At 38.0% G+C, this 50,946-nt stretch overlaps 4 protein-coding genes across 7 annotated transcripts; 2 read left to right on the top strand and 2 right to left on the bottom strand.

Annotated features, from left to right (window-relative positions):
* The first annotated feature begins 3,725 nt into the window (after positions 1-3,725).
* Positions 3,726-5,558, top strand: LOC122401265 (pachytene checkpoint protein 2 homolog). The gene is made up of 6 exons (XM_043403294.1): positions 3,726-3,902; positions 4,070-4,223; positions 4,289-4,480; positions 4,551-4,775; positions 4,845-5,192; positions 5,257-5,558. Exons 1-6 carry the CDS (start codon positions 3,853-3,855, stop codon positions 5,524-5,526), a joined length of 1,239 nt encoding a protein of 412 aa, XP_043259229.1. The 5' UTR covers positions 3,726-3,852; the 3' UTR covers positions 5,527-5,558.
* Positions 5,559-5,854: 296 nt separating this feature from the next.
* On the top strand, positions 5,855-25,716 carry LOC122401264 (mitochondrial carrier protein Rim2). 3 transcript variants are annotated; one of them, XR_006259430.1, is made up of 7 exons: positions 5,855-6,126; positions 7,798-7,980; positions 9,855-10,123; positions 19,280-19,398; positions 22,160-22,379; positions 23,220-23,667; positions 23,745-25,716. XR_006259430.1 is itself a non-coding variant. In XM_043403293.1 (6 exons), exons 1-6 carry the CDS (start codon positions 6,086-6,088, stop codon positions 23,495-23,497), a joined length of 1,110 nt encoding a protein of 369 aa, XP_043259228.1. In that variant the 5' UTR covers positions 5,855-6,085; the 3' UTR covers positions 23,498-25,716. The 3 variants fall into 3 exon arrangements, 1 of the variants encoding a protein (XP_043259228.1); XR_006259431.1 differs by having other exon boundaries at positions 23,220-23,677; XM_043403293.1 differs by having other exon boundaries at positions 23,220-25,716.
* Positions 25,717-25,853: 137 nt separating this feature from the next.
* LOC122401261 (hemocytin) lies at positions 25,854-42,050 on the bottom strand. Of its 2 annotated transcripts, none has more exons than XM_043403290.1 (36): positions 41,480-42,050; positions 41,006-41,220; positions 40,813-40,944; positions 40,603-40,730; positions 40,367-40,526; positions 40,158-40,285; positions 40,002-40,097; positions 39,565-39,932; positions 38,915-39,494; positions 38,559-38,846; positions 38,056-38,486; positions 37,700-37,961; positions 37,395-37,625; positions 37,091-37,316; positions 36,812-37,017; positions 36,027-36,728; positions 35,615-35,953; positions 35,161-35,495; positions 34,871-35,101; positions 34,552-34,774; positions 34,166-34,486; positions 33,970-34,092; positions 33,397-33,901; positions 32,956-33,326; positions 32,363-32,803; positions 32,073-32,262; positions 31,663-32,006; positions 31,455-31,593; positions 31,019-31,371; positions 30,517-30,929; positions 30,129-30,427; positions 29,746-30,028; positions 29,570-29,674; positions 29,253-29,501; positions 26,882-29,168; positions 25,854-26,773 (listed from the first exon to the last, which is right to left on the bottom strand). In XM_043403290.1, the coding sequence occupies exons 2-36, from the start codon at positions 41,104-41,106 to the stop codon at positions 26,583-26,585; spliced, it is 11,781 nt and encodes a 3,926-aa protein (XP_043259225.1). In that variant the 5' UTR covers positions 41,107-41,220; positions 41,480-42,050; the 3' UTR covers positions 25,854-26,582. The 2 variants fall into 2 exon arrangements, with proteins under 2 accessions (XP_043259225.1, XP_043259226.1); XM_043403291.1 differs by having other exon boundaries at positions 40,813-40,902.
* A 10-nt stretch (positions 42,051-42,060) lies between these two features.
* LOC122401263 (glycoprotein-N-acetylgalactosamine 3-beta-galactosyltransferase 1-like) lies at positions 42,061-43,545 on the bottom strand. Its single transcript, XM_043403292.1, has 3 exons — positions 42,701-43,545; positions 42,322-42,623; positions 42,061-42,241 (listed from the first exon to the last, which is right to left on the bottom strand). Exons 1-3 carry the CDS (start codon positions 43,518-43,520, stop codon positions 42,113-42,115), a joined length of 1,251 nt encoding a protein of 416 aa, XP_043259227.1. The 5' UTR covers positions 43,521-43,545; the 3' UTR covers positions 42,061-42,112.
* Positions 43,546-50,946: the final 7,401 nt, after the last annotated feature.

Below are 50,946 nucleotides of genomic sequence, written 5' to 3'. Positions count from 1 at the left end.
ACTTACGAATAAAACTGTTATTAATTTTTCAAATACACTTCAATTTAAAAATGTAAACAGGAATTTAATAAGTATTCGCTGATTGTTTATATCACTGTATTTCTTACATGCTACTTAATACATAACTGAAATGTGTCGCGTGAACTAGCTTGACTGATACTGTTTTACGACTGACTAGCTGGCCGAACACGTGCCGATGCTGCCCTTTGTCTCCGCTGTGTGTGAGAGAGATAAGCGAGGCGAGTGACGTAGAATCGGGGCCTGTTCGGCATATGTTTCTCTGAACCTCGTCGATCGATGGCACAGTCAGCTGCTAGTATTGTTACATTCTTCGCCGTGAACGTAAATCGATGCGAAAATTTCATTTATCCTGCGATTCCTTTTTACATTTTTAAATTGAAGTGTATTTGAAAAATTAATAACAGTTTTATTCGTAAGTAACTCGGAAGAATCGTGATACACGTACACGTAGACATTCACGAATAACATAATCGCGGTACGTGTTTATTTAATTGCATAGTGGTTAGTGCCTGAAAGGATTATTTGTGGATACTTGTGGACACTGTGGACAATCGTGGGGCGTGTATAATCGCATGTGGGTGATTTTTGTTCACAACATTGTGTATTGGAACTGGCATTCACCCTTTCTCTGTGAAAATCTCGTCGGACGAGTTTTGATATGCCCTTCTGGATTTTCATAAGACAGGTTGAATCTTATTCAACGTAAGGTGTTCGCATTCCCATAAGTGGACAAAAATCTAAGGCTGTCGATAATGTCGGTAAGCAGAATTTTTCATGCTGCGTGAGAACCACTAGCACTCGCCTGCCGCAACCGTCCGCGCGAACCAGCTGTTTAGCGGATTGTCATTCTACAGGCGGAACTTTAAATGTTAATAACTTTGCAACGAAGCCTCCATCAACTAATTAGTATTCTTGATTTTCGTCTTATTTTGGCCTCTACTATCGCTCATTAAAATTTTTGCTAGAGGTGGCCGAACACCCTGTATAAACGACGCACATTTTTGGACTCAGGTCAGATCTCTGTAGTTTGTACTAACGTGCGGAACTTGCCGTAACGATCGAATAAAACCACCAGTCTCTCTAGTAAAGTGTTGTTCTTAATCCCGCAACCCGGGATCCAACAATAAACAAAACAGTAGAATTAATAATTGCAGAAATTAATTAATAATGATTTTCCTCGATTGTTTTGAAATAACCGTATCAATTGGTTATGACGAACTAAATAGAACTAACTAGAAACAACGGAAAAGTAATCCCGTTTGCCAGTTTAATACAAAGTATGGGTTGTATCTTAAATTTTAAAAGCACATAGTCGAATATTTTTAAAGGTACAAAACATAGCGTTTCATTGTAGAACAGTAACATAAGTTAGCAGGTAATGTCATAAAACTGTTTTTCCCAGCTATATCCCTTTTTACCTGAAGTATAAGGTAAAAAGTACGAGCTACAAGGTACGACTATCCGAAAATCGTTCACATTTTATCAATGTAAATGAAGCGGCCTTTCTATCAGAGTTAAGTACAAAATTTTGTTATTTCTGTGAAAACAGAACTTTCATTAGATGTAGGTGGTGCTTGAAATTGTTATGTTTTCACTGTTTTTACGAAAAGTACCATCCAGATTCATGTACTTCGTACATTGAAAATAACATATGTTAAATGTAATTGGTTAAATTCAACTTTAAAAAAAAAATATTCGAAGGTCAGACAAAAATATAATGTCACATTTAGTGTACGATTAAAATATGATTGAAAAAATAAAAAAAAAGGCTTTCTTTTGGCAGGGTTTGAACCTGCAGAGCAGAAGACGTTCGGAACTTGCAGGCAAAGACCTCATCACTCACGCCACACTGATTAGTGGTAAACACAGTTCTATTTCTGAAAATAAGTACCTGTAATAACTTTAATAATACTCAAAGTAAAACCTAACCCAAAACCTGGTACCATTCCAACTTTTCCTTGTTAGAAACGAGTTTTCAATTTGTCTTAGCGAAAGTCGCAATCACATTTTGCACATTATTCTAAAACATTTGTGATATTCGTTTTCAATGCGATTTAAGTAAGCATGTAATGTATAAGATTTCATTTAATGTTTTCTTTTCTAGAGAAGATAGAGAAAAAGTTTATATAATTTTTTTTATATAAAATTTAATTCGTCCTAAGATTTATATGAAACATTTAAAAGATTTTTTATACATTATGCCTATACATATATCGGAACAACTATGAAACAAGAGGTATAATCTGTAAGGAGTGAATGTGTGTGGCTAGGAGAACCGTTATCGTTTGCGTCGATAGGAGTGTTTAGTCTAAGCTAGAGTAGGTATCGAGTGAGGTGTTTAGGTTTAAGCTGAAATACGTTTTAGAGACTGCGTCTCGAACGTGCGTTTTGTTTAGATCATTATTATAAGATAGGAATAAGGAAGGGTCGACTTTGACTGCAGGAACGTCACTCTCTATCGAACGTTAGTCGAGAGCAATCACAGTTTTACGTTTATGATCTTTTACGTTTACGTTTTATGTCTTTCTTTTATGTTCTTTATGTTAAATAGTTAGTAAATATTAAATAATATAATTACATCGTTACGTTTAGTGTTTACGTATCTGAATCCGTCCACACGCCTTTGAAATGAGAACATAAAACTTAAATGTAAAGTTTCATTTAAATTCATTCAGCTATTTATATTCAATCGTATTAATAATATACATATGTGTGCTCATACATGGGAATAAAAAAAAATTTCTTTTTTTTTCAATAATTAAAATATGATCAGGAGGTCTTAAAACATGTATTTCCGTAAAATAAATTTTACAAAATTTTTTTTTCATTATGGGTACTTTGCTTATGTGCGCCTACATAGGTCGGAAAGTAAAAATGCCTGGGCAGTCGAGAATCTCGGCTCGAGAATCCAAATCGTATGCCGTTGACGGGAGGTCGGATTTCAGTTGTTTAGAGCGAGAAGGCAAATGTGAACCTTTTTCTCTCGACTCCCACGAGGCGATCCGAAATTACTTCGGGCAGCTTCGGAGAATCGAGAAAGAGGGCATGCGTCAGTTTGCCTTTGTCGACTTTCCGAAACTCCACGAGCTCACGTACGCGTATCTGGCATGTGTGCGTGTGCACCCGGCGGTGCTTTTCTGGCATCTCTGTCAGTATACCCCTGGTCCTGATCGTCTTTTGGTTTTCCTTCGCGCCGGGTGCAAAAGTTCTCAGCGCGTGCCGTGGAACACTCTCGGTCCTTCGAGGATCGAGAATATTCCGCGACACGTGCAGTCGATCGATATTGCACCCAGTCCGAATCAGTTGCACACGGCACCGTTTCTAGTGGGCCTCAACAGGGACGAACGCCTAGAACAATGAGAGGATTTTCGAAGAGAAGCAGAATGGTTTTCAATCTCGACCGAGTTTTATCTAAAAGTGGTACACTGAGTTAACTCCAACAAATAAATTTTGCAAAAGTATTCTTGAACGGATCGAGTAGTTTGATTTTGCGCGCCTCGCCTGCCGAGCGGTTCAGCGCTCCACGGGCACCAACCCACCTCCTTTTTTCCCTTAACCGCGAACTCAGGACGCAACAGTTGTGACTTATACTTAGTGATTTAAAGTTTTTAGTCTGTTTTATTCAACCAGTTATCCAGATATTCTGTTATGTATTGTGAATCACACATAAGTATTTCCACCAGTGTACCAGAGGGGAGGGGTAATTTCCGGTGGACGAGGGGACAAACAAATTGAATGTACAAAGTTTAACTCAGAAATTAATAGAAATTAGTTTTGCAACACTGGTCCAAAGATTTTATTGTTTTGAAACGTGTATAAAACAATAATAAGATGGAAGATTCCAAAGTATTGCACGTAGAAATATGTCAAAAAGCCACCAGGTATTATCGGTTCTTTGTTAACGAAAATTTGCATTTTTAGTTTTACAATGAATAATTTATCTTTACATCTTACTGAAAATATTTGTCAAATTCTTCTTATATAATTCTAAAAATCGTGTTAATCAACATGTTTTTTAAATATTGCTTACACAATGTTTTACTTTCAGTTTGTTGACTACTAGGCACATAGAGGAGATGGTACATGAAGAGATAAAAAAATTGGAGGATGTTCAATTAGAAACTATTATGTATGGATACAATTTCCCATATCCTGTAAAAGATCATGTTAATTCAATAGTATATTCTCCCAGACATTGGCCGGTAATATATTAAAAACAAATGAATTTTGATAGAATATTTTATTGGAATAAATTTTATTCTTAAAGGGAGGTTACATGAAAGTACAAGAAGCCAGTTTAAGATTTCATGTATATAAATTAACCAAAGAGGATGCAGCTACAGAAGTGATGGAAAATGATAGTGAAAATTTGCCAGTATCTTCTCATTGGATTTTGCCTTCAAGAGAATTTCATCTTCTGTGGGAAAATCTTTATTTTGATTCTAACATAAAAGAAGATGTTAGTTGAAACTGTTTTATCTATTTCAATTTATAATAATTTTTGTAATCTATACAAAAATTTTTTTCAGTTGTTATGCTACGTGACAACATCAGTGTTATTTTCACGGCGCAATGTTGATCCTAACATTATAAGCTGTAATAAAGTAGTGTTATTACACGGACCTCCAGGTACTGGTAAAACTAGCCTGTGCAAAGCTATTGCACAAAAAATAGCTATTCGTGGGATGGGATTTACTCACGTCGAATTTGTTGAAATAAACAGTCACAGTCTATTTTCAAAGTGGTTTTCAGAGGTGATTTACTACTTCTGTATCAAGTAAATTATTTTAACAAATCCGAGATTAAACTTTGACTATTTTCAGAGTGGAAAATTAGTCATGAAATTATTTTCCGAAATGAAGCGTCTTCTCGAAAATTCTGAAGTATTAGTTTGCATTCTGATCGATGAAATAGAATCGTTAGCACATGCTCGTAAGTCGTGTAGTAATGGAGTAGAACCCACTGACTCTATAAGAGTAGTGAATGCCTTACTAACACAACTGGATATAATAAAACGATACCCGAATGTTTTAATTCTGACTACTAGTAATTTATCAGAAGCCATTGATTTAGCGTTTGTCGATAGAGCAGACATAATACAGTATATTGGCCATCCCACTCATCAAGCTATATACAAAATTTATGCTTCTTGCATTAAAGAGTTGATGAGGGTAAATACATATATTTTCTTATGTGTGTTTTATTAATTGCATTACTTACACATTAATATTTCAGGTATCTCTGCTACAGTCCCAAGATATTTTTGATTTTTCTTACTTAGAAAAATTAGGCTTTGAAGAAAACACTCAAACAAAGGACAGCCTTCAATTAATGAAACTCAGTCAGAAAAGTTTCAGGCTTAGCGGACGAATTTTAAGGAAAATACCATTTTTAGCTTATGCAATGACTTTGCTCGCGAAATCGCATACATTGAGTCTACTTTTAGAATCCATGCATCTAGTTGTTGTAAAACAAGAAGAAAAGATGATGTCGCGCAAACATTGAGATATTTGTTATAAAAGTTAAATTCTGTTAATATGTACCATGTGTGTCTATAAAATATAAGTACATTAATTTTTTTTATGTCAAAATAAAATATCGTTAATAAAATATTGTAAATGAAAATAACTTATAGTCCGCATTAGGCTATTAAAATATTACGAATATTCAGTCTGCCCTGTATATTTCCATTCAAATGAAAAGATCATATATATTTGTAATCATTTTGAATTTCCCGCCGCTTGATTATTCGATATGTTCGTCTCTATGTTAACCGCTTATCTAGAATCGTGGTAGTTTATGGCACATGAACGTCGTCGTATGCTCGGTGTGGTCGATGCGATCAGTTGTTTTCGAGCTTAAGAGCGTGGAAGTGTTGTTCTTCTGTTTCTGTCGGTTGTTTTCATTCGATCGTATAGGCAAGAATCGAATAACATCGATAAATTACTGCGTGTAACGTAGTTTACGGCGTGATTCGTGCGTGTAAACGTTGAGTGTTTCTCGTTTCTTTCCCTGTCGCGAAGTATATGCTTCCGGAGTGACAGAATCCCGCAAAAATCGAAGAATGTTGGATCGCGATACTGCGATACACCTCATTGCCGGAGGGTGGGTTCCACTTTTTTTTCTTCCCTTCACGTTTAATCTTACTTTCTGAACAAAACTAATTTTAAGAAAAAAAAACACCGCCGTCCGTTCGAAAGAGTTCGTTGCAAAATATGCGTATTTTACGAAGCGAAACGCACATGTGAATTGGCGTATTAGCGCAGATGTATTTTATTTTGTTTAGACCAACTTTATTGATACTATTACTCCTTGCGTGGAACATGAGTAAATTATATAACTCGATTACATATTAAATTGAACGAAATTATTTACCAAAGATTATTAGTGTGTTTGATACTCTGTAGGGTTGCCACCTTTCTCCGATACTAAAACCGAAAACTGGGAACCTGGTAATAAAGAACTACTAAGTCGCTAAAATTCGTTGTAGAAAACACTTCATTCTGCAAAATGCGTGTGAATTCGTGAACAGCAGGTCAATAATGAGTGTGATTTAGAATATTTGATAATAAATATATGAAACTGTTAAGGGAAAATTCCATAGGAGCAAGTACTGCGACATTGTTTGCCGGCACGTTTTACGTCATCTTCGCCGGTCTTCTCTCATGCATGTAGACGAGTTACGAAAATACTTAGAACGTTCGAGGTGGAAAATTATAATGGATACGATATGTGAGCTACATCGGTTTTCGAAATATTGGTATATCAAGATAGCTGTTGAAATTGTATGGGAAAAATTTGAAGAAAATCTAACAATACCGTGAATACACTCGAACGATGAACTGTTATTGCATAATTGGGCCACCTTTAACGCTAATGAAATGTCTGAAGCAATGGTTCAATACATGTTCTAATCTTTCATAAGCTTTCTTGCAATCTTCGCAATTGTACGTGTCGCTGGAGCTACAACTTTGTCAATATGATTCTGACAGTTTATGATCAATCGTAATTATACCAATATTTGGAAGTTTTCAGTGTAATGTGCACGATGATCGTTCGATAAAATTTTTTATCATGAACGTTTAAGTACTTCCATGGCCTACGGTATATACCAACTATATGCGTAATTGATCGTCCCAATTTATAAACTCTTGTATTTTCGGGCGCCACGACATCGTTGGAAATTATTCACGGCGATTCGAAGATTTTTGTTCGAATCTCGAGTGCCAAGATTCGAATGGAATTACATAATATATTTACCAACATTCCTGTCGCCATACTGGTTATACTTTTCCCAAAAAATTTTTGAAAAGAATGATGGGAATCCAATGTACGATTCTTTTTCACAATGAAAATATATTTTTTTCGAATGCAAATGAACGAAGGTTTTGTCAAAACAATATTCGTCGATATATTTTACACCTTAGGGGCTCACCACGCTCTACCATTTCGTTAATGCTAAGTACGCTAATTATACGTTTGCATAAGTATTAACGCTTCACTGATAAGTATTATTGCGCGCAGTGCATTGCCGTGGATTCATTTTAGTGTTTATAAAAGGAATGTCTAAAATTGTTAAAAAACAAACATGTTATGTTTATTTTACATGTTATCGTCGACACGTTTACGTTTGGTAAATTTCATTTGCACACCACTGATAATAATTATCATTGTTTCGGAACTTTTTAGAAAATCTAAAATTTTTTACTTTTCTCAGGGAAAGGGGAAATGGAATTGCGATGCGGAGTTGCTGATTATATTTTTTGTGATTTTCAGAGTGGCCGGTACTGCAGGTGCAATAGTCACTTGTCCCCTGGAAGTAATCAAAACGCGATTGCAATCTTCTTCCGGTTTCTACCCACCGTCCGTCAACAAGGAGCTGACGTCCGCATCTGGTACTTGCAATAGTATACCAAAATCGGAACAGAGAAGGAGGTTGTTTACTGGAGGCTTCATTAGGTAATTTTGCTCGAGTGACCTAGAGGACTAACTTCGTGTACTGCTCGAAACAATTAGGACATCATATTTTTTAATATTCGAATAGTTTAAACCAAATTTCAACTAGTCTGTTGTTTGCATTGTGTGCACGAAATTCTGTGATTGTTTTAAACGGATTTTACGTACTTCCATGTACTCGTGACTTGAGACAAAATAACTATGTAACAATATTTCTTTCAGAAGAACTAGCCGACACGTTTTTAACAAGCTTAGATTTGCTCTACATAAATTCATAAAAAAATAGCAAGATAATTTCCCCACTCTTTTTAATGCTTGATATAGGGTGAAAAATATTTTCGTTCAAAATACAAAAGATATTGTTCATTCCTGATAAGTAAAAACTAACGAAACATCGATATTCTTTGTAAGCGGGATGATATATTTTCGATAATGCAATGATATAAAAAGAATTTTATAAACTTTTTGTGTTTCTGTACAAATGTGTAGTTTTATTTCAAAATATATTCGAAATGATCTCCATTAACTTCCGATTAATTTTCTTCTCTCATTTGATTAGTCATTGATTTTACAAGCTCGATTACGATCCCAGCACATTTGTAGACAAATTCCAGGAAGTAACAATCGATTGGAATTTTTTTTGCCATCCGATTGTTCTATATTGCGTCAACTTCTTGATGCAGATAATGACAATGTTATTTGGCGCCGTAAACAAAGTCTGCATGCGACTTTAAAATGCGTTCCAAGACAGTCTGATCAAAACTGTACATGTATGGATGTGTCTGAAATGTTTGGCTATTCGTGCCCGACTAATTTTCACATTCACAGAATTCTTTGGCTCGAAATAAACCTTCAGCGACGGTGTATGTTGCAGCAGATCGTCGATTCTAGAAACCTATCGCATAGACAATCGCGGAAGCTTTAACTGTTCATTAATGAGAATCCAGAAATCTCTGCTGATGAATTTTATAGCTATTAATTATTGTGCCTCACAGTGGTTTACCTGAAATTAAGCATAAAATTTTCCCCAGTTCTGTAAATGCGCTGCTGTTACAAGGCGGTGCAAATTATTAAGGGGTAAGACCACTGTAAAAACCTAAAATTAAGCGTTTTTTTTTTTGGATGGATGGAAAAGTAAGAGGATGATAATACTCAAGAATGTTATTAACCATGTCGTTAAGTGTTCAAAAAAAAATATTTATTCAAAAATAGTGCAAAATGACGACGCTGGAGCCATTCTCGCGAGGCATGTTTTGAATTTGAGGGGTTCTGGGGCGCGCAGTGTAACTGACGCAAATTTGTATCTGGGGAAAAAAACAACAAATTTTCTTTTAATCTACATGAGTGTAGCTAAAGAAATACGTAGGGGATTTTTAAAATATTAATTTTTGCGTGATTGGCGAGCATTTGAAGTAGAAAGTTCAATTTTGTACAAAAGATGGGGCAATCATTTGTCAATAAATAATGTTAAAATTTACTTATCGGAGATCCCCTACGTATTTTTTCAGAAAATTTTTTGTCTTTTTTCAAACATGTTAGTTACACTGCGTGCCGCAGAGCGCATCAAATTCAAAATACACCCCACGAGAATGGCTCCAGCGTCGTCATTTTGCATTATTTTTGAATAAATATTTTTTTTTTGTAACATTTAACGACATGGTTAATAACATTTTTAAATATTACTATTCTCTTACTTTTCTATCTATAAAAAAAAAACGCTTTATTTCAGGTTTTTACAGTGGTCTTACCCCTTAAAGCAAACAGTGACGTGATGGTTTAACCGCTGTGTCTCAATGAACTTTTTATGACAAAAGCTATGAATTCATAATCAGCGTTACTTCGTGGATCGACTAATCGATTCGATTTGTTTGTTGCAGATATAATCTAATCGCCATTTCGCACTTCAGTGTGCCTCCAGGCGGCACTCCACGCTCCCACGCGGCTCCTCGTATCTTGCAATACATAAGGTACATTATCGAGACCGAAGGGATTCGCGCCCTGTTCAAAGGGCTTGGACCGAATCTTGTAGGCGTCGCGCCATCAAGAGCAATTTACTTTTGCGCCTACTCGAAGAGCAAAGTTGCCTTTAACACAATCCTACCGCCGGACACGCCAATCGTTCACGTCTGCTCCGCATTTTGCGCAGGTAAGTCTGTACGTTGTTTCTTATTCTTCTGTCGGTATCGAATCGAAGATAGTTTGCAATCGAGTTATAGCCGAGTTAGCCCTTTAAAAGTACTCGTACGAGGTGCAGGTTTGCGTGTACGAAATAGTACATCATAACAACGAGTCATACTATCCTAATAGGTTCAGTACATAATCAGTTTGTCATACCCGACTAATAGTGTTAAGTTACAAAGTGTATTAAATCTAACTAGCATATGAATTTACTTGCAGGCGCTAACAATTACTCAAATTTACATTGTGATCAAACGTCGTAATTAGGCGGGACTAGAATTAACACTGCCACATTTTGCGACAGATTCTAGACCAACCATACACGATTTAAAATTATCGTTTGCATAGTCGAATGGAGAATAGTTGCACGTATCATTATAAAAATCATTGTGTCCGTGGCCCCTATATTAGATCGATACGGTGGCCAGAAGGTGGTCGAATCGTTCGACACAGAAATAGATCACGAGCTGATCGTATCTGTTCGAGCCATTGCCCGTTCACACAATGTGCTACAATCACCCCAACGTTATCGCGTTTTTCTTCGACGAGTAATCTCAAGCTTTAGATAGAAAGCTCAGTGGGGTCAAGTTGCGCGTCATTCGCCTTATCTGCTGAATGGATTCGTCGTCATTTAGCCGCAAATAACTGGTTCGCGATTGTGACGTATTTGCGTACGCGATAACACGATTCGTGTGCTTTCCAAATCCTCGTAAAGAAGAATGTGGTCAAGTTAGGATTTCAGAGGACTTCCGAAGGAACATCGGTTTTCTGCTGGGAATTCCAGAGCCCAATATTCTCGAGATATTTTGGTAAAAATTGAACTGTTGCATCGTGTATTACGGCATACTTCCAAAGCATTCCATGGTAAACAAACGTTCAAAACTTTATTTTGAGAAAACTGTAGAGTAGTCTTTATTTATTATGGTAGCGCATAATCATGAAAAATAAGTATAATTAGAATTTGAGAATAAAACTTACGAGTATCCGACTTCGGAATCACACTGGGTTAATAGAGGGTTAAATATACAAGCGGTGGAGGATCTGACCGATATCTCGGTTTACAAATTTAATTTTCAATAATTTTTATCGAATGTTTTTGCTGCGAAAGTAATGGTAAACGAGATATCGCACATTTTATCGTTGACGCCCCTCTTTGCCGCGACTTCCCTTTCCAACAAAAATTTGATATCTCGCAGCACAGATTTTAAGACAGGCTAGATTCATGTGTGCGTTCCAAGTTCCATCGCAACAACTCTAACCGTCTCTCCACAGTGCAGCAACAAAAAGACAAAATTTAATTCTCTATTTTTTTAAACGTAGATTACATAACGACAAAATGACCAAGAATGTTTTTATTTGTTTTGCACGGTTCGTGATTCGTCGTGTCTCTCTTAATGAGGGGATATCTTATCCAATGAAAGATGAACTTCAACCTCAGATCGCAACAAAGCTCCGCAGGGGTGCCACGATATTAGAATCACGTCATGCTTGAAAGAAATGCTGGAAACGGATTCGCGAGATACAATCGCGTTTTTGATACTATACCACTGCTTGGGCCGACATTTTTTTCAGAATCCCAAATCTTATCTTTTCTAAAGCAATTTAGATAAACACGGGTAATTCAAACATCTTTTTTTCTCTATTAACAAATTCTGGTCAAAATTAATATTGATTCTTCTACTCTTTTGTTTTTAGATAAAGTAAAATACATGCAGTAGGCGTTTAAGAATAGAAAGGTTATCTACAAGTGGTTGACAACCTTTGATGTATGAAAAGATGCCACGGGGTCTGGTTTTATTGACGTGACCAATTATTGGCCCCTTTTCCAGGTATTCGTTTGGAGGGTCGTCCCTTCCACCGTGTAGAAACGTGCACGTGGTCACGTAGCTACCTACCAGCTGATTTCTCGGTTACTGTCCCTCGCTGTCAGAGCAACGATACGATTTTAATATCACTATTTATACTCTCGAATTTCGACAAGTTGTTCAGATCAAATTGGGAAGACTCGATACTTACATTTAACATCTGAAATAGTAATCGTTCGTGCAGATGGGTTTATCAGAGACACTGGTAGTTTCATTGATTCTTATTCTCATTTACAATCTCGTTTCAATGAAAGTAAACGCGAAGAACTTTTCTTCGTATTGTTTTTCCTTTCTTTCGTTTTTTTTTTTTTTTTTTTTTTATTACGCTGTTATTCAATGGCACAACACACGCGACGTGTAACAGATGACCGGCTTATCGTTTTTATTTTTTGTTATCCGTTGGTATGCAATTGCATTCAATTGCTTGATGGCCTTGGAACGTGCTGGTCGAGGAGTTACGGCTCGTTTATTACTTGCGTTGCGAGCGCATCGAGCAAGAAACGCCTTCCCGATTCAGGAATCACGATCGCTCGCGACAAGTATCTTCCTGGACTCTTGTGTCAGGAAATTCGGGTCAGTCGACAAACACAGTGTCTCTCAGTGGGGATGACTCCAGAAACCCTTCTCGATTAGGGCGAAAGTACGGTTTTCAACCTTTGGCACAATTTAACAGTTCTCGTAAGATCGCATTCTGTAGATTAAGTTCTGAGGTTTAGCAGCATCTATATGTCACTCTTGAGAGATGAATATTTTCATATTTATTTCAGAATTCGTATCTGCTGCATCCGATAGCACTTGAAAGTTATTTATCGTGTTAGTATCGATGGGCGTCATTACTAAACCGTTTTTGGTTTTATTTTTAAGTAATGGTTTAAGGATGTAGATGAAAATAGAATTTTTACGCGTTCGAAGTATCTCTGAAATTCTGTTTACTCAAGAATAGAATGCACTTTTAGTTTTCACGGGTGGTGCAAGTGCAATGGAGCCGAACCGTCGAAAAGATTTGAGAAACACTGGCGACAAGCACGCTATGCGCTTCTATTTTTAACCTAACGACCGTGTAATTCAACGCCCCGTCTCATAGTTATTTACAATGTCGCTAGACGAACGAATAAACCATAGCTTTCGGTTTTTCTTAGTGGTAGACCGTTTACACGTTTTCCGGAGTGTGCAAGGTGTAGTGGATTCCGATATCAGAGAGCGCACTCGATCCTCGTATGTGTATAAACACGACGATATTCTCGTTGAATGCGTGCAGTTATGCAACATCATTGAGAGATAGACGTGCGAAGAGACAGACAACGCGACCTCGCTGATTTTTGTCAATCCCAGAACGAAAACAAATACAGAATATATATAGATTGCCAATGATTCATTATTCGGTGAGTAATGCACAATCAACATTACTCCCTGAGAAATAAAAAAACAAAGAAAGTAACGACCGCGGGACAGTGTTTTGCAAAGCAGGGACATTTCTATTTTAACAAGGGAACAATTTTCAACGGATGTGTTCTCCATCCGAATAAATTATTTGCTCTATACTATAATGTATACTACGATTTTCCTTTTGGGAATCTGTTGATCACCAGGGGCTCGGAGGCCACGTTTTAACTCTTTGCGGCAGAGGATTTCAGATAATAAAATAGACCCATGTTGCATAGAAATTTTATTGCGTTCTAAATTAAACAAAATTGGTATATTTTTATTAATAAAGGTATCACATAATGTAAAAACATAAAAGAAATAGTAATAGTTTAATTAAGTTTGTTTTTATAGGGTGAGACTGTATTGGCATGTTGAATGTTGCCAGTACAAGTGAATACATTTGTAACATTAACTGAAGATATTACCAACTGCTTTACGTAAATAAGATGAAATATAAACCTATGCGCATGCAGCTATTGCAATATTTCGAGATGGGACTAAAAATGTCCCGCTATGCATTACGGTGCATCAAAAAGGTGGGACACTTTTAATCCCAGCGTGCCCCAAAGAGTTAAGAAACATAGAATTAATGTATTCATGGAGGCACGTGTGTGCGTTTTTTCAATTTTTGAAAATAGAGCATATAGTTCTCAAGTATGTCGTTAAAATACATCATTCCAATGGCGCTTGAATTGCAAATCATACACTGTGCGACGCACTTGAATTGCAAATATAACATGACACGGATAATGTCCAACGAATAGCTGACAAACGTACTGCATGTAGGTTTTAAACTAATAATAATAATCGGTCGCCGGTGTTTGGTTACGAATACCTTTTAAATTTTAATCTCAGTGTAACAATATTGCGGTTTTATGATACTCAAAAGGGGTCAGTACCTTGAGATACAATTTAGATCTCAATATGCCATGATTATTCAGAATACATGTCTGTTTTTCAATATTTTAGCATCTTTAAACACCTTCATATATTTCGGAATTACCAATGATTCTAAAAACTGGTAGAAGCCGAAGCTTTTTCCAAATATTGTTCAAAATATTTTAGTTATATATCTTTGTCGTCATAGTAAAATTTATTATATAATTTTTTAGACTATGATAATTCCTTGGAATAATTTTTAACGCGCAGGAAATGAAATCTTTCATCGTTAATGGTAAATTAAAATTCATATTGGCTATCTTGAATATCTTAGTATACATATAGGGTGGTCCACGTAACTTGTGCAGCTCGATAACTTCCAAAATATGCGTTGCACGAAAAAATGTTGTATACAAAAGTTGCATGGTTTAAAGGGGTACATTATGTAGTGCATTTATTTTTTTTTTTTATGGGCGAGGCGTTTCGGAGATGTGAAGGTCAACTTTGTTTTTTTAAATAGAATACTAAAACTTTTGTATGAAAATATGGAAGAATATCGAATTCCGAGTAAAAAAGTATTAACCTTTATTAATCCAAAACCTAATAACTAACGAGTAATTTCACTTTATTTCTTGACAATTTTTTTCGCGTAATATCAAATTGGAGACTCAATCGTATCACAGATTTCTGTAGAATAGTGAAAATTATCGTGGAATAAAGTGAAATTACTCGTTAGCTATTAGGTTTAGGGCTAATAAAGGTCAATACTTTTTACTCAGAATTCGATATTCTTCCATATTTTCGTACAAAAAATAAATGCACTACATAATGTATCCCTTTAAACTATGCAACTTTTGTATACAACATTTTTTCGTGCAACGCATATATTTTGGAAGTTATCGAGCTGCACAAGTTACTTGGACCACCCTGTATGTTTACGCGGAAACGAATAGCACGATACCGAATAGATCGAAAGAAACTGCGCGCTAGCCGTAGTGTGTACATTGTACTACGTATGACGTTAATATCACGCCTGAAAGAAAAACAAAACGTAAACTTAGTGCGTTCAATTTCCTTTCTTTTCCTCGGTATCTGAAAATTTTTATCAGACCGATAAGATAAGTATTTGTTGTTCGCATTAATATAATATATAAGGTTCTTAAATTGATAAATAAAAATAATCGACCGACGTGCGAACGTGATTGACAGTAATAAATAATAGGTTCGATTGTTATATTCGTACAAAGTTCGATAGGGCTGAATTGCTAAATGTTTATATCGTAATGTGCGTTATCTTTTTGTTGCATAGCGTAGGAAGCGTGTATCGTGCTCCGCCAATGGGCGATCATTTTGATGTTACGTTGACAATTGGACCCTTCCCGTGGCGTCGTACGACAACGACGCGTTGCGCCGGTAGCGAGTGCAACGTGATTCCTCGTAAACACGCGTCCGTCTATTTTCGTAGTGGCGTTACGAATCAAAACACGAGATTACGAGACCATCGGAGTCCCGCATACGCGACAATATACGCTTCCGTAACTTATTATGAATTTATCTTATCGTGTCTCCGGCGGATTGCGTTCGATCTTCTCATTGCGCTTGAATTCTTCAAACGCAACAGAGAGAAATTAATAGCTGCGCAATACTTGCGTGTGCCCCAGGCGTCGTTACCTTTTCGATATCGCGTGTTTATCGTATCTAGATGTACGTTGTATCAGTAAATCTAACATTCAGTGGATTATTATTAAACAACGTGCACACCGTAAGCCCAAAAATTGTAATCAATCTGAAAAGAAAGGCTCCGAGTACGGAAATTAGCGTGTCTAAATGCGAAACAGTACGTCCGATAAAAATGGCGTTTCAGCTGTGTATTCCGAAATAAACTCTTTTTTGTTCTCGAGAGATAAACAAATGTAAGATATTTGCTTGTAAAATATTGTATCTTTAACGATTGATAACTGTTCGAGCAGTAACGAATAACAGAGATTCTCGAAGGTTATTCTGGAGAGTGTCCTTGACAACGCGTGTCAAGGTTTAGGTCACCGGACCAAAAGTATATTTGACTTGGTAAAAGTAACGAACTACGTAATCGACTTTAGCGTTAAGACAAAATTTGTAAGTCTTATTAACAATTATAATACAATCAGTATGGATTTTTAATTCGGTGGTTGTGAGCAGACACAGGGCAGCAAAGGCCTAGCTTTAGGCTTCGGTGCTTGAGTGCATTTGGTGGTCCAAGAATACTCTAAGCATGCCCGTGTTTACGATACGCCGGGGCCACGTTGTTTTCAGTTTTGGACGCGGTTCACGTTTCGACGAGCGAACTGAAAATTGTTGCGTAATCCGGATGCGTTGCAACGGTCTACAGCAGTAAACAGTGCGTTGGCCGCCGTAGTCTCCCACGAAGTGGGTCAATAGGACAGATTACCTGTTTGCAAAGCCCGAACGAATGGTAAACAATTGTCGATCTGACGATTTTATTATAATATTGTTAAACTTCCGCGTGAACTTACAAACAGGTAATTTAATTGCTAAGGTCAGGTCGATTTACATTCTGACATCACGCGACGAGCAATCATTTTGCAACAGTAAAACGTTTCAAAAGTTATTTTGCTTAGATACAACGTCAGTTATTATACAGTCACGCGTTGACCCAGCTAAAGCAATTATCAGCAATTTATACAGGGTGTTCGGCCACCTCTAGGAAAAATTTTAATGAAAGATTCTAGAGGCTAAAATAAGACGAAAATCAAGAATACCAATTTCTTGATGGAGGTTTCGTTAAGAAGTTATTAACGTTTAAAGTTTTGTCCGTACTGAATTTTTTTTCTCGAAAATGCGCAGGATTTCGGGGGTATGTCTATTCACCAAAAATGATTGTAATTGATCCCCGCAACCGAAAATAATTTTTCCAAAACGATTTGAAATTTTTTTTTCGCCGAAAAATTTGTCCACCTTCCTGAATTTTTTTCTCGAAAGTGCGTAGGATTTCGGGGGTATGTCTATTCACCAAAAATGATTGTAATTGATTTCCGCAACCAATAATAATTTTTTCAGAATGATTTGAAATTTTTTAATTTAATTTTTTGATAACTTTTTAACAAAGCCTTAATCAGCAAATTGGTATTCTTGATTTTCGTCTTCGTTTGGCCTCTAGAATCTCTCATTAAAATTTTTCCCAGGTGTTGCCGAACACCCTGTATAGATTTTTCTTTCCTATTGATTGCAATGTTGGGCAAATTTAATGTTTTCCATACTGACAGTTGAGAAACTTTAATTTTTTTTTTATTTTAACATTGAACCAAATGTTTTCTTTTGGGATATGAGTCAGGTACAGTAAGTCGGAATTCCTTTTGTTTGCAGACACGTAAGCTTTACATTAGGCGAGTCCACGAATAATTCCTTGACAACGCCGTTCACCGTTGCCATGGAATATCTTCGACTCCTTGTTCCTCCTAATTCTGGAATATCAATGTCCATTCCGATGGCCTTCGTGTACGATCCCGTCGGGTCCGCTAGCATTCTCACCTAAGTTTCAACATTCCCTTGAAAAGTTTAAACCGTACCGCGAAGCCGTAATCTTAAGGATTTTGTAAATGTCCACAGAGTGCGTGCTGTGCCAAGTTTCTTAAACTGCAACCTTTCTTTGTAATGTTAGAAAGGAACCAGTCTTCTCGCGACCGCTCAAAACGGAAAACCGCTTTTGCTGTATTTTCAGTACAAAAAAGATCGATAATATGCTTTCTATGCGAATCGTTCGATAAGCAAAGAGACAAACGTTAAAGAAATATCGATGATATTGAGGCCAATTTTTTCCATAGCATAATATTTACGGCTTCGAATCGAACAAGATTGATTCCGTGCATGTATTCCTATCGCCAAAGGTAAGCAGATTATTCGAAAGGCCTGTTTTAGGCACCATAATCTGCATACCAATTCACTTTCTGGTTTTCCAACACGGGCGTAGCACGCACTCTATCGATGTCGTCGCTCGGAAAACAAGAATTACTCTATACAGCTGAAATTGGACTTCGTCAAGGCGAAACTTAAGACTGTTACAGCGCCGTGGCCATTTTTACCTTGTCGTCCGCGCCTTTGGCGTTTCCCCAAGCGGACATAACGTACGGATCGTTCACAGCCACGCAAATTATTTCCTGAAAGCCTAGAAACTGCAGCTGGATCGACCTAGTCGGTTCAATAAAGCGATAGAAATGATAACAGAAACGTCCTGACGATTCTAATTGTACAAACTAGTCATACTTTTCTATAAATCCCCCTAAGTGGACCTTGGAGCATCCTGGTACGTAGGCTCCAGGTACCCCAAATATAATGGCTTTTTTGTCCGCTATCAATTCCAAGATATTTCGCCGATTCTCTGGTAGAGCTTCGTACAAGGTCATGCTAGGCACTCTGTCCCCTTTTCTGATTCGTGGCATCTTCGATAAGGCTTCGCAAACCTTGATCCTTTCCGTAAAGGTTAGAAGCCCACGAGTTCGTTTCTCTTCGTTTGTTTTTCGTGCGATCGATCGCGATGATTGAAAGTCGAAACGTCGACTTTTTCTCTATAACAAACAGGGTAAATTTAAATGTTAAATCTCTACCAAATGATTTATCTAACGGATCGAGTTCCTGGGACAGATACAACTAAATCGCAAAATAATTTAAGTGTATTACGGTATTTACCACATTGTAAAGTTACACGTTTTAGTTTTGTCCTGCTTTATAAACTTGCAAAGTTTTGTAAAGATCGAAAGAAAACTTATTTAATGTCACTTTTCGAGGGAAAAAAAATCAAGCTATCATAATAGATATTGGGAACGAGTCTCGTTCGAAAAACGCTTAAAGAAACCAATTTACCTTCGCCAGCGAAAAGGCTCGGGGGCAGGTGTTCGGATGCAACGCGTCCTCAAGCACACGCACCGAACGGATTAAAGACACGTGCATTCATTTTTCAGGTTTCGTGGCATGCACGTTGACAAATCCTATTTGGTTCGTGAAGACCAGGCTACAGCTGGACCACCGAACGAACAGAATCACGGCACTGGAATGCATGCACAGGATATATTTGCAATCGGTACGAAAATCGTCCATCAATACAATTAAGGAAAAGATCTGCACCAGGAAACTCCGTTGAAAGGGTCTTACACGTAGCCGAGATCCAGTGTTTTTTATTTTGTAATGCTTAGAGAGTCGCAAAAGCGTTCCAACGTTCACCGTGTCGCGAGTCCTCCTCACCCTCGATGCGATATAGACCCTATCGACGCGTTTCCCGTCTGGTGCACAGTCTGTGGTTGACCACGTTGCACCTTGATTCATCGACACGGATACCCTCAGTGAGCCACCGTTCATCGATCACGCGTTAGTTATCCTGTTAGGAGTAACATTTCATTCTTTCGGTGATCGATACGAGACGCGCCGGAATGCGGAGGACGTAATTATGTCACGGTTTCAGGTAACGTTAGGTAGGACTTGAATAGATGGTTGCAGAAAAAAAAACCAAGAGAATACCTTCGCTATAGCTTAGCCTCGAACTTTTCATCGGACGAAAGTCAACAGTTAAAGGTGTCGCAATGGACGCAAGTTCTGATCTCAGCCAAGGATATTTTTACAACCGTATATGCACAGAGACACAGTGCGGAAATGTTTAGACATATAGTGAACGAAATTTCTATAATAACGCTACTGTTTTGAACAGAAAAAGTCAAATGATTCGACGAACGAAATTAAACAAAGCTGTATACGCCTATGTTCAGTGTAGTAAAACTTTTGCGTATTAGTGTTTAACGCAACCCAAACCATCAAGGTTATGCTTTACAAGTACGTAAACCGCGCCAATAATATTTGTAACCATCGGAGTCGTCGAAGTAGAATTTTTTTTTTTTCGTATAAAAATTAACATTTTTGCTAAAGCTTTATGCCTTTGTCAATGATTCTTGAAATCGACTGTACGCTAACGATTCAGTTGAACGCGATTGTTTGAGCTCCGTAAGTATCCCCGCAATTTACTCCAATTGCGTCCTCGGGAAAACTCAGACGACGCATTTGCATCGTAATTGCAATCGTGCCAACTCTAAAAACGGCTACCTCGACCTACGAATAGTAAAACGGGACCGAAATATCGGGAGCAACAATAAGCGTGGCTTGCAAAAACAAAACGTCACTCTCTGTCGCAACGATTTGTACATTATCCTAGTTCGTTCTCGTTTAACTTCCGCCAGTGCCCGGCGTCTCGGGTCAGCTCCCAAACAGCATGATCGCTGTGTTGTCTACTTTTACACACGATATGTCCGCTTGCAAAAAGTTACGTAAAACAGATGCTGAATCGTTAGAAGAAAGAGGGGGTTCGCGAAGGTCGTGAAAAGGAAACATAAATTTTGACAAGCAAATGAATCGATCGGATATTAAGGTACGCGTAGGTTTGTTTATCTGGAAATTGAATTTCTCGGTACAACTGAGATGAAATTTATTTTTAAGATACTAGTCGTATTTATAACTATTGGCTCATCCTAAAAGTTCATACTGTTTTTTGTTAGATGTCAATATTTAATCCTTAGAAAACAGTGTGGGTGTTTGTCACGAATTCTTGTCTCATTATTTTAATGAATGGATACTTGACAATTTAATTAATCCTAAAAATTGTATGTAATCCTTTAGATATAAAACGTTGCTCTACCTACCTACTGCGTTCGCATAATATTTTGATAATGGAAGTTTTACCGTAACATTGCAAACAGCTTTTTGTATCATATGCAACATTTGCTTAATCAGTCACTAAGCAGCCCAGTATCATCGGTCAAGATTTCGCTATCATCGCATCGCGTGATCACGTGACACACACGTGTGTCACGTGCTATCTTCGAACGATTAACTATCAAAATTTTACCGATAACAGCACGTCTTTACAATTTTATGGTTCATGTCGGTACCAAACTCTTTGCAACAATTCACACCACAAACTTTCATACGGTACTATTTCTCTTTCTTCTGTCTTTGATCTTTGCGGCGTAATACATTATTATTATTTATTTCTAACAAGACTACTTTAACAAAGAAATTGGTAGTTTGGAAGCTAGTCGTTACCTAGAAATGATAAGCGAACAGTATTTTCACAGAGTGTTAGCGTTAGGAAGCAAATTATAGTTCCATGCAGTTTTAATTATGGAAGAATTCAGTAATAAATATTATCTCTCGGAATCTTTTGTTATCGCTGCAAGCATTCGCAAATCAGAAACGAGAAATAATGGGGCTTTCCCGATAAATGCTTCTGAAACGTATTTGTCTAATCAATCATCGACAAAGTATTATATCTGTTTTATCGCCACGGGGGTCTAGATATCACACTTTAGATCGAAAGATAATTTCTTTTGTTAGAGATAAATTGAATTGGTATTATAGTACTAGTACTCCAATAAATCAAAGGACCTTGTTTCTGGTCGTTGCCGCAGTATGAACCAAATATCAGCGATATAATAAATATTTCGTATTTTAATTACCTTTTATTAAAATAAAAAATGTTGAAAAGTTTTTTAAAAAAGATTATACATATATAGATATATACCACGTATCTCGTCTAATCCGGTATAACTCAAATTATTTTTGGCTCTGTAGAACAAATTCTACGATACGATATGAATAACACGGATATTGGGATATAAGTTAAAAGATAAATTTTAATACGCTCAACCTTCAAACTATATCTACCCTTAGATACAGTTTATAGATTATAGCTAATAGTTGTAAACAGATTATGAGTTTATTCTTTGTTTATTCCTGTAGAATCACAATTTACGCAAATTGATTAAAGAATTAAATCAAACATTTTATTGATGTTTTAGGGTATCCGGGGATTCTACAAAGGTATTGTGGCCTCCTATGTAGGAATAAGCGAGACTGTGATACATTTCGTGATCTACGAGGCTGCGAAGGCTTGGCTGGCCACGCACAGGTCCAGAGTGTCCAGGCAAGACGATCGAAAAACGTTGCGCGATTTTATAGAGTTCATGGGAGCTGGTTCATGCTCCAAAGCAATCGCATCCACCATCGCCTACCCCCATGGTAAGGTTGCTATGTTCGTTGGTTAAAAGATTACAATTATAAGCTCATCGTTTCATCGGTTGTAATAATATCCAATAGTGCATGTAACATATCAGGAGATAAGGGTAGAAAATTGTGAAATCCGAGGTCTTTTCTAATCTTCGCTCCTAACACATTGCTGGCAAATAAAAGGCCAAGAGGTTCCGCTGAAATTCTTGCAAACTTGTGTCGGTTGGTGTTTCCTATATCGGTTGCATATTCTATTTTCGTGACATTACTAATGACTCAAGAATTGGCTTTGATTCAAAGCACAAGACGTAGACGCGACTTTGTGCAAACTTTCTTGCAAACATTCCGTGCCGAATATTAATTTTCACATTGATGTTATCTCGAACCGTCGCAAAGAAATTTCGTGGATCGCAAGGAAGAAGAGAGAGTCGTGCGCTTCATTAGCTCAGGAATTACTCCAGTCGCTTTCGATGGGAATCGTTGTAGACGAACTAAGTAAAAGTCAATCGACATAGACACTACAAACATCTTCAAGATCTTAGAGTCTAAAGATAGCATGAGCTATATATCTCGCGTGCCAGCAAATCAAGATACAATTGCGTGATATGCTGGCTGCGGTACTTTGATCGATCAAACACTGGGTATGATTCCCCGTAGAACATGGAACATCCTACTTTCTCGAGCGACAGGATTGCAATTTAAATGTCTTAATGCAGGGGATGATACACGTTAATAGTACTTAAAGTAACGTGTCCCAAATTTGCCCGTGTCTGCCATTGTGTGTATTTACTACACGCGAAATAAGGATCTCTAGCGTAATGAAGTAACGCGCGTGTGTGTCTGCCGTTTCAGAGGTGGCAAGGACACGATTGAGAGAGGAAGGTACAAAGTATCATGGGTTCTGGCAAACTTTGAGGACTGTCCTCACTGAAGAGGGCACGAACGGTCTGTACCGGGGATTGTGCACCCATCTGATCAGGCAGATACCAAACACGGCTATTATAATGGCAACGTACGAAGCGGTGGTGTACATCCTTAGCAGGCACTTCCATCAGCATTCGCGTACCATCGTCAGCCCCAGCGGGTCACAGTTCTACGCGGAAGCGAAGGCGAAGAGAGAGCTTGCCTAGGATTTGCTCACGACCCATGAATAAAGGGTCGATATAGCTGGTAGCGAGTCCCAAAATCCTACGGTCTCGACGCGAACGCACTAACCCGGATGTCCAGTCACCTCGGGTGGAGACGCGAGTTTCCGTGCTCGCGGAGCGTCATCGGGTGGCCAGATTTGTTACAGTTGAAGGTAGCAAAAGGTATCACAGCGCGTTGAACGCTGTGTGCTCTGTAAGTGTAGCAAAAAGTAGTCCTTCCTCCTTTCAGGTAGCATACATTCACACACGGAACAGCCTGTTGTCTTGTTGTACCTCGCCGAGACACACGGAACACGAAGCAGAAGCCGAAGCTGGAAAAGTTGAGTCGGTTACTTCAGAATATGCGTGCGACGTGCTTCGCAGTGATCATAGAGAACAGTCTGTATTTCTATCGGTGGTGTGTGTTTACTGCTGGCAGTAATACAGACGACAAGAGCCGTTCTAATCTACCTCTTGTTGTTTTGGGAGTTTTCAAACTAGAATAAACGGGAATACACTAGTGGATAATGTTATAAGACACTACTTCTGAAAATGAAAAAGACCGTATACAATTAAACAAAATTATCACACTTTTTCGCGGTAACAATAAATCAACCCTCCTTTATTTTATACTACCTCCGATCATTCGATGAGACAAACTTTTGTACAATATTTGCATGAAACCTTGATCCAAGTCTATCCGTGCACGTTAAATCCCTTCTTTTAACTAATTAATATTATTGTATTGTTTGTTGCCTTCATATATATGTCAGTTTTTAAACCAAATTTTCTTTTACAATTCTGGCTACGTTATCACGTTGAAATATAAAATTTTTTCGAGCTGAATTTGTATTTTGAGTCGGATGTATCTTATAATTATGTCCACCAGTGTATGTTTTCGAATTCTGTAGTCATTTGGTTCAACTAAGCGCTAATTGACATATAACATCGCAATAGTTGAGTCTTGAAATACTGTGCACCCGTATAAAAGTGGTCATTAGATTGCTAAAAGTAGCCGATTAATGAAAAATTAATGAAGATTCCTGTAGTTTTTAAAGCACCCGAAAGAAATGTATCTATCGAATGCAGCACTGAGATCCTTTTGGATCGGTCTGGGTACAGGCTAAAAATTATTGAAAGACATACAAAGAAGCAAGGTACTCCCGAGAGGATCCAGTTTTTTCTGCTTGTCCATAAATTATCTTTCTACGATTAGTGACCAGTGACCATTCATAAGAACCACCAATGCATTGTGATCATTGTCTTTTATTATTCCTTGCAATGCTTTTGTGTGATTGATACAACGGGAAAAGCTATGAAATGTTTACGTATCGTTAAGATCAGTTGTAGCATCATAGTTCGTGTACTACGTTGTACATAAATCATGTTAGAATGATTGTTCCGTTTGCTTATATTCAGCGTTAGAATAGAGACGTATTATTATTATTACTATTACTGTTATTATTATATCTTGACCTAGATATGTTTCCTTTTTTTGTTTTGGAACCTTAAACGCTTATTAACGATGAAATAATTAGGGACTTCTGAGATGGTTGGTGCGCGTGGATCGTTGATTCAGAAAAAAAATCTTAAAAAAAAAATCTGTTATGGAGAGAAAGTAATAAAGTACACAGAAATGTAAATAATATGTATTGATTTTCAATTGCTTATATTTTGTAAATTCACAGAAATGTAAATAATATGTATTGATTTTCAATTGCTTATATTTTGTAAATTAACTCCTCAGGAGTCTGCTGTGAATTTGATTACGGTATCTAACGTGATCGAAGAAAAAATCTGATTGAAATGATTATATACTACGTAGCAATAGGTGCTGTGAACATAAAATAAATCGCGATATATATATACATATATCTGTAGATTTGCAGCCGTTTGTATTTTTTCGGGCGCATAAGATGCGCTTTATTACGTCACCAAATAAAATGAGAGAAAAAAATTTTGTATAAAAACGGGAGTATTAGTTGTCATCTCATTTTCTAAACTGTTCCAGCGTATACTTGGCGAGCATACATTGTTAAGTGATTCGTCGAAGCAGAGATAAATGTTAAAGATAAGTTACATGTAAGAAGGTTAATGATGTTTTGTTACCGAGATTTTATCGTTCGCGCGTAGTGTTTGTAAGTTTGATTATGTTATCCGTTGCAAGGCATCGGCTAATAAGAATTAACAGAGGATGTAACATAAAAAGTTTTTAATTTTTATACTTGTCTCGATGTTATTCGTGTACACGATTATATTTGTTTGCGTTTCTTGGCTTGCTGTTTGTAATAGATTCGACAACTCAGGTTTCTTGCTGACTAGTCTATGAAACGCTGGTCCACTGAAAGTCCTATTTTCGTATTCACGTCGAATCGTTAACACAACTCCTTGCACCGAGGAATTGGCAAACGATAAATTTAACTATATCATCAACGATCTATTTCGATTTCATTTATAACGATACACGAAATTTATCCGTGTAGGGGAAGAAACTGTGATTTTAATTTATCTTCTGTCGGCTACACCTGGCACATGGAAGAAGTTACTTTCTCGCTTCGTTGTTCAAGCTTATCGGTTTTTTTTGTTTTTGTTTTTTTTTTTTAATGCGTATTAGACGATTGTTTTCGATCTATGATCCAGGCAACTATTCGTTTTCGTGCTCCAAGATTTTTTGGTAATCTACAATTCTAAGAATAAAAGTTTCTGAATCTTGAAGTACAAAGCGACAAATTTGATAGTGTGTGCATATACGTATTTAAAGAAAAAATAAAGTCTTGTTAAGGATGACTGAATAATTTTTATTGTACTTAGTGTGCTTCGGAATTCAGAGTATAAACTCTAGTATACCTTTGGAGAAAGACGTTATATGAATTGTTAAAAAATGTATATATATATACATATGCATAGATGTGCGTGTATATGTATATGTATATGTATATGTATATATAATATGCATCATTCAATAAAATCAACGAATAATATTTTTGTATTTTGTTATCTACATCGAAGCTATAAAATACTTATTTTAATCAATTGCTTATATCTCTGCAACACGTTTACAGTAATTTCATTGTGCGCTTTTAGTTCTTCAACCTTTAATTCCTCCTTTGCTTTCTTTATAGCCGAAATTACTGGCGTCACATGACGAACACGAGCAAGAAACTGGCATGATCACTCTCTTTTTCAACATTTTGTAGTCTTCGCACATCAATTCCACGATGAGACCCCTATGATCCGTAGGTTGACAACATTGACAATTAGTTGTTTGACTCCAATTGTCTGCAAAGGTATGAATTATAAAAAACTGGTGTTATACTATGCTGTATTTAGTAATTGTGGTGTTGGGTATCATAGTAGACAAATTTTTACAAATTTCTATGTAATTACCTGTGTCAAAATATGTAGTAGATTCGCACTTTCCACGACATTCCGTAATGCCTTCGATAGGTACGATATTTTTGCAGTATCCGTGTACTCGATGTTTCACTCTAAACATACCGATGGTAGATTGCGGATCGAGTACGTCAGCGGCACACTGATCAACTTTCAAATTGTGCGACGTTAAATTGCACATTTTGCAACAGTTTTGAGTATAAATTGACGCTTCCGGACAGTTTGTTATGTCAGGACAAACCGTCGAACTACTGCTGACAGACAGTTGATCGCGTTGGTCCATACACATGTAAGAAGTACAATTATCAGCGGACGACCAAGTTGCGCCCGCTTCGTACAATATGTCTCCCGCCACACAGGAAGTTTGTCTACATTTTCCACAACATTCGCCCTCTTGTTCCTCGTACGTCCACCCAAGAGCGCAATTCTTCGAGCAAACTTCCACTTCTTTGTGTTTTGTTACATTCGAGTCTAGTACGCACAATTCCGTGACGCAATTATCCGACATAGACTTCCAACTCTCTCCGGGTTTGTACACTTTGTCATAGTATCGGCAACCAGTTTTAACGAACTGCGGACAACACTGGCCTGGAGTGTATTGTTTTTCAATTACAAATGCAGCCTCTTCCAAAGAATCTATCTCCGGACATTTTTCCACAACCGATTCGACGTGCACGGTTTCGTTGCTGGATATGCAAGAGTACTTGGTGCAGAAGTCCGCGGAGTGCCATTCTTCTCCTACGTTTCTCAGTTCGTTACCGACGACGCAAGCTGTTGGAACACATCGTCCACAACAATCAATCCTCTTGTTATCAGGAGGCTGATACTCGAATCCAAGATTACAGACAACGTTACATTCTTGAATCTTCGTTCGCTTCTCAACTCCGTTCTCTTCTTTGATGCACTCCATTAAAGTGCAGCTGTCTTCAGAATTCGGTTGCCAGATCTCGCTTACATTATATACTTTCTCCCCATCTTTACAAGCTGATCTTTCAAAGTGAGGACAACATTCAGTTGGCATTAGAACTTCTTCCAAAACAAAATCGAATACGTCTGGATGATCCTTGGCTTTTAAACACTCCATTGTGGAGCACTTTGGCCTCGGACCATCGTTATAGAGTTCACAAGTACAGGAAGTACACACGTCGTCCATCCACTGCTCTCCAATTTGAACTGCCACCGTCTGCTCCGGCGTTTCTATTTTGTTGTCTGCTCGAATGTTGTACAGACAACGATCTTTCGGCGAGACGCATTTATAATCGGCGCAGCAATCAGTCACATTGGTCTTTAATTCATAGTAGTCCGGACAAGTCGGCGCCGAAGGACAAGTTTGTGGATCGCAGATGGTCATCGACCTCGGACAGCATCCCGACGTATTCGTCACTCGTACAAAACCAGGTTCTAGCACCTCGACTTCAAAATCAATTTCGTTCAACGCCGGGCACTCGGACGGTAATAAGCACTCGCAGATAAACTTTTTGCATCCATCAACGCCGGTAGACACCGTCATAGTTTGCCCATAACCACACTCTGGCATTTGTACTTCTTCTGTGCAGAAGGGAGCTGCGGTCGTTACAGCGTTTGGCACGCAAATATACTTTGTACAGCAGTCTTCTTCCGTTCCGTTGACGACAATTGGCGTCATGTTTTCTTCGCAGACGGTGTTCACAGCCGGGCATTCGGTTTTCTGACAATTGATGATTTTGTTATCGCAAGTGCACTTAGTGCAAACGTCTGGGAACCACGTGTCACCTTCGACGTGGCCCTCCTTATCGCACATGAGACACTTTCCTCTCGGTATGCAAGAGTCATTGTGGAAAACAAAGTCGCGTGGACAGAAACAACCTTCTTCGAAGTTCCTCGAGCACTTGGCATTGTCGATTTCGTTAAGGGTGTCGCAAGTTTCCTTGCAAGCAGAACCGCATGGCTGGTATTCCATAAAAGGTGGACAAGTGTAAGGACACATTTCGCTGCTTCTCCAAATCAGACACACTCCCACCTGCTGACATTTTCTTACGTACGCTTCGAAGCTATCGCAGAAGCCACCTCCGGTGCACATACTGTCCTGGCAAGCAATCAAGTATGGCATTGGATCAACGAGACCGTGACATTGCCCAAAATCGATCGTATTCAATAGATTTCTGCATATGTCTTGATCGGCTGGTGGTAGGATGCATTTGCTTTGATTATTGGACGTACACGCGTCCGTGTTTAAGTTGGTACCCTGTGGCGATTCGGTGACTAACCAGCTTGTACCAAAGTCTTGCATGTCATTCGTAATCTGAATAACGACAAATTAATTTAGAGGCATTTATTTTGAAAATTGTACCAGTAGTATGCCCCTGTTCTTAATACAATACAGTACCTGCCCATCCTGTTTCTTCAAGTCATCCTCAGAATCTTCGTTACAATTGCCGCAAAGACCTTCCATTGTTCCTCCAAAGATATGCGAAGGGAGGGTGAGGGTAAATGCGAAGTTCGGTTGATAGCTGGTAATTTCCAATTGAATGGAAGGTATCAATAAACGTAGCTTTTCCACGTTTTGTTCGAGAACCAACCAGGTTGTATTGACAGGAAACTCTTCTACCATGAAACCATCCTTTATCACTTGGAACTAGCCGAAACAATATGTGTTAGAAACTTGAATCTTATGTATTCTCTGGATTCTAACATTGATTTTACCTCCTGAGTAGGCCCGTTTTTAATTTCAACGACGTGTCTTTTATAGAGCACTGTGACTGTTTCTACGCACAAATCCGTGTTACACATTCCGTTTGAGACCATCACCTGTTTTCAAAGTGCATAAGATAGAATATAATTTAGAAAGAAACATTTTACACAGTAATCGGTCCAAGTACCTGATACGTATGATCTTCAGGGCTGTTTGTGTTTCCAATAACGTCTTTCGATAGAACGTATGTGCAATTGCCGTCAAATTTAATATTTTTTCTATCAAAACTGATGACTTTTGAATTGCTCAACCATTCGCAAGTGCAATCTTTGCACTTCATCGGTGGTACGCACTCGTCGCCATTGCGTACTGTTCCTTCGGGACAGAAACAGCCAGAGAAACATACCCCTTGCATCACTGGACAGGGATCTATCTGTTGCAAGTTGTCGCAGCTAGTTTCGCATTTGTTTCTACGATTACAGAGATCAAAGAGTCACGATTATTACCAATATTACTATAGTTAATACTTCACCAATAACGTGTTGTTTCAAAATATTTTAAGGATCATACCTGAAGCAATCTTTGTGAACAAACGGTGGAGTACAAGTAACGGGACAATCGTGAATGCTCCTCCAAGTTGACAGATCTGTGGTCAAGTCACCAGCCTGACATTCCGTAACGAAGCTGGTTAACGAGCGACAACGACAATCATTGTAAGTGTGATTACTACGTAGACAATTGCATGTGCTCTCCATACAACCGGACACGAATCTATCCAAGTCCACGATATTGGAGCACATTGCCAATGATGAATCCTTCGCCATGTTACAAATCTTCCAGCTCTCCGTTTGTAGATCGTAGGGACAAGCCTAAAGAGTTATAAAATTATGATTGAAAGTTAAAGCAACGTTAAAACAGGAACTTATATCGGTATTAAGTTTCTGCGTTAAACTGTTACCTGTGAATCGCATTCCGGCACTCCCTCCATTGCCCAGCTGTTTCCAAATTCTACAGTGGTTCGTGCCTGATTTCCATCGGGCAACTGTCTGTCGTTCATCGAATATCCATCGAAATAGCCGCAAAGACCGTCTATTTGACGAGCCAATTTCGTGGAGACCCCCAACTTCACGTTGGAATTCAAGTCCCAAATCACCCAGAACCCATAGTCATACGATATCAAGTACGTTATATCGCCAATGGAGGATATCTTAAACGAAGGAAATTTGTTGCCGAGTCGAGCCACTTGATTTGGCGCATATCTGTAGTAATTCACTTCCACGTGCATGTCAGGGTACATGACGATCACATCGTCATCCAACATCACTGCCAGAACTTGAATGCACTGATTATGTGAGTCACACTGCTTCTCCACTATGAAAACAATGTTTCTGATCAAACATCTTAATATCCACCGATATAATGTATGTTCTAATGGAATACACTTATTGCAGAACACTCACGTGTAATGTACCACTTGTTGGTAAACATATCCCTGGCTAATATGTGGTTACAAATATCATACTTATACTCTAGCTTGTCAAACGTGTTAAATGTTCTTCCAGTTACGTTGCAAACAGCTTCTTCGGGTGGTGGGGGTTTGCAAGTATACTTTGGACACTTTTGAAGTTTATACATGCTCATTTTTTCGTAAACGACAGTGTAACCTAGGGGACAAGATGCTTCCGGGCAGGCTTGCAGTTTGCCTTTATCAATAATTGGCGGTGGTTTATTGGGTACGCAGGTGAACTGTTCACACTCTGTCTCATTTTGTGGCGATTGACTTTCAACAAGCTTCGAGTACTGCATGGATTTCCTGATTGAAAATATTCCTCATTAATAAGAGAGATTATTATCAGTGAAAATTTAGCAATTCTCCAATTTTGTGGACGAACGTACCTCAATCCTTTAGCTTTCCAGGAATGTCTGGACAAAGATTTCACTCCTGCCTTTGAATGAGATTTTTTATAATACCGTGATTTTGAACTTGTTCTATAGCCAGGTGGACAGATTGGTTCCTGACACACTTGTGGTGGAACTAGAAGAGTATGAAAATCTTACTTTCCACATTCTTACTTCCTTCGTTTCTAAGTAACTATTTTGGTACCTGTAGTTTGTATTTCGGTTACTTTGTCGTGCCGTTCAGTAGTGCTTAATTCCAAAGTGGGAGGTGTTGTTGCAATTACTTTAGAACAATCCTTTTCGTCGTCCGGACAGTCTTGGATGCCATTGCACCACAGATTCTCGTCGATACAAACGTTACTGGTTGGACACAGACGCATTGCAATAGGACAAGGCTTGCATACGCAGTTGCATAGTTCATTCACTACCGGTCGCATTTCTGGCTCCTGACAAGAATCACATTTCTTTGGCTGACAGAAAGATGTTCCACCCAAAGTACACATGCATTCCTGACAGTCTTCGCTCATGTATGTCGTGCCCACGTTGTACCTGTTAAATGTTATGAATGAAGGCATTCAAATACTTTCGTTTATGAGTGTAAATATGTTTACGTACAGAATATGCCCAACTACACAGGGACATTCTTGCTGAATAACGCAAGTATTCCCATTCCACCAATAAGGTTCATTACACTGGCAACTAATTTCATTTTCATTTGATACTCCGTCACAAACATTGCATTTATTGATAAACGGTTGCGTTGTTGTCGATGTAGTTTCTACTTTCACAATGGTTGTAATAGACGCTGTAAAAATAATTAACAATGAATCGTTAGAACAAAAATATGAAATATAAAAAATTGTCAAACCCGTGGAACAACATATACAAAAAGATACTAAACTTACGGTATGGCACGAAGCAACCGAGCACTTCTATTTTGAGACCTATATGTTCATGCCATTTCATTGGCTGTAACTTCAAATATCTTGCATGCAACGGCCTGTCGAAGTAGTTCCTTATTATAGTCTCAGAATCAAAATTAGCCAAGTACTCTTTTTCCACGCCATTATTATCGATCACCGGGTTCCAGTGACGATCGTCGTTACTGTAAAAGACTTTGTAAACAGTTGTCCAGGTACCTTCGCCGCCCTTTGTTGCAATTCCTGTTAAATTACGAGGTTCCAAGAAATCAATCTTAACAAATTGGTGTGGATTATCTAGCTTAGGATGCCAAGCGTATGGAGACGTTAGTTTGAGATTTGGCAACAAATCTGTGGAAGAGGACGACGTCGACAGCTGTTCGGCAAAGATTAGACCATTGTCCAGACCCATCGGTTCGTCGCATACTAAAAAGAACATAATTTTGTGCAGATTACACTGATCAACAGCAAGTACCTATCCTCCATCTAAGCAGACAATTCTACAGTTTTGGCTCTAGTTTTTCTAAAGCACAAACTAAAGGTGGATATTTTGTTGACCAGTATTATTCTCATTTTACCTGGATTTAGGACTTTCTCGGTTGACGCTGTTATTGTTGGAACACTCTGTGTTACCGGAATGCTAGGAACTGTAAATTCGTGGCAGCCAAGTAACTCTGCTTTTATCGCTATTCCGTTGTGCCAGGATAATGGGTTTATCCGGACAACCTTTGCTTCGATCGGCTCAAAGAACGTTTGCATCACAGGCTTTAAGTTATCTACGGGTCCTCTAAATACTTGTGGTTGCTTCTTATCATCCAATACGTAGGAGAAAGCATCGCCGTTCTCAGAAAACAGTACTCTATAGCTAGTTACAAACTTCTCTTCCAGGCCGCTACCTTGTAGAACGGTGCCATAAATTGGTTCAGGTCTTTGGAACTTTATATCGAGCCTGGAAACAATGTCACAAATGAGAGCATCTTGGAACGGATAGAGCATTTGTTTTCAAAAGCTTTGTTTACCATTGATCGACGTTACTGTACTCAGGTTCCCAGTATCCAACAGAGTTTTCAGGAATATTGGCATTTAAGACTGAATTTTCTGGTCGGTACATTGGACCTTTGATACTACTCGCATCAAAAGTGACTTGATCGTTTAGATATTGAATGAGAGGAATGAAATTACTACTAACACAATGAGCTGGCGGACTAATAGTGCTAGGTACGACGATTGTGTGTTCCTTCAGACTTGGTGTCGTTGAGGAAGTAGTTGTTTCAGTGGGCAAATATGTAGCTGACTTCTTAGTTGATGTCTGATTAATTTCACTGGTGCATGATGATCCATCGCAAGTGTAATAATTATTGATGCACTGACAGATCTCGCACTCTGATTCTTTCACAACTGCACTGGGAATAACGAGTTCCCCTTCGTAGGATTTACAAGAACAATCACTCTCGTCAACGCATGTCACAGCATCTCTCCAGAATTTGTGTGGTGGGCAATCTGATCTCTCCAGTGGAATGCAACCTGATTTTTAACAAGTATAAAAGCAAATATTCAGTAAATGTCTAGATACGCAGAAGACAATACTATACCTGGTACGCATGTAAATGCATTGTTGCAATATCCTTTCTTTGACAAGGTGTACCGATAGTAATCACAAACTCTGTTGCAATCAATGGCACAGTCACTCCATGTTTCACCCTCCTTGCAAGCTTCTAAAAGCAAAATAGTAATTGTAGTCGTGTGGTCTAAGAAATATTGTCAAAACAAGATTAAAAATGGCAGTACTTGTAGTTATGATATTTTTCTCTAAAATTGTTGATATCGTAGTGTTATGTTTTGTTTTATTATCAGTTGTCCATTCGGTCTTAGTCGGTGTTGTCTGCGTTTGCAAACATTCCGGTCTCAAGAACAAAACATTGGCTGGCCAGTCGCAAACTTGTGCCTGCGAGTTGTATAACAGAGTTTGTCCGCACGATTTTTCCACGAATTGATTTTCGTTAACCCCGGGTACGCATTGATAAAATAAGTGGCAGTCTGTAGGATGAGGTTTATTGGGTTGTTCCACGCTGCACTCTTCATACGTTGGTTTCACGGTACTCGGTGGTACTATTAGAAAAATTATTATCATCGATCCAGTAAATCGATATCCACAGACTATACGCAATACAAACCTGTGTTAATTTTTTCCGTGGTAGTTGCTGAACATTGACACAGAACACTGATTTCGAAATCAATGCAAGGAAGTTTAGGCTGAGACTGACAATAAAGACCACGCTCCAAACTACACTCCACATCCAAACCAGTTTCTTTTGGCGTTAAATGATGTTTCACGGATCTACATCTTATGTCAACCATGTGGCTTCTGTCGCACACTGCGGATCCTTGTATGTTTGCCTTTAATTTAAAGAATATAAGACAGGTTTCATCTCCAAATTAACCCTTTTGCAAACGGACGACTTTCATTTGCAAGACAATGAAGGGAGATATTACCAAATCTAAGTGGCTGGGTAGAGGTTCACGGTCTTTAATCTTCCTTCCCTTGATCGCTGGATCCTGGTTTAACCAGACAGACCAACCATCGACACACTTTTGCGGTTCTTCCAATGGAACAGTACTTAAAACAGTAGTACAAGGTTCTCCTTTGCATAATACTTTACCACGGCTACAGAAACACGCCTGACAATCGTCATTGCTAACACTGTCGCCTTCATAATAAGTTACCTAAAATAATAGCCGTCATAAGTATTTGTTGAAACATTTTTTATCATTTTTAAACTTACCCCATTGATTTCAATACAGGGTATCTTGCACACTTCTCTGGGAACGCATTCTGTATAGCTGTCATTACTGTAAACTTCTCCGTTGGAGCAGGTTTTAACGGAACACCCCTCGACGCAAGTGTCTTGAGAGCATAGGTGAGATTGGTCTTTCAAAATCATTAGATTATCGCAAGTTTCACGGGGACATGTTGAAACGCAAGGAGAATACGTGCTACATTTTTCGTTACACTGCATGGGACAAAGCTCCTGGGTTCGCCACGTTATGGGAACACCTTTTGCATTACACTCTTGTGCGTACGCTGCCAAAGCTGTGCAAAGACACTCACAATCGCCTCCTAAAAAGTGAAAAAAAAAACAAAAAATTTTATGCAAAATGTAAACTACATATTGCTCGTTTTCATATATTAAATATATTATTATGTTGATAACAATCAACTAAGGACTAATACGTTACCCGTGTCACAGCCGCAAGTGTCAAAAATGCAATTATATAAATAACTTTCAACTTCGACTTCAGAGTGGCATGGGTAGAAAACGGAGGATTTCAATATGCCACATTTCTGCACAGCCCACAATTTTCTTTCCGGGTGTTGCTCGCATGGATCCTTAACCGATTTAGGTTCGGGACAAAACTCGTTCTTTTTCCAAGAGTCTCCAAACAAGTTGGCAGACGCCTCCGATATCCCGCCAGAAGGTGTTTTAAAATCGTCCTCGCTATTGTCGTTATAGTCACCGCAAAGACCCTTTGTACGGCCCTTCCACCTAGGATCCAATCTTATGTAGACTCTGGTACCTACGTAAAGTACAAAAACCATGATACAGTTACGACTTTGAACAGTAAACATTTAACTTTTAATTAAAGTCACCTCTGTCCCATTGAACAGTCAGCCCCAGGTCTGGCACGTCAACAAATACAAACAATCCAGCTGTTCTCATTGCAATTCTCTTAAAGACTCCCGAAGGTAGCTCTTTTCCTCTCGTTAGAGCAACTGTTTCAGAATTATCATTGCCTCCAATTGTAACGGTAATTGATTTAGAGCAAGATACACCGGTTGTTCCACATGGTACATTCTGAATCGATACGTCGTAAGATTCTTCCTTTCCTAGTGAACCTTTAGCCAGAACGTAGTCGCACATTCCTTGAAAATCGTAGATCTTTCCGTCAAATGTCTTGTAATGCGAATCACCCCAAGCGGAACAAACTCCCGCGCATATTGTATCCGTACACTTCCATGTGCCGTTCGTGCATTCGCAAGTGTTACACTCGTTCTGTATGACAGAGCTTTCCTTGTAACTCTGACCTCCGTGATGACACGGGCAAGATTCCTCTTCGATACATTTACCACCCAGTTCATCCAAAACGTAGCCAGACCTGCAGACACAGCCAGATTTGCAAACGGATGGCTGTCGAACCGACTTGTGCATATTGTGGCAAGTTCGAGGCTCTGCTGGTGCGCAATCTGTCACCTCCAAATGTTGGCTGGCTATGCAGGATGTTAATAGATCCTTGGCTGCTGGATACTCTCGAATCTCGTCTGACGTTGCTTCCCGACAGTTCCAAACGCCACCTTATTCGAAACATAATTTACTTAACACATGCTAATCCATTTTACTTGAGCACAAGTCTTTTATATAATTTGAGAAACAAAACCTGCACAGGTACAAAGCTCAAGAGCTTTGTTTCCAGGCCTGACTTCCCGGTGCCCAGTCTGAAACTCCAGTCCTGCGTATGTACAAGGGCACTGCCCAATTAGAACACACTCCCCATGAACGTCCAACGTTTCACCCTCCGGGCAGTTGCATCCCTCTACGCATTCTTGTTTGCAGTCCTGGTAAGCGGATATATCACCACAGGATCTACAAATAATTAACAAAGAATTACCTATTGCGTATATTACAATCATCAATTAAATTTGCAATCATAAAATACCTTGTGCAACTATTTCCACAAATCTGATAGACTTGATTTTCAGGACAATGTATCTTACACTCGTTTACATCTTGTCGCCATAAGAGTTTTATTCCCGCAGCGGCGCAGTCCTTCGCATAAGCAGCCAATATAGGACAGAGACATAATCCAACATCAACCTTGCAGGAGCACATGTCGAACATGCAATCTTTATAAAACACATCTGGATCCACGTGCCAGTGGCAGCCTGAAAGGGAGGACTGCAAGTAGTTCGGACCCGACAAAAGTTGGATAAATTGAAATTTATTTGATATGTAGATAATACCGGAAAATAATTCGCTGAACAAATAGGAACAGTATTGTTTGGCAGTCGCTCGTTTCTGTGGATCCAAGTCGCAAGGATGATCCAATTCCTTTTCTGGAACGTTGGCACAGTGCTCGTCCGACTTCCACTTATTAGCAAAACAGACAGCCGTGTTTTCGATGTCACCTTCTGGCGTAATGAAATCGTCTTTCTGATTCTCTGAGAATGTACCGCACAGTCCTCTAGTGTGACCTGATAACGATACATAAAATGAAAAAGTGAAGATCGTTGCAGAAACGAGACTAAAAGATACAAGAAACATTAACCATGAAATTCGGGAGGAGCTGTGATGTAAACGCGAGAGATCCCATCCCACCATATTTCCAAACCGCTTGGCAAATGGACAGCCAAAAATATACTGCTGGCAATACGTATCCTGATATCATTGACCAATGAAGGGAACATTGTTAAATCGTTTCCGTCGATTAGCACCTGATGATTTTGCTTTAGTTTCACGGAAGTTCCCTTGTAATTGATGGTTATAGTTTTCGTACAAGATGGTGCATCGGCTGGAACAAGTCCCATGTTCTACAAGCAAAATGACGTTTTTGTTGTGTAAATCTCGGTTTTGGGCGTGTATAATTCATTTGTTACAAGTAAAATAGGGATCTCTGCTACAAACCTCTGATATCGCACCGGAACAAGGAACATTTTCACCCTCGATACTGTAATAGTCTCCCTTCATCAGATAGTATTTACATTTCCCCATGAAATCGTAACGTCTTCCATCGAAAGTGATGTAATGTGGGTCTCCAATGACGGCGCATCTAGCACTGCATTTAGCTTGCGTGCATATCCACTTCCCAGAAGAGCATGTGCAAGTGTTACAGTTTTTCTGCACACTTTTTCCAGGTTGAAACAGCTTTCCACGCAATCTACAAGGACACTCGTCGGGATATATGCATCTTCCTTCGTGAGCCACAGTTCCTGTTGGACAGAAACAACCCTCTTCGCAACGATCGGCGTTCAGTTTTCCTTCTATTCCTGTCCAACAGGATGGTTCTGCTTCTGGACCGCAAGGCATGTACACTCGTCCGTTGTTGCAAAGCATGGCTGTAATTCAATCCAAAGCTCGTACCATTACTTTCCTGATCAATTCGTCTACCTTAACTTATAAAGACTCACGGCAAGTATCGTTGTTTCTCCAGCCGGACAAGGACACGACTTTCTTATGAGCACATTGTCTAACGTAAACGTTCATCGTTTCGCAAGCACATTTCCTCTTGTCATCGTCCGTACAAGCACAATAATCCCACATACACGCGGTCTGCATTTCGGAGACGCTAATTGTATTGGCACAAGCCTGGAATCTATGATCGGAAAGCAGCCTGGTACAAAACTGGATGGCGTCTCCAGCAACGATTGGACTGGAGTCGCAAGAGTGCTGAACATTTGGATATCCGTCGCACATTTCTGAAAGAATAGAATAAAAGTGAATAATTATGAACATATTCTCAACATGTTTTCTACAACAGCAATACCTCCAATGTTTTCCGTCCGCCAGGAAGATGCAAAGGCCGCAATGTTTCTCGCACGATCCCCATTTTTACTCGTTTGATCGTCGCCCTTTTCGCCGTTCATATTACCACAGAGACCAGTTGTTTTGTTCCACATATTTTCAAGAGCTTCGATCTGCAGCATGAGGGCACCGTCCCACTTTAACTGGACGCCCAGAGAATCCAAAGTCACGATAATAAAATGTGCGGACATCTCCACCCTTAAACCCGGAAGTTGCGCCGGAATAGATAGCAATTTCTTCGAAGTTCGAAACTCTGGGACTCCGTATTCGTTCCTCGACAGAATGTACTCCTTCTCTTGGATAAAAATCTTTATGATTCTGAAACAATCTTGGGTCTTGCAAGTTGGGCTATTCTCCACTATTACGGTGAAGATTCTGTTCTGTGCTTCTTGAACCAGAATATAAGAACAGTCGCTATCGAAATTGAAGACATCGTCGTCGAAGGTCTTGTAATGTATACCGCCCCAAGTGAAGCAGGTTTTTGGGGTCGGGCGATTCTCCTCGACGAATATCACGTTGTCTTTCAAAGGATTGAATACTAACTGAAGGTAACAGGAAACATCGTTAAGCAGTGTAATAATGTACAACTTCAAGTCTTCACTGAATTATTACCGTGTTCGAAGTCATATTGTAATTGTTGTAAAGACCCATCATATCGTAACTGGTTTTATATAACGGAGATGGTTTCGTATTGGAGCTGAAGACGTCCTCGTACGTCCACGAATGGTTAGTTTCCCGAACGTAAGAGTTATACGTGGTACCTAGAGAAATCACATTCTTGTTTTTACTGTACTTGCACTGAGGTATTGGCTGTGGTTCGAAGACACCGGTTTCATAGAAACACGTGTATGCGGTCGCAGGAGGAAACTCGAATTCTACTCCTTCAGGGCAATTCAGAGTACATGAGGAACTGTCACCAACACTGGTACAGTAGAAACCACCATTGAATCCCATCTTCTCTCCTTTGCAGGCGTCAGCAGCTGCGAAAAAATATCATGATTCACAACAGAGTACAGACATTATTTTACTGAAATAGGCATTATATTTACAATATTGACACTGAGGTCCTCTGTACGCCTGTGGACATTGACAAAGATTCGACGGAAGACAGTTGCCTCCGTTTTGACATGGTGGATTACATACAGCTGTAACGAAGAAGATATATTTATTAAATGCTCAAATTTTTACTTTTCGAGAGGACATACGTTCGCAATTAGGCACAGAAACCCAATCTTGTCTGGTAGGTATCCAATTCCCATTTTTGCAGATAAGATTAGTAATGGAGGTGCCATCCGGAAACGTGAAATTTTTCATGCAGTTTATGGTACACGATCTAATAGAATAGAGTCACGATTGAATATGTGATCAAATTAATTCTAACGACATGGATTTCAGCATTCTTAGAATAACATACTTTGAGTTACATAATTTGTAAGAATTAAACACTGGAGGGGGATACTCCATGCATGGTTTATTCTCAAACTGGCATTGTGGTCCAATGTAATCTTCAGGACAGTTGCACTGATGGGGTGCAATGCATACTCCACTATTCAAGCATTCTGGCATGCAAATTGCTAGAAACATGTGATTATGTTTATTTTTAAATGTTGCCCTATACCAGAGCAATCGAATATTCCCCGAAAAACTTACGTTCGCAGTGAGGTACAGAATTCCACTCTGTGTCAAGTATGTGCCATTGTTTGTCCTTGCAAGTTACAGCCAGCTGTGTTACGCCGTTTGGAAATTTATAATTTTGATTACAGGCTGCAATGCAACCACTATAAACAATAAAATAAACTGTAATTTTAATATTCGAATACAATAAGTGGTAATATTATGTATCAATTAATGGGGTATCACCTGTTCGTTGAGCATCGTATTCTACCATTTATAGGTGGATCTGGTTGACTGCTGCAACCTCCTGGGAACAATTTTTTCGTCTTCTTCACGCTGTAATCCTCGCTTGGGTTATCGTCCAATAGAATACTTAGACTAATAATAATTAATTCATTAATGCTTAAAATTAAAAGAAAAACATAATGTTATCACTTACTCGCCCACATCAAAGGATTCTTCCGTATTATTCCCAGTAATTGATGGGCTCACAATAATAATGATTATCACAATATTGAAAAATGCGTTCCACAGCACCATGTTGAATTAATTGCACTTATATCATTTTTAATAATTCAAAATAATACAATGAAACATCTTTGAAGGCTTGCTGTCGCCGAATATGCGCATTAATACATTTCTTCTTTTATATAGCTATGAAAAGGAAACGGATAACTGATAAAGTACAGTTTGATAAATGTTTCGAAGAAAAAATATGGGTCAGTAATTCGGAATTAAATTAAAATAGGAATTTGTTGATGAATAAAAAAATCTGAACTGAAAATTGGAATGTTTATTCTCACAAATTTGCACATGGTATATAGAAATTTTTGAGTTTATTTTACATTATAAAAACGAGTATTATATGTGTGTATTTGTAATATATTATCAGGTACTGTAAATCTTAACTTACAGCAAAGGATAATGCTCTTAGGCACTGTGTACGCGCGTCTCTATTATTCAAAGATAGATTGCGCGAATAAAATATTATAAAGTGATGCTTTATATTCTACATTCTTCACCCATATTCTAGAGTGGAAATGTGATTTGGTTATCACGGTCATTATAAGCGTTAATATGTTCCTAATTAGTCAGATAAGGCAACAATGGTGTAACAAGGGAAATAGTTATCAAACAGCACCATTCCGCTGTTCCCACATTCATATCAATGAAGCTTATTAATACTTCAAATATTGCGTATATAAATATATTCGTAATGCGTAAAACCCCGGTAAACATTTCGAGCCGGAAACAATGTTGTTACATAAAAAAACTGACTCGACATACATACAAAATATTTGAACAATCATTACAACAATCATTAAACTGTATTATATAGGTAACATTACTAAAACAATTATAATGTCAAAAAAAATAAAATTAAATACTTAACCACCTATTAATTTCATAAACGAGGTAAGTGAGTGTATTAACTAATCTCAAATAGCTTCAGAAAACTTGTTAATTCGGTAGAACCTACGTTATATAAATTGTATGAAAATTACAATGTATACAAAAATTATTTGGATGTATCTCTATTTTCATCCTAATGATTCTTGGCAATTAGCTGTTCTGGTTCGGAATATTTCGAATGCCATATTTCGTAGTAAGCGTCGCTAGAAATATTATTCAAATGCGTAATGTTGAATTCTTCCTTCAACGCAATTTTCCATACCTGAAGATGCAAATAATCCATTGATCATAAGTTTTTCTACCAAGATATATAAAAAAATGTTAAAATAACAATAATCTTACATCATCATCAGATACTGTTGTTGATGCCTTTACATTTCCAAAAACACCTTTACTTTTCAAGACATATAAATGATACAATAAATAATCTAAAGTATACATTTTGTCAGATTCTCCGATGTTAAAAGTAACAGACATTAAAGAGCAACACTCGTTTTGTATCGGATATAAAGCACGAGTCCAATAGCTGCTAGTTTTAATTACTCCCCATAGTAAGGACTGTAAGGAATACCCATGGAATGTACCTCTTAAATACTGATCTCTTGTATCAGAGGGATGAATTCCCATAGATGCCAAGTGTTTAGCTGAAAATCATCAAAAGTAATATTTTATTTTCATTTACATGCATTACAAAATTAATATTACAATAGAATAAATGTACCAAGGTAATAATCCTCCTGTTTCCAATATTTGCCACCAGCTGCACATTTTTCAGGATTGTCAAACATTTTAATTAGTTTTCCAAGCACCCCAATACTGATAACATATCCTGCATCTGCAACGTTGTAAGGCTGTCCCCATAGTACAACCGCATGACCTAAATAATGATCCTGTGTATGATTCAATAGGGCCAGCATATATCTTAAATTCTCTGGAATCACCAATGTATCATCTTTTACAAAGATAAGCCACTCCAAGGTTCCATTATCTTTCCAAACATAGTTAAAGGCTTCGCACAAAAGCTGCCATGAAGATAACAGCTTAATTTTTAAATTTATAATTGGCACTTCCGAATTTTTTTGTTGACCAAAGAAATATATCTTGTTACAACGTTTCCCCCAGGTATTCTGAATAGACCTTGTCATTTTAACTTTTTTTACAAAGACAATGCAAGTAATGTGAATCGTGGATTTCAACCATTCAGATTCTAGTTTTTCTTTTCTTTCAGATCCATACAGATAGGCGTCCATATTAATATTTTTTACTTTTAAATTCTGATTTCTTAACCATTTGCTGTAAGTAGCATCCATGGATTTTTCTTTCCAGGTTTGAAGAACAATCTGTTCATTGTTCCATGCATCAGAGACAAGCCACTTAAGAAGAGCACTCCTTCTTGCAATGTTGGAGTTTGCTGAAGAACTCTTGCAAACAGAAGTACCATTAAATACATCTTGAACTATGTATAATAATACTGCAAAGAGAAAACCAATTCCAAATCCGATCAGAAATATGGATCTTAACTTAAAACAACGAAGATGCATTTTGTCAATTGTGATATTAATCTAAAATCGGTCATGTCTATCGTAGAATCGATTCATTAAAACCAATCAACAAAGTAACATAAACTTTTGTTAACATAATTAAAATAAAATGAAAAAAGATGAGGAACCTAATCAACAGGTGATACGCATGTACTACGTAAATTTAATACAGAACATAACCACGCATCAATTTTATTGCATTGAAATTTATCATTCAGATTCGAATAATGGCAACATAAACTACTGGTAGAGAAACGGAAAATCCTTTTTAATCACGCAGGATATTATCACTTGTAATTGTATGCAATTATGCATATTTAATTATTTACAATTACAAGGGTGTCTCAAGATGGGACAAATTAGTAAATGCAAGTTCCATATGTCAGGAGGAATAAATAAATTCTTTTTCATTTTGCAATTCAAGATTTCGTTTACAAAATATAATTATATATGAAATTTTGTTTATTTTAGTTATTCATAAACAATGCTATAGCCATCTAACAGCGAAACGTATGAACTAATTCTCTGAAACAGAGGTTCCCTCTGTTAAAAATAAAAATGTATGATTGCTTAAAAAATTTATTTATTCGGAGGGAATCATCGATTTTTTTAATTGATTCTGACACAAATCATTTCTTTCAGTTAATAATTGATCTTAGATTCGTCCAGTCTCTCATGAAATGTGGATTTCGTTCTTCTTTTGACGATCAAACGCAATTATTCTTCCAGAAGTTTCTGCATTTTTCTACTTGAACAGTCCCAGAGAATGATTGAAAAGTACGTAAGACTATTTATTTCTTATCAAGAGTCATTGCTAGACAGTGTTTGCCAATTGTAGGGAATATGCGTTTCAGTAAAAAAATTATTCTTAAATGCAGATAATATTATAGTCGACAATCGTATTTAATACTTTACTATTTTGAAATTCACTGTCGCTGAATAAATTAGTAATAAATAATGATTATTTGGCACATAATTTCAAGTTAATTTTTCTTTCGTAGCGTTTTAAATATAATTATGCAAGTGTAAGCTACCATTGTGGGGAGGGGCATTCATGTTTGGTCAATTTGAGCACAGATCGAGTGGCAGATGTGGATTTAAAATATAATGAAAATAATTTAGGAATGTTATAAAACTATATAAGAATATATTAATAACATATATTGTACCCGTTATAGATATATGCATACATAGTTATAATATGTGGTTCGAATATTATTATTAACGTGGTATAATGGTGTGTAACACGTGACCTTCACATGACCTTGTGTACGGAGAATCCAGACATGTATGCTTATGTGGCATGGCATAATATGGATATCTTTATTGTTTTTTCAAATAATATTATAAAAAATTTACAAATTCAATTTTCATCGAGATATAAAAGGATAAGCTAAAGTAATATGTAACCAAACGTAAATATGTAATGAAGACTCGTTGATGATTAAAATTCGGTCCTCCAAAACGGATCTTTTCTAAGAATTAGATTTAAGATTGTAAACTGACGTAGAATTTTTTTTAGTAGAAGATTAAGCGTGAAACCGTTTTCAAGGACATTCTAGCGAACTATCGGCGAAGTTGTTCATTTTACTTTTGCTTCCTCTGTTGTCCCCGCGCTAAAATCTGGACCAGTCGCGTACCTGTCCCGTGCAGAAGACCTCTCCCGCAGTATTGATCACTTTGGGAGGGAAAGGCACGCTGGGGGTGGCCAGTGAACACGTGTCACTGGTCGAAGTCTGAAGGGAGGATTTTTGTTCCTCGCAGATAAGGGAATTAAAAAATTTAACAGAGAAATAGAAATGAAAGGAATCGTGTAAAATGAATCTAATTAATGGGGCAATTAGAGCACGTAGACCTTACACGAAGTAGACTGAAAAATATTCTACTTGCAAAGTGTTGGAGTATTGATCCACCTTGGGTGAAATGCAGATTTTACGAAGCTGAAAATACACCATTTACATCCAAGTCTGTTTAGCGTGGTTTGTGTTTAATTTTTTGCAATTACTTGCTAAAATTACAGATCAGATAAAAAGCTGTTGAATATAAAACGTAAAAGTCAGTAAAAACGACCCGTTTTTGGTATTACAAAATTTTCACATTTAGTTTCTGTTTTGGACAAACAGGAGCCAAACTTTTAACTTTCAATTTCGTAGTTAGAGCCACAGTGGGTACTGGAATTGATTGCTTAAATGAGGAATACATATTTGTTATTGGTCAGTGTTATTTAAATTTATTTCTAGATGATTAACTCTTCGAAATACCTAAACAAGGAACTTTACGGTTTCCAAAAAGAAACAATGCCGGCATTATAAGCTCGAGCTTTCGAGCGTCTACCTCTAACTCGAAAGAGGAAAGTTCCCAAAAATTTTGAAATCTTAAGACTGTTTCTCCCCAGTCGAAGAAACACAGTGGTCCGTATTTGTCAAGTTCAGAACAGAGGGTTGGATGACAGAAGATGATTTCCGCCATCTTCCCGCGGTTAGAGCAAGATAAAGCGTGGATAAAGCGCGGCCAAATGCTGGTGGAGGGAAACAGACGCGAAAAGTGATGGAACGAGTCGGAGAGGAGAGAGGAGAGCCTTCGCCATCCTCCCGAAGCTCCGTGCTCGCGTTTGTACAGTGGTAATGGGCTGTCAGGAGCAGACGTTCGCTGCTCGTGCCGTATATACCAACACCATTACGCTCCTCTTGGGTCGGTTCCTATCAGCTTGCTCTCGTATTATCAACCCCTCTGATTGCGTTCTCCGCGTCTCTCCCTTCGTTCTAATCCTTCGTACCCGCCCTCTGCCCCATCTTCGATAACGTCTTCCAGTGGAACCGTCAACGGTGTAACCACCGAACTGCCTATAATTTCCTAAAGCAGCCATGGACGTTCGTTTTTAGACAACGGTGCACAATGAACCAGAAACGCGACAAAAAAGGCCAAGAGTAAGATTATTTGTAACAAATTGATAGGGTAAAGGTACCTACCATGGCCTGGCAAAAGTTAAATCGCTGTCGATCGAAACACAACTCATATTTTTCCACGTAATTTGTCTCAAAGTAAAAAACAATCATTCAACTTTTATAAAGAATAAGTTACAACTGTTGAAATCTACAGATTTTTAGTTGTCATTGAAAGAAAAACGCGTAAGAATCGGGATCTGAAAGAAACCAAATATGGCCCATTCAAGAAATATTGAAATATGTATGCTGAGGTTTCGAACAGGACTTATTTACAATATATCGTGGTATGTGTACTTTAGACAAATATTATATTATTTAAATAGAAATTCTTTACGTACTTTTTACGACAGGATGTTTCCTAAGATGATCTGTTTTTAATGAAAGAGATTTCTCTAAAAAATTATAGCATCCCCGGCTACCGTGCAGCGTGTGACGTGTCGATCATTCTTAGGACATCGGTTCCTCCTGGAAGAAAAGCTGTCTCCATCCGGGCATAAGAAATGGAATCCGTTTGAAATCAATTCTCCGTGTATCCTAGGCGAAGAGGGTGGCGAGTGGTTTTTCGAGGGATGGCGTGTCCGGGCCACGCCTGCCACCTCGCCAAGCCACGCCCGTGCCACGAACCTACCCCTGTGGGCTCTCCCTAGGGCCGAAGGGCTAATAATTCACGTCACGAGCACACCTCACCATAAAGAGTCAGCCGCAGCCGCGCCGCCTCGTATATTCCGTATCAAGCGTACCGTATGAACGTTATCCCGGTCCCAGTTACTGTTAATTACCGATCATCTTCCGTAATTAATTGCCCGCGTCACCAGAACCAACTGGTTCTCGAGATCTCTCCAAGTTTGGAGACTGTATTGATCTTTCGGTAGTTCGTCCTTGGGCGTTGCGGTAAACTGCGCGGAAAACGATGTGTCTTGCGAGGAAAAAGCTGAGCCCCGATCCTTAAACCCCTATTTCGAGATTATAATAATAATTCTTTACTTGACGGGTTGATTCCCTTTTGTACTGGTTTAAAAAAAGACAACGTACGGTGAACAAAACTGACTTGCATCGATTATTATGCGATTTTACACAATTTTCCTTTGCAAAATCAGCATGGAAATTGCTCGATTAAGTCATGGTAAATATTTTCACTTTCATCGATTGATATCATCTTTTGTCATTTATTATCTCTCCTCTGAAACAAGGCTGCAACAATGGAGCGAGGTAATTAACTGGCCTGACAATTATGTAACGTATCGATTCGTTCGTATTTGGACGTGTAATCGTTATTCGCCATTTTCGTTCCGTCGCCGGGAAAACGTTTGCTTTGCTACGTGTGCAAAACCGGCTTCAGAGCTCCCTTTAACAGAAATTTTCAATGGAAAATTATGGACGTTAATATTGCGATTTCGCTACGATATAAATATTATGATATCATAGAAAATATTGCACATACAGTGAAAACTCGATAAATGTTCTCAAGTGCTGTGGGGAAGATTTTTCTAATTAAAATGAGATTAAACACGATATAAATCGATCAATATTTGTTAGCATAATATTGAATTAAATATTGTACTTGAGAGTCTTTCTCTCTTTGTTTATCCTTCTTGTGATGTCCTTTTCTATCTTCGGAAACATCAAAGAACGACGGATCGAGGTGCTGGGTACATTTATCAAATAGGAGGTAGCTATTTTTAAACGGAACACTTCCGCTGTTCCGTAAGTGATCAGAAACTGCAACACTTATGAGATAGGAGGTTTCGTTAGCTACCTTCGTTCGATAAATGTACTATCCACTGACCTTGCGGAGATACCAGTACGTACATGTTTTGGAGGTGCTATTAAATACCTTTCCCTAACTCCACTGAGACATTTCACTCGAAATTGAACACGTTTTGGTACACAATTTCAGATTTTGTGCAAACTGAAATATTTTCAGAAATGTAATCTTTAATGGATATTTAAACTGCGGCGATAAATCTGGTTCTCACAAGGAAGGTTTTTTAGGTGTCCGCCTCCGATTGTTCTGAATTTTGGATATGTTTTAAAGGACCGAAAAATAAGATATACGTATTTTTTTATATCGGTCCGTTTTCATATTTAGGGGGTGAAACGACCCCCTAAAGTTTCAGCTACAATAGGCTATCTCAAAAACTATCATAGATAGAAGAAAACTTCTTAAGGAAACGTTTCATGGTTTTTTATGTACATATAAATTCTGGTCATCAATTTTGTAAAAAATAATTTGTTTATAACATTATTTTTAAAACAATCACAATTTACATAATAACAAAAAAAAACACAATTTCTTTTCAGAATCCATTGATATATCACATAGTATGTTTGCCTCTTACAATTTTACGTATTTTAATATTATACGTGTATAGTATATGTGTGACGCACAAACATCGTTCTTGTCATCGATTTTGTGAATCCTGTAGACTTTGCTTTCGAACAGAACACACAAATGAAATGTGCACTCTGTGATGAAATACCGATAGTTAGATGTTCTTGGTGTAAAAAAGCATTTTGTTTAAAACACTTTTTTCATGAATATCACTTCTGCGACAAATTTGAATATTAAGTGAATCATTTTATAAACTTCATACATTATGTAAAAAATTCAGGTGATAAATTTGTACTATGTATACATTCATTTGAAATATAATTGCACCAATCATGTTAGTAGCACCAGAAATTAATTTATATTAATTATATTCCTTACCATATGAATGTATCGCATATTAATACGTAAATACTAAAGTAATTTTTATTAATATTGTAAGCTATAAATAACTTTACTAGTGCCTAGTATACATAGTAAACACCAGATATTATAATGAACATTAACCATACATTATATCTGGTATGACCGCCACCCGATGTTTGTGCGCGACACATATATAATATTAAAATACGTAAAATTGTAAGAGGCAAACATACTATGTGATATATCAATGGATTCAGAAAAGAAATTGTGTTTTTTTTGTTATTATATAACTGTGATTTTTTTTTAAATAATGTTATAAACAAATAAGTTTTTACAAAATTGATGACCAGCATATATATGTACATAAAAACCATGAAACTTTTCTTTAAGAAGTTTTCTTCTATCTATGATAGTTTTTGAGATAGCCTATTGTAGCTGAAACTTTAGGGGGTCGTTTCACCCCCTAAATATGAAAACGGGCCGATATAAAAAAATACGTATATCTTATTTTTCGGTCCTTTAAAACATATCCTAAATTCAGAACAATCGGAGGCGGACACCTAAAAAACCTTCCTTGTCAGTACCTCTTTCTTCTTTAGCTACTGACTCTTTCTATGTCTGAGGCGTCGGCAAATTACAATCAAATTCGAAAAACGATTCTCCTATTCTATAAGTGTTTCTGACCGGACCCGGAGTAGTGACATTTATCGAGTTTTCACTGTATTGCAAATGCTTACATTTAGAGTAGAGTAGAGTAGAGTAGTTCTTAGCGTTAATAATGAAATTTATGAAAGTTTCGCGTGCCTCTAATAGAATGTTTTAAACCCGGTCTTCGTAAACAGGGGATTTAGTGGCTAAATTGCAAAGGTAATTACGAATAGAATCGCAGTTAGGGGCGTCGAGAGGCCAGCGACGAAATCTGGTTTACAGATCGAACCGATCAGAAATGCTCACCGGTCGTGAAATCGCTGAATGGGATCGACTTTGTCGCCGGTGGTCGATAGTTTGCCCCTAAAATTAGCCACAGTGACATATTGAAGAGTGCGTCGGACCGGGCGGGTCACGGTGCCCCGTCGAAAGCGTCCCCCGCCTGCCTATTAAGCACAAAAGCGGTGCCCTGGGAAAATCAACTGACGCGTAACTAAACGGTGTATCATTAATTCCGACGTGTATGTTTATATCGGTGGCGTTAAGCAGCGTGAACCGCGCAGTTTGCACGGCCAATTTTCCGTGACAATCGCACGGGCTTCTAGTTTCTCTTTTTCTCTCTCTGGTCTCCCTTCATTTATTTCTTTTTTCGTTTTCAGATCGTTTGCACCCCTGTTTTACATCGGCCGTCGCGCTTGTTCAGCTACGGAAACGAAGACTGCAAGTTTCACGCGAAGACTGTTGCCCGCTGCTGATGATTTTCGTGGGAGTTTCAATTCGACGAAGACTCCCTGTTTTTCCACTTGAAGCTTTTAACCAGTTAAGTGTGTTTGACGACTATATCCGTCATGCAGATGTGGCAGAATTTTGTGTCATGACGACTATATCCGTCATGCGTAAAATTTTGATACAATTTGATATTTAAATTGTAATTTTGGCGAAAACTAAATTATATTCGTAAATTTTAATATGTTTAAAATGTTTCGAGGTCAAGGCAAAATGAAACAAACAAATAAAAATTATAAATAATTACTATAAAAAAACCACATATACTACGAATTAGTTTTCGTAAATGTATCGTTGTCTTTTATTAGTCATCACAGAAGCAATTACGGATTCATATATTCATTATGCATTG

Source organism: Colletes gigas, unplaced genomic scaffold (genome assembly GCF_013123115.1).
Source record: "Colletes gigas isolate AHSC1104 unplaced genomic scaffold, ASM1312311v1 Colletes_gigas_Sc00023, whole genome shotgun sequence".
Classification (NCBI taxonomy): Eukaryota; Metazoa; Arthropoda; class Insecta; order Hymenoptera; family Colletidae; genus Colletes; species Colletes gigas.
The sequence above is the reverse complement of the archived record's forward strand: the minus strand, read 5'-3'. Positions and strand labels throughout refer to the sequence as shown.

Coding starts and splice junctions, on each gene's coding strand:
- LOC122401265 (XM_043403294.1), top strand. CDS start 3,853: ATGGAAGATTCCAAAGTATTGCACGTAGAAATATGTCAAAAAGCCACC. Junction 4,224..4,288: donor ATTCTCCCAGACATTGGCCG/GTAATATATTAA, acceptor TTATTCTTAAAG/GGAGGTTACATGAAAGTACA. Junction 5,193..5,256: donor GCATTAAAGAGTTGATGAGG/GTAAATACATAT, acceptor TTAATATTTCAG/GTATCTCTGCTACAGTCCCA.
- LOC122401264 (XM_043403293.1), top strand. CDS start 6,086: ATGTTGGATCGCGATACTGCGATACACCTCATTGCCGGAGG. Junction 6,127..7,797: donor ATACACCTCATTGCCGGAGG/GTGGGTTCCACT, acceptor TGTGATTTTCAG/AGTGGCCGGTACTGCAGGTG. Junction 22,380..23,219: donor CACCATCGCCTACCCCCATG/GTAAGGTTGCTA, acceptor CTGCCGTTTCAG/AGGTGGCAAGGACACGATTG.
- LOC122401261 (XM_043403290.1), bottom strand. CDS start 41,106: ATGGTGCTGTGGAACGCATTTTTCAATATTGTGATAATCATTATTATT. Junction 37,962..38,055: donor GTTCCGGTGCGATATCAGAG/GTTTGTAGCAGA, acceptor TTTTGCTTGTAG/AACATGGGACTTGTTCCAGC. Junction 30,930..31,018: donor CAACAAGTGGTACATTACAC/GTGAGTGTTCTG, acceptor TTGTTTTCATAG/TGGAGAAGCAGTGTGACTCA.
- LOC122401263 (XM_043403292.1), bottom strand. CDS start 43,520: ATGCATCTTCGTTGTTTTAAGTTAAGATCCATATTTCTGATCGGATTT. Junction 42,624..42,700: donor ACAGGAGGATTATTACCTTG/GTACATTTATTC, acceptor GATGATTTTCAG/CTAAACACTTGGCATCTATG. Junction 42,242..42,321: donor CAACAGTATCTGATGATGAT/GTAAGATTATTG, acceptor TTGCATCTTCAG/GTATGGAAAATTGCGTTGAA.